Source organism: Castor canadensis, chromosome 2 (genome assembly GCF_047511655.1).
Source record: "Castor canadensis chromosome 2, mCasCan1.hap1v2, whole genome shotgun sequence".
NCBI lineage: Eukaryota > Metazoa > Chordata > Mammalia > Rodentia > Castoridae > Castor > Castor canadensis.
This window is the reverse complement of record NC_133387.1, coordinates 77,358,941-77,431,029: the sequence shown is the minus strand read 5'-3', so window position 1 is coordinate 77,431,029 and position 72,089 is coordinate 77,358,941. Positions and strand designations below refer to the sequence as shown.

General features: G+C 35.7%; 1 long non-coding RNA gene across 2 annotated transcripts; it reads right to left on the bottom strand.

Moving 5' to 3' along the window:
* Window positions 1–42,497: 42,497 nt before the first annotated feature.
* LOC141417354 (uncharacterized) lies at window positions 42,498–58,471 on the bottom strand. Of its 2 annotated transcripts, none has more exons than XR_012441889.1 (3): window positions 58,134–58,471; window positions 57,285–57,506; window positions 42,498–42,985 (listed from the first exon to the last, which is right to left on the bottom strand). It is a non-coding gene; the product is annotated as an uncharacterized lncRNA (long non-coding RNA). The 2 variants fall into 2 exon arrangements; XR_012441888.1 differs by lacking the exon at window positions 42,498–42,985 and adding an exon at window positions 49,685–50,311.
* Between the last annotated feature and the right edge of the window lie 13,618 nt (window positions 58,472–72,089).

Below are 72,089 nucleotides of genomic sequence, written 5' to 3'. Positions count from 1 at the left end.
ATGAAAACAAAAGGGCTGGGGGCATAGCTCAAAGGGTAAAGAAAGCACTTTTCTAATAAGCACAGACACCACAGGCTTAATCCTGAAACACTCTTACACTCTGTCCTGAAACTAGTGTCTTTCAAGTCTCTGTCCAATATTGAACTTCAATGTATTTCCTAAGTCACATACTTTGCTAAGTAGATACTCTATGACTATTTCAATTCTGAGCTGTGGAAAAGCTTGAAAATGTTGCTTGGTTCTAATCTGCCTTCTTGAGTCCCCTCCTAGTCTGCTTTGCTCCTCTGAGGTTCCCATCCAGACAAGAGGACTCTTTACCAGCCCTCCCACTAGAGGGAAGGGAGTGTTGTAGGGTTTTATCTTGTAATTGAATACCCTGGCTAAAAAGTGACACAGCCAAGTTGGATTGCTAACTACAAATGGATAGAAAATGGAGTCCACTGAAGAATACAGGAAAAGAAGAGAATCCATAGGTGAAAATTGCAAGAAAATGTAGGTTTCAGATGTTAGACAAAAGGGATCCATCTGTAACTTAGTATTCATTGGGCAGAAGCATACAGGAAGGGCTAAAGGATATTTGAGGGAAGACTGCAAGCAGTTCTTTGCAAGTGGCATGGTAAATTTAAAGTGAAAGTTGAAAGGGGAATAGAGAATGCTCATCTATGACTAGGGAATTTTAAAAAGATTAAGTGTCTTAATAAATGAAGGAGAAATAGTGACAATTTTCTTGGGACAGTAGTGGCACCATAAAGTAAATGAAGTTGAAAAGAAGTACAGATTTGTAGGAAAAAACTCACAAGTTTGGTTTCAGATATTTGGGAAGACTAGGAAACATCTAAATATAAACATCTAATCAGATAAATCTGGAGTTTTGAAGACAGATATTTTATTAACGTCTTCCTTTTTGATATGATATAAAAATCACTTACATTTTCAACAGAATATAAAATGGATTTCTTAAAATCACTATAATTACATTGACATTGAGTAGTCCTTAAATTTTTAAAAATATTTTGTGTACAAAAATATTTTCCTAAGCTTTTACATTGAATTCTATCAAACCCCATTTCAAAAGCCTCTATGACTCTCACCACCTGCAGAATAAAAAGCATACTTCCTACTAGGGCATTTAGTTTCCCCCAGTCTAGCCATTTACCTTGCCTTTCCTTGTAATACTGCCATCTCAGCACCTTCCTCTTAGGCTGGAGGAAGGCAGTATAGGATAAGTAGGGTGAATTTCATTTTTCCCTTTATGAGTAAACACAAATTTAGTTTTAGCAATATTCTTGTTTTCACTTTATTTGTTATAAAATATTAGGGGCAAGTTACAAGTATTAAGACTCAAACTCACTTTATGAGAATCTCACAAACTTTAGGTAACAATGACTGTTCCTGACTCATTCAGTTTGCAAATAGGTACTGTATGCATTCATTGGCATCATACCCCCTCTCTTGAAGGCCCCCATTCCAGCTCCATGGCAGGGACAATCAATTGCCTTATCAGCTGTCAAAGCTCTGTTGATTCATAGGTTTAGAGCCAAGTGGTCAGAAGTCTTTAGTCAATGAGAAGCTCTTCAGTAAACTGAAAAAAACTGGGTGCAGTCTTTTTCAGAAATATATGAAAAATCATATATTTCTTCCACATGTGCTTATCCTAAAAAATAATCTTTAATTTCTTGTAGGCATGAGCAAGTCCATTAAAACTGATGATGTGCAGTGATGGTAGTTCTTTGTTCGTTCACTACTTTGCTGTTCTTCAAATGACAGATTTCCCTCTTTGACTAAGGAGAGCATAATGTGTTCTCTCATTGATAGCCAATTTGAGAAGTAAGTGAAAAGTTCTCTTTCATTTGTTAATTTTTCTAAAGCATTTAACACTTAGCACTCATAAGTGATCTGTTGAAGCCAGTCTCCTTATTTGAGGTACTAATAGTTGCATTGGGATTGCATTTATTTATTTCCTAAGATAAGTAAAAAACAGCCTAAGCCTCCATTCTTTTACCTTGGATATTCACATAGCCACACACTTGGATGTCTGCTAGACATCTTCAACTCTATTTAATAAATATCTAAAACTTCTGATGTTTCCATGGAGACTTTGCTCCAATATGCCTGAGAAATGGCAGTTCCATCCTGCAAGTGTTCAGGCTAAAAACCTTACACTTGTCTTGACTCTCACTGTCTTTTATAATTCCACATTAAAATGAATTTGGTATATCCATATATTGGAATCTTGTTAAAATAGGATGAGTAACTCGCATCTTTAGTTACAGCACTGATGAAATCTCTGGAAGTAGTGTTTTAGGCATGTTTTATCACTCTCAGTAATGTAATAATTGTCATTCAATTAGTGCTTATGTTGAGCCATTCCCTGAGTTAAAAAACAGTACGTGGTTTAATTCTCACCTCAACCCTGTGAGATAAGAAATATTTTCCCTAATTTGACAGATAAAGAAATTGAACCCCCAAAGGTTAACATACCTAAACTCACAGCAGTAAATGTGGGGATAGTTGAACTAAGGATCACCTGACTGAAGTCTCTCCTAGTCCTCCTTATGCCACATATTTGAAATAGAAAAACTTCATTGTGAGTTTACAATGCTCAGTGTATAGTGCTCTTGAAAATGCTTAAACAATTTGAGTAAGTTAAAGAAGGAAGAAAAGGATTCCATGCTCTAAACTCAAATGCTCCCCTGTTTCTATTAAGCAGTCAAACAAACAGAGAAAACTCCTTATAAACAGTGTAGTACATGAAAACAAAGTGCCAAAATAAATTAAAAGTACAATAGCAGAAAAGAAAGAAACATAAAGCATGTCTTAGAGAAACAGGAAGCCTTTATTTAAGGCTAAGGAGTTCCACAATGTTGTAAATGTCTTATATTTATGTTATTTTTCATAGATGGTTTACATTAATACAACTGATGTATGATAATAAAAATGCTTTGAGGGAAAAAAAAACCCATAAACAGAACCAAGTACATTTTTTTTTCTGTAACAACTGAGCTCAGATGAACATTGGTCCTCTAATGGCAAGTTCAATCAGAGGAACTATTTAAAGGCTCATAGATCCAGGCTGAAATGCTCCTAGTTGTCTGTCAAGAAAACAAGTGGCTTCACAAGAACTTCAAAAAAATTAAAATACCCAGGAAGAAATTTAATGAAGGAGTAACTGACTTATACAATGAAAATTACAAGACGCTAAAGAAAGAAACCAAGCAGATTCCAAGATGGCGACTAGAGGGAGGAAGCAAAAACCATGCTTCCTAAAGTAAAATCTTGGAAAGACACTGGAGATGCACCTTGCAGGGAAAACCATCAAGAAGAGGCAAAACTCCAACACCTCCACACCCCTAGCCCACGCAAAGCATCCCATTCCATATTAAATGGAGAAACCAGGAGGGCCTCACCCCACCAGATGCCAGTGCCTAACCTGCTTGGGAGAAGCAGACCACCAGGTGAGCTAAGTGGCACGTGGTACTTCCACAAACAACTCTGGGCCAGATCAGCATAGCCCCCTGGACAGACTGACCCCACCCAGGGAAAAAAAATAAGAGAAAAAAACAAACTGAATAATAAACAAGCAGCTGAAAGAAAAAAAAAGACATGGAGCAAAGAGGGTGGGACACCCTGAGCTCTGAAGAGTGGGGAAGGGGCACTCCCTCACAGAACTGTAAATAAACAAGCGGGCCAGAGAAGCACCACCTCTCCCAGTGTGCTTAGAGACAGGAAGGCTTGTAGCAGTGGCTAAAGAGTGGCACGCTCCACTGGAGAGTGGGGAGGGGCACTCCCCACGCAAACTGTAAATGAACAAGCTGGCTGGAGAAGGCAAGAGTGGCACCAGTGTGCTTGGAGAGGGGAAGGCTCCACTCCCCTGGAGAGTGGGGGAAGGGCACCTCCCCACATGAACTCTAAACAAACAAACAAAAAAGAATGTAATTGCAAAAGGCAGGTAGGGCTGTAAACTGTAGAAAACAAAAGGGGCATGCATCCAGGAGAACTCTAAACAAACAGAGCCTGCAGCAGCAGATGGCTGACAGTAGGAGGCAGGTGAGCCGCAGCCTCAGATAGACATTCACAAAGCTGTCTCCAGACTTCCCCCCTTTTTTTTCTCTTCCTTTGATAAGACAACAACACCGGATGCTGAAGGACTAACTGAAACTGTATTACATTTGAACTTGGGATGTTTTTATTTTGTTTTTTGTTTTTTCCCCTTTGATGAGAAAATGACAGAACTACTTCTCAGACACTGAGAAGTCTTCAGGACTGGAGGCTGAAGGACTAACACCAAAATTATTAAGACTGAAACTTTATTGCATTTGAACTTGAGGATTTTTATTTATTTATTTAATTTTTAAAATTTTTTATTATTATTCTCTGTCTCTCTAATGCCTGTTTAGCTCACCATTGATTAGTACACTATCTCTCCCTGTTTATTTCTTTGGCTCTGTTTTTTTGTTTGTTTGTTTGTTTAGGTTTTTTGTTTGGGTTTTTTGTTTGTTTATTTCTTTGTTTTGTGTTTTTTCCCTTTTTCGTTACCTTCTTTGCTTTCCCTCTCCTCTCACCCTTCCATTCTAGATATCACCATTGTTATTATTACAAGCTAGACAATACTGAATTACACACAGTACACAGACAGCAACAATAGCAAGGGCAATGATGGGAAGAAGGAAAAAAGAGGGAAACCATTTTCACCTTAATAATAAATTAGTACGGGAATGAAGAAATCAGATACCCCGATCCAGACTCCAACACAACAAAGATAAACTATGCCAAAGAACCCAATGAAGCCCACAAGAATGATCTGCAAGAAGAAGTCCTGCAAGTAATCAATGAGAATTTTATAGAGATGACACTGGATATGGTCAACCAAAATGTATAGGAGATACTCAAGAAATTCCAAGACACAAAAATAGAGAATTTGAGAAAGCACAAGAACAAATAAAAGAAACCATAGAAGCACTGTATAAATACCAAAGTGAAACAAAGAACATGATAAATAAAGAGATAAATGAACTCAGGATGAAAATAGACAATATTAAAGAGGAAGTGACTCAGGAATATGGAAAACCTCAGAAAAAAGAATGAAACAGAAATGCAAAACAAAATGGAAGGCCAATCCAGCAGACTACAACAAGCAGAAGACAAAATCTCAGAACCCAAAGACCTATTAGTTAAACAACTCAAGACCTGTGAAAAGACAATGCAAGAACTTACTGACTCAATCAAAAGACCAAACCTGAGAATCATGGGCATTGAAGAAGGAAAAGAGGTGCAAGCAAGAGGAATGCATGATATAGTCAACAAAATAATTACAGAAAATTTCCCAAATATAGAGAAAACTATGCCCATACAGGTACAGGAGGCCTCCAGAACTCCAAACAAACCTGACCAAAATAGAACTACCCCATGACATATTATCATTAAAACAACAAGTACAGAGACTAGAGAAAGAATATTGAAGGCTGTAAGAGAGAAAAAAACAAATAACATACAAAAGCAAACCCTTCAAAATCACAGCAGACTTCTCAACAGAAATATTAAAAGCAAGAAGAAATTGGGGTGAGGTCTTCCAGGCACTGAATGAAAATAACTTCAACCCTAGGATACTCTACCCAGCAAAACTATCATTCAAAATAGATGGAGCAATAAAAGTTTTTCATGATAAGCAGAAACTAAAACAATATATGACCACAAAGCCACCACTAAAAAAGATTCTTCAGGGGATTCTGCACACAAAAAGTGAAACCCAACATGACCATGAAAGGGCAGGCAGTACCAAACTATAAGAAAAGAAAAAGCAAGAAAGTAGAGAGTAACATCAATTTAGCTACACACAATCAAACACTCAAACAACTAAGACAACTAAATGACAAGAATCACAACATACCTATCAATACTAACTCTTAATGTTAATGGAATTAATTCCCCCATCAAAAGGCACCATTTGAAGAAGAACTGCATTAAAAAGGAAGATCCAACAATTTGTTGCTTACAGGAGACCCATCTCATTGATAGAAATAAGCATAATCTTAGGATGAAAGGCTTGAAGAAAATTTACCAAGCCAATGGTCCCTGAAAACAGGCAGGAGTAGAAATGCTCATCTCTGACAAAGTAGACTTCAAACCTCCATTGATCAAATGAGATAAAGAAGGACATTCCATACTAATAAAAGAGGAAATAGATCAAAAAGAAATAACAATTATCAACCTATATGCACCCATTGTCAATGCACCCAATTTCATCAAACATACCCTGAAGGACCTAAAAGCATATATTAACTCCAACACAGTGGTTGTGGGAGACTTTAACACCCCACTATCATCAATAGATAGGTCATCCAAACAAAAAAATCAATAAAGGAATCCAAGATCTAAAACATACCATAGATCAAATGGACCTAGTTGATGTCTACAGAATATTTCATCCAACTTCTACACAATATACATTCTTCTCAGCAGCCCATGGAACCTTCTCCAAAAGATCATATCCTAGGGCACAAAGCAAGCCTCAGCAAATATAAAAAAAATAGAAATTATGCCATGCATCCTTTCTGATCACAATGCAATAAAACTAGAACTCACCAACAAAAATAAAGACAAAAAACATGCAAACACGGAAACTGAATAACTCATTGCTTAATGAACAATGGGTCATTGATGAAATAAAAGAGGAAATTAAAATTTCCTGGAAGTCAATGAAAATGAAAACACAACCTACCAGAACCTATGGGACACAGCAAAGGCAGTCCTGAGAGAAAAGTTTATAGCCATGAGTGCATATATTAAAAAGACTGAAAGATCTCAAATCAAAGACCTAATGATATATCTCAAACTTCTAGAAAAACAAGAACAAGCAAATTCCAAAACAAATACAAGGAGAGAAATAATAAAAATAAAAGGTGAAATCAATGAGATAGAAACCAAACAAACCATACAAAGAATTAATGAAACAAAAAGTTGTTTCTTTGAAAAAATAAACAAGATTGATAGACCTCTGGCAAACTTGACTACAATGAGGAGAGAAAAAACCAAATAAATAAAATCAGGAATGCAAAAGGAGAAATAACAACAAACACCATAGAAGTCCAGGAAATCATCAGAGACTACTTTGAGAACCTATATTCAAATAAATTTGAAAATCTTGAAGAAATGGACAGATTCATAGATACTTATGATCATCCAAAACTGAAACAAGAAACGTTAATCACCTGAATAGATCTATAACACAAAATGAAATTGAAGAAGCAATCAAGAGTCTCCCAAAATAGAAAAGTCCAGGACCTGATGGATTCTCAGCTGAGTTCTATCAGACCTTTAAAGAAAAACTAATACTAACCCTACTTAAACAGTTCCACAAAATAGAAAGGGAAGGAAAACTTCTTAACAACATTTTATGAAGCCAGTATTACACTTATCCCAAAACCAGGCAAAGACACCTCCAAAAAGGAGAACTATAGGCCAATCTCCTTAATGAACATTGATGCAAAAAATCCTCAATAAAATAATGGCAAACCGAATTCAACAACACATCAAAAAGATCATTCACCACGACCAAGTAGGCTTCATCCCAGGAATGCAGGGGTGGTTCAACATACGAAAATCAATAAACGTAATAAACCACATTAACAGAAGCAAAGACAAAAACCACTTGATCATCTCAATAGATGCAGAAAAAGCCTTTGATAAGATCCAACACCATTTCATGATAAAAGCTCTAAGAAAACTAGGAATAGAAGGAAAGTACCTCAACATTATAAAAGCTATATATGACAAACCTACAGCCAGCATTATACTTAATGGTGAAAAACCGAAACCATTCTGTCTAAAATCAGGAACAAGACAAGGATGCCCACTATCCCCACTCCTATTTAATATAGTACTGGAATTCTTAGCCAGAGCAATTAGGCAAGAAGAAGGAATAAAAGGAATAAAAATAGGTAAAGAAACTGTTGAAATATCCCTATTTGCAGATGATATGATCCTATACCTTAAAGACCAAAAAGACTCTACTCAAAAGCTCCTAGACACCATCAACAGCTGTAGCAAGGTAGCAGTATATAAAATCAATATAGAAAAATCATTAGCATTTCTATACACTACTAATGAACAAACTGAGAAAGAATATATGAAAACAATCATATATTCTTTCTATTTTTTGAGGCTATCATACAATAGCCTCAAAAAAAATCAAATACCTAGGTGTAAACAGAACAAAGGATGTGAGCGACCTCTACAAGGAAAACTATAAACTTCTGCAGAAAGAGATGGAGGAAGACAGAAAGTGGAGAGATCTCCCATGCTCATAGATTGGTAGAATCAACATAGTAAAAATGTCTATACTCCCAAAAGCAATCTACATGTTTAATGAAATTCCCATCAAAAATCCCAATGACATTCATCAAAGAGATTGAAAAATCTACTGTTAAATTTATATGGAAACACAAGAGGCCACGAATAGCCAAGGCAATACTCAGTCAAAAGAACAATGCTGGAGGTATCACAATACCTGACTTCAAACTACATTACAAAGCAATAGCAATAAAAACAGCATGGTACTGGCACAAAAACATACATGAAGACCAGTGGAACAGAATAGAGGACCTGGATATGAAGCCACACAACTATACCAACTTATCTTTGGCAAAGGCACTAAAAATACACGATGGAGAAAAGACAGCCTCTTCAACAAAAACTGCTGGGAAAGCTGGTTAGCAGTCTGCAAAAAACTGAAACTAGATCCATGTTTATCATTCTATACCAATATTAACTCAAAATGGATCAAGGATCTTAATATCAGACCCCAAACTCTAAAGTTGGTACAGGAAAGAGTAGGAAATACTTTGGAAATAATAGGTATAGGCAAGGACTTTCTCAATGGAACCCCAGCAGCTCAGCAACTAAGAGATAGCATAGATAAATGGGACTCATAAAACTAAAAAGCTTCTGCTCAAAAATAGTTTAGAGACCACCCACAGAGTGAGAGAAAATATTTGCCAGCTACACATCAGACAAAGGTCTGATAACCAGAATATATAGGGAACTCAAAAAACTAAATTCTCCTAAAATTATTGAACCAATAAACAAATGGGCAAGTGAACTAAACAGAACTTTCTCAAAAGAAGAAATTCAAATGGCCAAAAAACACATGAAAAAATGCTCACCATCTCTAGCAATAAAGGAAATGCAAATTAAAACCACGCTAAGATTCCACCTCACCCCTGTTAGAATAGCCATCATTAGCAACACCACTACCAACAGGTGTTGGCAAGGATGCGGGGGAAAAGGAACCCTCATACACTGCTGGTGGGAATGCAAACTATACAACCACTCTGGAAAAAAATTTGGAGGCTTCTCAAAAATCTAAACATAGATCAACCATATGATCCAGCAATACCACTCTTGGGGATATACCCAAAGGAATGTGACACAAGTTACTCCAGAGGCACTTGCACACCCATGTTTATTGCAGCACTATTCACAATAGCCAAGTTATGGAAACAGTCAAGATGCCCCACTACTGATGAATGGAATAAGAAAATATGGTATTTATACACAATGGAATTTTACACAGCCATGAAGAAGAATGAAATGTTATCATTCTCAAGTAAATGGATGGAACTGGAGAACATAATTCTGAGTGAGGTTAGCCTGGCCCAAAAGACCAAAAATCGTATGTTCTTCCTCATATGTGGACATTAGATCAAGGGCAAACACAGCAAGCGGATTGGACTTTGATCACATGATAAAGAGAGAGCACACAGGAAGGTATGAGGATAGAATTTTTGCCCTCAACAAAAATTTAGAGAAACTAAAGCAGATACTTTAAAGCAACTGAGGCCAATAGGAGAAGGGGACCAGGAACTACAGAAAAGGTTAGTTCAAGAAGAATAAACTTAGAAGGTAACACACATGCACAGGAAATCAATGTGAATCAACTCCCTGTATAGCTATCCTTATCTCAACTAGTAAAAACCTGTGGTCCTTCCTATTCTTGCTTGTACTCTCTCTTCAACAAAATTAGAGATAAGGGCAAAATAGTTTCTGCCTGGTAGCTAGGGGGTAGTGGGGAAGAAGGAGGGGGCAGGGAAGTGGTAAGGGAGAGGGTGGGGGAAGGGGGGGGAAATGACCCAAACATTGTATGCATATATGAATAAAAAAAAATTTTAATTTAAAAATAAATAAATAAATAATAAAAAAAGAAACCAACAAAGACATCAGAAGCTGGAAGGACATCCCATGCTTATGGATCGGCAGAATCAATATTGTGAAAATGTCTGTACTACAAAAAGCAATCTGTATGTTCAATGCAATCCCTATAAAAATTCTGACATTCTTTACCAAGATAGAAAAGTCAGTGTTAAAGTTCTTCTTTTGGAAGCACAAAAGACCTCAAATAACCAAATCAAACCTGAGCCTAAACAGCAACACTGGAGGTATCACAATACCTGGCTTCAAACTATACTACAGAGCATAGTAATAAAAACAGCAAAGTAATGGCAGAGAAACTGACATGAAGACCATTGGAACAGAATAGAGGACCCTGGCACAAACCCACACAATGACATCCCATCTGATTTTTGACAAAGGTGCCCAAAATATGAGCTGGAGAAAAGATAGTCTCTTCCGCAAACAGTGCTGGGAAAACTGGATTTCGACCTGCAGAGACTGAAACTAGATCCTAGTCCCTCACTTTTATGCTAACATCAATTCAAAAAGGAATAAGGATCTTAATGTAAGATCTGAAAACAGTGAAATTAATCCAGGAAAAAATAGGGAACACAGTGAACCACATAGGCATGGGTAATAACTTTATGAATGGAACTCCAATAGCTCGGCAGCTAAGAGAAAGTATTGACAAAGTAAAAAGTTTCTGCACAGCAAAGGAAACAGTCACCAGAGTGAAGAGACAGCCTACAGAATGGGATAAAATCTTTGCCAGCTATACATCTGACAAGGCCTTAATAACCAGAATATACAGGGAGCTCAAAAAACTAACCTCCCAAAGAGTCAATAACCCACTGAATAAATGGGCAAATGCACTGAACAGACAATTCTCAAAAGAAGAAGTACAAGTGGCCAATAAATATAGGAAGAAACGCTCAACATCCTTGACCATAAAGGAAATGCAAACCAAAACTACACTGAGATTCCCCTTCACCCCAATCAAAATGGCTATCATCAAGAACACAAATAACAAATGCTGGTAAGGATGTAGGGAAAAGGGACACTTCGACACTGTTGGTGAGAATGTAAATAAGTCCAATTTCTATGGAAAACAATATTGAAGTCCCTCAAAAACCTAAAAGTAGAACTACCACATGATCCAGTGATACCACTCTTAGGCATATATTCAAAAGTATGTACCCCAGAATATTATAGAGGCACCTGCACACCCATGTTTATTGCAGTACTATTCACAATAGCCAAGTTTTGGAAGCAGCCCAGATGCCCCACATCTGATGAATGGATTAAGAAAATGTGGTATATTTACACAATGGAGTTTTATTCAGCCATAAAGAAGAATGAAATCATGTTGTTTGCAGGTAAATGGATGGAGCTGGAGAACTTTATGTTAAGCAAAGTAAGCCAGGCTCAAAAAAATCAAAGGTCACATGTTTTTTTCTCACATGTGGAAGCTAGACCTATATGTTAAAGTTAAATGAATATATAGAAACATATATGATCATATATATATATTGACAGAGAGAACAAAATTGTATTAGTGAGTCTGTCTTAGGGGACTGTGGGAGGTGGGAGAAAGAAAATGCTAGAGAACGAAAAATATTGAAACAATCCATCTATATATGAATATAATATAATGCACTGTACAGTAAGCTGTTGAATATTAGGGGAGCATGGTGATAGAGAATGAGTAAGTAAATAAGGGGGAATGGATTAATTTGATAAAAGCCTGATATATATAGACCTGAAGTACCGAAAAGAAACCTCCTTGGGTTATCAACATACACTTAATTTTAAAAAATGAAGGGCAGGAGGGAAAATTAAACCTTTTCCAGGGTTGGGTACAAATGGGAGGTGGGTGGTCACAAGGAAAAGGTGAATGAAGGTGTATATGGTGAACATATTTTGTACCCATATATGAAAATAGAAAAATTGGAAAATTGTTCCAAGTAGGGGGAAAGGGGGAAGGAGGGAGAATGATGGAGGGGGGCTAAATCCAACTATGATATATTTTAAATACATATGTAAATATCACAATGTATTCCCTATACAACTATTATGTGCTAATAAAATCATAAAAATAGAATTTAAACTGCAAAAAAGGGAGAAAACAAATGGTTACCTTGCAGTTAAACATAAGAAGAGCTTTCTCCATTTTCTTTTGCCAGACATTTGAAAACACAAGTAACTTTAAAGCCAAATGGAAGGTACAAATGTGTAGTGATGCCATCTGTGCTTTTCTATTTCTAGTCAAGAGAAGCCTCATACTGATTAAGAAGATACCAAGAGATACAGCTGTTAGTAGTTACCCAGAATTAGAGTGTGTTAATACCAAAGAAGAGTTGTCATCTGGTTCAGGGGCTGAGCATCCTTCTGATGAGTGCACGGGGTACAAGTCTATTACTTCCTGCTGGGAAACACTGCTGACCAACTACTCAACATCAAACACATCTATTACACTTGTGTGAAGGCTTTTTAGAAATCATTAAGTCAAAACATCTTTGTAATTGATACATATCTGTGGGACATAAGACAGCTGGGACACTGTGGTTGTAAAGAAAAGATGATCGAGTATCAAATGGAAGCTTACACCTTAAGGATCTGTGCATTATAAAAATAATGCCATGCTTATCCTCTAGAAGGCCAGCAAAACACACACTTGTCTATTCACTAAATATACTTCAGGTTTTGCTAAATAAGGGGTTTTTATAAATAGAACTTGTGTGATTACAGAATATTAAAAAATAATTAAAATTCTGGTTCTTTTCTGCCCATACAGAAGAAAATTGTTTCTAGTACTAGAGGGGGGAAAAAAGGCAAAATAACTAAGAGTTCTTATAAATTGGTAAGGCAGCATTTCACCTCCTTCTACCATTAGAACCCTAACTGAGGGTTTCTATTTTTTAAAGTATGCCAATGGCTATCTTGGAATCTGGGAGCAACTGTATTACAAAAGGAAGAAGCTGTCTTCATCCACATATTGAAGCGTTCCACTCATTTCTTTCATTTAATGAACAAATATATTAGAAGGACCTACTATGTAATAATACAAACTATTGCAAGCCCTGGAGATACAACAATGAACAAGATTGACAAAGACCCTATACATTTAGTGAGGTAGAAACTCAAAACTGAATTTTAAAAATTTCATTTTATATATGATAGAAGCTCAGAAGGAAACAAAACAGGAAAATACAGAGGTTGTCTAAAGGAAGAAGAAGCCAGCATATTATTTAGCACTTTAGCCCAAATTCTGAATGGTATAAATACAAAGCAACAAGGGTTTATTTTTGTCCACATAGCACATGTCCATTGTGGTTCAGGTGGAGCTCAGTTGCATGTCCTTTTCCAGGAATACAGGACAAAATAGTCTTTGCCATTGAATGTCATCAAAAACAGTGGGATTTGTGAGGATATGTGACAAATTATATGTCAGGTTTTAAATGCTTCCATCTATCACTGTCAAGGCATATGGTTTCACGTGTTCTTGATTAAAACAAAGACATGTGGCCATAGTCATCACTACTTTCAAGAAGGAAGGGGAGTATAATCTTCCTTCATCTGGCAGGAGCCGAATGAGAAATACTGGTGAAGAGTAACAGTGCTATCACAGTCAACTCTAGTTAGCTTTATTGTGAAGCACTTCTCTGAAGTAATGATATTTAAGGGAAGAACTGAATGATGAGATTCCAGTCATAAGTAGGTCAACAAAGAACAAGTGCAAAGTCTCAGGAAGGAGCAAATGCGGTGTGTTACAGGGAAAGAAGTCAGGATGGATGGACTGGAGCACAGTGCAGTTTCAAAGACTGGAAGATTTTAGGTTGGGATCAGAGGGGCAGGTAGGGACAATATTGTGTAGAAACTTATGGGTATTGTAGTAGTAATAAGTGCATATTTTATTTTATTTGTAATGGAAGTCCATCTATAATTTTAAAAGACTAAAACTAAAAAGCGGTCAAACATAGCTTTTTATTAGCACATAATTGTTGTACATGAGGGATACATGGTGGCCTTTACCTATGTGCTTACAATATGTCTTCGTTAAACTCACTCTGTCGTTCTCCCTCATCTCTCCTACCTTCTCTTCTTAGAGCAATTTCAACAGGTCTCATTACTCTATTTTCATACAGGAATACAAAATACATTAACCATAATCACCCTCCCTCACCCCCTCCTTATACCCTCCCCACACTCACTGGCACTCAGTCCTGGACAGAGCCTGTTTTACTTTCTTATCCTACATTTTTAAAGTGCACATTGATTGTTCAGGGAGATTTTGCTTTGGAATCTCAAATCTGTATAGATCATGTTTTAATCAGACTAACCCCCTTTATTTATTTATACTTTATCTCCCTGTTCAAAGCCTACAGTGCATTGTGTTATATTATCTTCATGCACAGCTGCAATGTGTTTCAATATTTTTCACTCTCTAACATTCTTGTTCCATCTCCCACCTCCCTGTAGTGTCTTCAAAGAGACCTACTATCATAACAATGTTTCTCTCTCTCTCTCTCTCTCTCTCCACATATATGTGCGTGTGTGCAAGCACACGTGTATATTCCCAAATAGTTGTGGTTACTAACATTAGTAAAGCTAATGTTTCTTTTGTGTTTGTTTTTGTATCTAAAAATTTACTGTAATAGTCATCATATTAGTCATAGTGCTTTTACAATACATAATAGGTCTTAACCTGTCCTCCATTTCCAACACAATTTTTCCCTAAAATCCTTTACATAATGCAGGATTCAGTTGTCCCTCGAGCAACAAACCTCTCATTTTTGCTCTCTGCCTTGAACATTAGTCATTTCAATGGAGACATTCTATTTGGCTTAGAAAGATATTCTAACTCTCATCATAATGAAATCACCATTTTGGCAACTGCACTTAAGATTTATACTATAATAAAATTTTTCACAATTCATTGATTTATTAAACTCTAAGTGAAGCTTAAAAGGCAATAAATCCTGAAAACAAATCTTTCAAGTTTTAAATTGTATTAAACTATATATTAACATGTATTTATTGAACCTGTTATTTGATGAGATCTGCGTATATATGTAGGCTCTTTCAAAGACTTTATACTCTACTGTGAAAAAAAGAATCATAGAACAAAAAAGACATCACTGTTTGTTAGTATATTTTGTAACTATCTGACATTTGAACCCTGTACTAAGAGAAGCAACTCCCTTTTTGTGAGTCTTGGTGGGAGGCAAGGATCTCAGAGCTCTCTCCTTAGCCCCTGGCAACTATGTCTTGGTAGCATGGCAGTTTCATTGGATACTCCCAACCCATAACTTTAACAGTGAAGAATAATTTAAAAAAACAAAGATGGACTGGGGCATAGCTCATGTGATAGAGTGCTTTCCTGGCAAATATGAGGCTCTGAGTTCAGTCAGAGAGAAAGAGAGAGAGAGAGAATTAGAAATCACTGGTGGCGATAGCCGTGGTTTTTTAACGTAACAGTTTCTGCAGCACTTCACCTGTGCTTCTAGCTATCTAGCCTCTTGTTTTTTGCCCATGTTTACCAATTGTTCATTATCCTATTTATTCTGTGATTCACTTAAAATCGTTCTTCATAAATAATCTAGAACACATTTTTATTGTGTGTTATCAATAATCTTGGCTGAACAACAGTGTATTATTATAGGTCTTGTCAGGATGATATAGTAATTAATACCAGTTGAAGGGTTAGTATACTGTCTGGCACTTTACATGTACTCTTATACTTAGTGGTCCCAAGAAACCTATGCAGTTAGTATTTTCATTTGCATTTTGTCAAGAAAAATCTGAAGTTAAAGTTGATTAGTTTACTTGTCAAACCTAGCTAGAAAATGACCAAAATGAGATTTGAACTTAGGAAGTTTGAGTTCAAAGTTTAAGACTACCATATAATATCTGCCCTTCTTCTTTATGTATTTAGGATCATCCATGTTGTGTCAAACTTAGAAGTAGATTTTTTAAAAAAGCCTTTATGTCAAAAAGGGTGCAGGAATAATTTCCAAACACAGCAGAGCAAAATTTTTGGAACAAGGATCATGATATATTTGTGGGTCATGGAGGTAGCAATTTTCTATTGGAAAGTAAAACTGCATTGGTGGTAAAACCAAATAATGAAGAGCTATGAACATCAGTCAGGAATTTAGGTTAAAAGTGGTTGTCTTAATAGAATATTAGAAAGTGGTTAGGCTATGAAAATGGTATGGAAAAATGCCATTTTATTTGAGTAAAATATGATTGAGTTCAAAATGTCTAAAAGGTATCATCTTTAGATGTTGCATTGCCAATGACTTCTTCATTTGAAAAGAAAACCCAACTGTCAGTTTTGATTATCACTAATAGAAATAGAAACATAGCTTTACCTATCCATAGCTTTACCTATCATTAATCCATGAATTAATGTTTATCATAGTCATGGAGCACAGAGATCTAACAGATCTTTGTACCTTGTGTACCCAGAGAGTCATTTAAAAGAGGTGGCTGAATGACCTTAGCAGGATTTTTGAGCTTTATTCTAATTCCATTATACTTAATTGACTATTCCACAGAATGCCTAGTTCATGGCCACCATCATCTGTATTTACTGACATTTTCCTTTTGGGAATAATATTATATATTATAATAATATGCTCTCCTAGAGCATAAAAGAGAGAAACAAACTTTATTTTTCCTTGCATCTTACACACAATTGCATTTAGATTTCCTCTACTACTGCCAATGTTTCCTATATAGGAATAAAATAAGTAAAACTATATTCAGGGAAAAATGTTTCCATCCTATTATAAGACAGAGGAAGTGCTTTGTCAAAATTATCATCTCTTCAAGAGTTCTCCTTTTGTTAGCTCATATACCAACTATATCTAAGGCCTACTGACCACATAAAACTACATGCAAAACCACTAGGACTTTGAGATAATCCAACTCTAAAATGGAGAGAAAACTTCATTCATCTGTGACTTGCTCTAAAGAAGTCTTAGGACTAGCACCTACAGTTAAGGGGAGGTCTTAGCAAATCACCAAATCATTCTAATAAGCAGAAAGTATAATTCTGAAATTACATGTTTACAAATAAAGATGTAAATATGAAGTAAGATTGAGAGATCAATTTGCCAAACACTGCTGGCAACTGATGACAATCTGTACTGTTTAAATATTTTCAAGGAAGTGTCCACACATGAGTCATAAATTTACTAATTGTCTAACAGGAAATGGTCAGTAATGAAAATGAGTTGAGCAGGCTGAGCAGGAACTATGACAAACCCATCAATAAAGAGCAGCCATGACCACCATCAGAGGACAGCTGTTAAATGAGAAGGTGACTCTATTGCTACCAGATTTGCGATTTTTCAAAAGAAGGCAGAAACCCAAATTTTCACTTTTAAAAGTTATCAAATATCAATTTTTAAATATTATGAACCAAACTAAATGCATTCCAGAGTTTCAAATCAGCCTGAGCTGCTAGTTTCAACACTGTTAATCTATAGACATGCCAGAAAATCAGATCTAGCATTTCCATTCAATTGTTTCAAGACACTCAACATTTTCTCTGATTGGAAAACAGCCTTCCTTTATCTATAATATAAGAGAAACTTCGCTTCTCTGTAGTATTCTTTTAAAGCATATTGGCTAATTTAATCCCAACAAATCCATTAGTCATAGATATGTGTAACTGAGGAAAGCTCTTAAGCCAGAATGTTAGGGAAGCAATGTAAAATCTTAGGAAAGTTTTTTAAGTGTGGAGTCTAGTTTGAGCCTACTGCTACCTAAGAATTAAATGGGAAACATATATGAAATTCTCAGAATATGTGTGATTTATAGAATATTCTGAAAAATCAAGTTCTTTGCCTATTAGGAATACTAAGAGACAGATGGAAAATCTGAGGAGTAGACATGGAGGTGATCTGTCTTTAGTTTCCTATTAGGGATCCATATCTAGACTGTTTGGGATTATGTTTCTCTATGATTTGTTTTTAAAATAAAGTAGTATTGCTTAAAGACAGTAGAATTGCTTAAAGGAGATCATTTGGGATGACTGTGGCTGCTCCGGTCCATGATCTCTTCAGTTTTCTCCTGCTACCACTCTGCCATAGCTGGGGTATGATTCTTGTTCCTATAATCCAAGATGGCAGTATCTGCATTCCAGAGAGTAAAATGGATGATGAAGAAAGAGGTACAACTATCTCTTACAAAAGGGTCCCCAAAATCACCACAGGATACTCAGCTTATGTCATAACGGCCAGATCTTAGATGCATGGCTCTGAGTGATCGTATGCTAGAGTAAAATTTCTGTTAATAGGGAGAAAGGGGCAGTGGCTTATTGAGAGATAATTTATATTCTGTGCCTCAGAGGTCTTTTTTGCCTAAGGAGGGTAAAGAATTAACTTGCCATGTTTCTATTTTCATCCTATTAATTGGTCTATTAATTGTCCCAGTTGTTTACTCTGCCCCTCTGTTCTATTTTCATTAATTCTTTTAGAGATGTGAATGGAGGGGATGACTGCAGCTGATGGAAACTCATGTTCAAGTGTTCTACAGGTGTCTAATTGTACCTAGAAACAAATTATGATGTAAAGCCAATGGAAAAAGATTTTTTGCTTTGTAAATGTCACAATGTACCCTCAGCACAAATAATAATAAAAAAATACACAAAAATTAAAAAAATAGGATTTTAAATCCCCCCAAAAGAAAAAGATTATTAATTTTCTTTTAAAAATTAATTTGTGTAACAACATTGTTAATTTTCTTAGTTTCAAGGTGCTCTAAAATTCTTAATATAAGTGTGAAAGACATAGAGGCAAGTCCTTTTCAAGACATTACTAGAGCACTGATTGTTTCTTTCTCATAAAATTGACTGCTATTTCTCAATGAAATACACTTAGATTAATAAGCAAAGTATCTAATGCACAATTGGAACTCAGTACATGTGTGATGACTTGAATAAGGATAGGGGAGGAGTGAAGGGAAGGGGGAAGGAAAGGGAGGGAAGTAAAAGGAAGGACAAATGATAGAACAGGAGGGAGGAAAGAAAAGGCCTCTCGCAACAGAACACTCTCTTCTTTGATTCCCCCAAAATCTACCAAGTACAGGAAGCTCTTCATCATGAAGCAAGAATCCTGTGGCTACTTATTAATGAGATGTTCCTTAGATGGGTGCTAAAATCTATATCCATATAATTTTGACTTACTTGTACTATTCTACCTTCTCCAGAACCAGTTATAGCCTCCATGTTAAGGTATGTTCATTTTAGGCAAATGCTTTCTAACTAATAAGGATCACTGCATTGGTATGCATCTGGTTATTAAGTGATGGCAATGTTTGTGCATTTTATACACAGAGACAATAATGTATGTGTAAGCAGCTGAATTAGGATTAAAGGATGAAAATGTGTCATAGGAAAACTCCCTACCTGCTCTGAACTCTTACAGTAGTTGAAGAGTTCTTTCTTTAAGAAGACAGAAAAATCAAAGAGACAGGGAGGAGATGGAGAGAGAGAGAGAGAGAGAGAGAGAGACAGAGACAGAGAGACAGAGAGAGAGTGGGGAGGGTAGGGGAGACTGGTTAGTATGCACAAAGATCATAATAATAATAATAACTAGTTCAGGTTAAAAGGCTCATAACATTGACTGGCTTCATTGAAATATACAGTTCAATGTTTAGCTCTTAATCACTGTTCCCTGAACCTTTTACAAATGCAAAATTCAGTCAGGGATTCCCACTGTGTAGATCTTCAATATGATACACTCAGATTGCCAGTACAGGATGGAGAGAAATAGTTTCAGAAAAACTATTCCAGGAACAAGTATGAATGTAACACCACTTTGTATTTGTTTTAACAACAAAGATACAGACATGGTGAAACTATGCTTTATTTACATGCAGTATAGCTAAGTAAATTACATTATAAGTGAGCAATGTACAGTGGTGATCAGAGCTATTGATTGCTTTGTCATGATGAGATATTAAAACAGAGTTGCTATAAGTTTTGAAGAAACAACTAAAGTCAAAGTTAATTTGAAGTTACCATAAAATTTCCTTAAAAAATTTGGATAATCAAAGTAGATACCTTCCAAATTATAAAATGGGTTTCAAAATCTCTTAACTGCAATATTTGGAATGTATAAAGTTATTTTATTATTCTCTCTAGACTTGCTAAGTATTTCTTCCTTTTTGGAACTACTCTCTATGTATGTGAGTTTTCATTTTAATTAAACTTTTTAGGGATCATGTATTTTTCTAGACATGTAAATTGACAGTGAGAAAAAATAATGTTTGCCAATCACCTCAGCTGGAATCATAACCAATGATACTATATAGACAAACTTCAAGCCATCAAAAGAAACCATGAGGTATATGCCGGTAAAACTAAGATTTGCAAGGCACCAAAAATTTGACTTCTCTCACTTTTATATCTTAGCAATATAGAGGTCACTATAAATTGGGGTAAAGATATCTAACGGTAATTTACTCACTTTTTCAAAAGGTCAAACAAAATTTGAATATTTTAGGAAATAACAACATAACATAAAGTAGTCTAACTTTGTTGAAACTATTGCATGTTTAAATTTGTAGGGATTATCAGAGAGAGAGCTTTCTTCTTTCTTCCAACATTTGTCTGCTTTTCTTCTATCAATCTGTACTTCTGACAGCCACATCTATATGTACTATACAGACATATAAACAGTCATACACAACTGCTGTCTGTACACAGACACAGTTAAGTGTATTAAACATGCTAAATATATGCCAAATGCTAAACATTATTCTTTCTCTTTCTTGTAACTGTAATTGGTTGTTTCTGCCTACATTCCATATAAAAAATTGTTAAAGTTGAGTGAATAAATTCAGAAAATCATCCTTGTTCCTAAGCATAAGTCTTATAGAATGGCCTTGTGTATCTAACACTTTCAGTAGAGCTGGAAAAATGCATTTAAAAAATAAGATCCATGAAAAAAAAAGAATGCCTCTTGTGGTACAGTTTATTATGCAAATTATTTTTCCAGCCCAACTGTTTGCATTCTTCAAAGTAAGCTGCTTTGAGAAACCTTCAAGAAATTTAAGTTGATTCAATTTCTTAAAATCTCAGGGGTAATATATCATTGGTAGTTTTGTTTTGATTTTGCTGGGCTGGCGTATAACAAAAGATTGATTTCAACTTTGTTCTTAATAAAATTTAAAAGTTGATCAGGCGCTGTTTTGATTTGATTTGGACTATGCTGGTACCTGTTCCTAATTGTTAAACTACCTTTCTTGTTCAGTAATGATCTGTATATTTGTGGCTCCTCTCCACCCTGCAGGTCACTCTGAAGGGCACTCTTCCATTAACACACAGTTTACTTTATGAAACTTATTCTATTTTCTCTGCCAAAAAAAAATCTATTTGAAACAGAGCCAATGTCTCATTCCAGGAAGAGGAAAGGATATCAAGAGTTTCCATGGCAATCAGTTGATGAAATTATATTAGGCAGGAAACCTCTTCAGAATGCAAAGTAGTCTTGCAAAACAGAGTGGTTAGAAATATCTAGGAAGTGTGTCACTGAGAAATGAAAGAAATGGAGATATGAATACCTCCATAATATAAACTTTCCAACTTTAAAATAAACAATTGAAAGCTATCCTTTGTCCTGCAAAAATAAACTCCTAAACAATTGTCATTTCTAATCAAATCCTTTGTTCCAATTGGTTTTAGTTTTTTTTTAATTCTTATCTCTTGTGATCAACATCATGTAAGAATATGAATTCAATTGTTTATGTAGGTAGAAAACTTTCCTTTACGCTATTCCTGTTAAATTTAGTTTGCACTAAATTGCTTAAGCTTCATAAGCTATTTCATTACTATTAAGATCAGAAGAAACTCCAAAACTTATGTTGATGCCAGAACAAAGAAGAAACACATAGATTCCTTAGTGTAGAGAAAAGAATTAGACTTTTAAAATAGTTATCTTCATGGAAATTTAGATTATTGATGGTTTTTAAAATACCATTCAACTTCCTGGAGTAAATGAAAAGGAATGAATTTTGAAATTCCAGGAAATTGGAGTTAAAATAAATCAACAGTTCCTCATCTTCTCAAATGATCAATTGCTAAAACTTCATAACTGCTTCTTTAGAAACATGGCTCCCAACTAGAAGAATACCTGTGTTCAGTGGATCTTTATACCACCTAAATGCTCTTTTTTTTTTTTGAGGGTTGTTAAAGCAAAATTTTCTAAAGTCAGTGGATTTATAGTAAGAAATATTATAACATTTCTAAAAATCCATGAATCACTGGTTACCCCAACTTCTAAAACTATATAATCGTACTTGTTCTAAGTCACTTTTACTACTAAGCACATAAAATAATCTAGGATATACATATAAGTAGGAGGGTTTTGAATTTTTTGCTTCAGGTATTCTGGCCTTAATTTCCATTTGAACTGCAAAGCATGATGCTGGTGTTCACTGAGTGTAACACAAACATTAAGTGACACAGGTTTCTTGCCAGTCACCAGGTGTAACTTTCCTGGAATCATTGAGCTGCTTTCTCCAATTTTCATTACCAGAAACGGTTTTACACAGATACAGTCCAAGCCATGGCACTTCACCATAAATATCACACACACACATACACACACACCCTCTATCATGTATACATACACACACACCATCACATACACATACACACACATACACACCACACACCCCATCAGATACACAGCACCAGCATAACATATGTCATAGATATGCCTATCTAGGAATGATCTTGGAAATTAGATTTTCCTAGTCACTATCTATCAGCTTCTACCCCTAATTCCATCTCTCTCCCCAGATCACTTGTTTTGCTAGAGATAAAACTTTACAAGACCTCTAAATATGATCTCTTAAAGATTTACTTTAACTTGGGAAGATGTTTTTTTCTATATACTAGTTAGAACAAAACCAAGTGTTTTCTTAGATTGGGTTAGTAAATGCTCCAATAAAAATTCAAATGCATGTGGTTTATTTGGTAAGCAATCCCAGGAAGAGCAGGGATGAAATAAGGAAGTAAAACAAAGAAGGAAGGAAGCCCATATAGCTAACACCTGTATTGTAAATGAACATATTACCACTGTGGGAATCTAGGCTCAGTCCTGCCGAGATCCTCTAAGAAGCTGTGCAGAACATTCCTCAAAACTGTCCAGGAAATGGCAAGAAAGCTGGACTATTTACTACCAGATCTTTTTCCTTATTGTTTGAAGGTCAATTTCGGGGCATTTCCCCCAAATCTCCAGATAACATTTCTTCCACCTGCTACATTCCTGTGGTCAGAAAATGCCCTCAGCAGAGATACTCAGGAAGTTTCATTTATTCTAAACAGTTGGATTACTCAGTGGCTAGTAAATGTTAATGATCCAAGTGTCTTCTGGTGCCATAGTGCAACATCTAGGAAAGTCTAGCAGGCAGACCAAGTCTTACTCTAGCAGTAGTCCGTAAAGAGCACGTTTTTTACCTGGCTGCTGAAGAAAACCAAATTTTTCCTATAATAATGAATAGAAATCTTCCTGACCCAAATATCTCAGTGTGTTTGAGGGGGGGTCATGATTTAGGGTCATGTATAAAGGCAAAAAAAAATGGTAGGAGACATGATATAGAATGAGAGCTATTCTCATGTACTGCTAATTTAGATATGAATATGCACACAAAAGCTAATATTAGTGCAGAGTCATGGTATTGACTTCTAAACCTCACAAAAGTATTTAGTGAAACTGGTCTGACTGAGGGGCAGAGTCACTCTGGACCTTTTTCATGTCTCTTGTTTCTTCTAGTCTCATTCTGTCCTCATCTGAGCTGCTGTACATTCTATGTCCTCCATTGGACCATATAAGAATGACTGCCTTCTTAAAGCAAGGCTGTTAAAAATTCTAGAGAAATCTGTCTCCATCTGTTACTGCTGAAAAAATGAAAGAACAAATGTTACATGCTGAAAAATTGAGGATCCCTTACCTGGAATATATGGTACCACGATGTGTTTTTGGATTTTGATTTTTTTCTGATTTTGGAATATTTGCACATATGTAATGAGATATTTTGAACAGGGGTCTCAAGATTAAACATGAACTTTACCTGTGTTTTACATATACCTTATATATATAACCTAAAGGTAATTTTATACAATATTTTTAGTATGCCTGCATTTTTACCACGTTCTGTCACATGAAGCTTAGTGTTGAATTTTCCCCTTGCAGTGTCATGTCAGCATTTAAAAATTTTCAGTTTCTGGAGACATTTTCATTTCAGATTTTCAAACTAGAGATGCTCAACTTGTATTCATAAAGAGAGTGCTTTGTGCACATTTTTTCAAAATGCTTTCTGACTTTTACTTTGAGAATGGCAGGCTCTTGCTCATGTAGCATTGTAAAAAATCTGTTTTCTGAAATATCTTAAAAAGTATCCGTGAGAATTGTTCCCTATTTTGCCTTTTCATTGTGAATGTGAATTTTCAATATTTTTGCCTGTGTGCAGAAGTCTTCAAATTCTGTGATATTCCCCATGAATCACTAATCTAATCTGCCTTTGACTTAGTTGCCTGAGTGTTTACTGCTTAACAACTTTAAAGTCATTACTGGGTAGATTAGACTAGTATTTAAAAAAAAAAACTGGTTGGATATTCTACCTCACCCCTGTTAGAATAGCCATCATCAAAAACACCACCACCAATATCTGTTGGCGAGGATGTGGGGAAAAAGGAACCACTGCTGGTGGGAATGTAAACTAGTGCAACCACTCTGGAAAAAAATATGGAAGTTTCTTAAAAATCTAAACATAGATCTGCCATATGATCCAGCAATACCACTCTTGGGGATATACCCAAAGGAATGAAACACAGGTTACTCCAAAGGCCCTTGCACACCCATGTTTATTGCAGCACTATTCACAATAGCCAAGTTATGGAAACAACCAAGATGCCCCAGTACTGACGAATGGATTAAGAAAATGTAGTATTTATACACAATGGAATACTACTCAGCCATGAAGAAGAATGAAATCTTATCATTTGCAGATAAACGGATGGAATTGGAGAACATCATCCTGAGTGAGGTTAGTTTGGCCCAGAAGACCAAAAGTCGTATGTTCTCCCTCATATGTGGACTTTAGATCAAGGGCAAACACAACAAGGGGATTGGACATTGATCACATGATGAGGCAAAAGCACACAAGGGAGGTATGAGGATAGGCAAAAAACCCAAAAAAAACCAAGATAGCATTTGCTGTCCTCAATGCAAAGGAACTAATGCAGAAACTTTAAAGTGACAGAGAAGGGGACCAGGAACTACAGAAAAGGTTAGTTTGAGAAGAGTTAATTTAGAAGGTAACACACATGTACAGGAGAGCAATGCGCGTCAACTCCCTGTATAGCTATCCTTATCTCAACTAGCAAAAACCCTTGGTCCTTCCTATTATTGCTTATACTCTCTCTTCAACAAAATTAGAGATAAGGGCAAAATACTTTCTGCCTGGTAGTGAGGGGGTAGGGGGGAGAGGGAGGAGGTGGTGGAAAAGGGAGGGGGAGGGGGGGAAGGGGGGAGAAATGACCCAAACATTGTATGCACAAATGAATAAAAGAAATTTTAAAAAATGTTATATAAACATAATCACACACAAAAAAAATATTTTCCATCCAAGGTTGGTCGAACCTTCTAAGATGGAACCTGTAGCTATGGAGGCCCTACTGTGAAAACGACACAACTAGTTGATACAATTAATTGTGTGATGTTTCCATCATGAATTTACTCTGTGCTCTTCCTTGTAGAAAAGGTAATTAATGACTAATTGTGACTAAATAATGATAGAAGTCCTGTCTTTGGGTCAAAATAATATGCAATATAAACAAATAAAACTATAGCCATTTAGTCTCAGTTCTAACTTTTACCAATGAATGATCAATCTAAAACAATCCACAAAAACGCAAGCAGTATATTCTGTCTGTGGATAGCTTATAAAAAAAAAAAGAGTAGCCTATTGATAGAAGAATAGCCCTAAAATTAATGTACAATGATAATAAGTAAAAGCAACTCAAAATTTATACTTTGTCATTACTTAGTTCTGCGGCCTACAGTTAGACTAACACATCAAAAGAAAATTCAGTATAGACAAAATTCTCACAATTTAATAACATGCAACAATACACAGAGACATGGTTGATTTCAAAGTAATGGTTCTACACTCTGGATGATTTAATTTCCTGAAACTGGACAATAACAAACAGCATATAAAAATAATTTGACTAGCACTCTATTAACAGTAGTAGCTCCCTTATCCATGAGGATGTCTGAAAATGTATCATGAATAACTGAATCCCTAAATAGCACTGAATTCCAAATATACTATAATTTTTCCTATGCATACATACCTGTGATAGACGTTCACTTTATAAATTAGGCATAGTAAGAGATCAACAACTTATCATAAAATAGTACAATTATAACTTTACAGCCATGTAAATTATATGAATGGACTCTCTCTCAAAAGTATCTTATTGTTCTATACCCACTGGTTCTCTTGTGATGATGTGAGATAATACTTAACGGAGGCATTTTTTGGTTTCTCTTTGACATATTCAAGTGCCAGCATAATTACTCTTGTCGATGGGGCAACTAAGTAAAACAAGAGTCATTTGAACACAAGCACTGCAATACCTCTACAGTTGATCTAATTGTTGAGACAGCTAGTAAGTGACTAACGGGTGGCTTGCATGTGTTTGTGGGTGTGCTGGACAAAGGGATGGCTCATGTGCCAGGCAGGAAGGAATGGGACAATGTGAGGTTTCATCATGCTACAAAACTTAAAACTTATGCATTGCTTATTTCTGGAATTTTTCATTTAATATTTTCAGACTATGGTTGACTATGGGTAACTGAAACAACATAAAGTATGTCTGTGGATGGGGGAGACTAATGTGCTAACATTAAAATGCAAACCTAGTGTTAGTAGAAGTGGCACACTCGTTTACCACTACAAAATAGAAGTGGGATGAGGCTAATGTTATAAGTCATAATACTCTGTTTGTCTGGGACTATTTTATTATCAAATATACCTACAAAATCGCCTTCTATACAACACTATATTAATAAGTTTACATTATAAGATTTTAATGTTACTAAGCAAATTTTCCTCCATTGAGAATTTTACTATTCTCTTTTTTAAAATTTTACTTATTAACTAACTGATCATCTTTTTTCAAATCATCTTTTTTCAAAGATAATTTTAATGTGTTATTGAATGAGATACTTTAATAGAAATTTTAGAATAAGAATAATTATTTTATACTATGAAATTAGTATACTTTCTGCTAATCTAGGAGGTAACTTGGTTAAGTTAAGAAGGATTTGGAGTTCCCTTTATGAAACCTTTCATTTTATTATATTGGGGCTGAGATTTAAATATAATTCTTCATACTATTTCTCAGAAACCCAAACTTTGCCACTGGAAAAAAAAACTGATTTTAGGCAATATAGTCTTATCTTTTGAGTTTCATAGGGACATAGGAACTTTCAAAAGGTAAAAGAGTTAACATATAACCACATTCAAGGTCTGAGTTAATTTTTTCCTTACTATGAGTAAACCAGAATTGGCCTACTTGGCCTTGTAACAGCCACCTTCTTGGCAACCTTGAGTCAATTCCTCTTTTGTTTTGGCAGTACTAGGATTTGAACTGAGGGCCTCACACTTACTAGGCAACTGCTCTAGCACTTGAGCCACTCCATCATCCCTATTTTGTGTTGAGTGTTTTCAAAATAGGATCACACAAACTATTTCCCCAGGCTGGCTTTGAACCTCAGTCCTCCTGATCTCTGCCTCCAAGTAGCTAGGATTACAAGTGTGAGTCACCAGCACCCAGAAGTTCCTCATTTTTTAGCATTTTGAATTTCAAAAGCATTTTTCAATGTTATATTTTTAAAAGTTCATTTTTTTCTCAAGAAAATCTAACAAGGTATGAATTTGTTTCATAGATGAAGAAACTATGATTTGTACAATATACATACAAAAGTTCAATCCATATGATCTGCCATCAAAATTATCATTTTTTTTCTCTAATAATATTTGGTAGGAGGAAATCCCACCATACATTGGAGCAAGCAAGTAAACTATTTGCAGCCTCTATTTGAGGCTAATACTCTTAGACAACAGGAAAACCACAGAGAGACCACTGCTTACAGTTTGCAGCCCATGATAGCCTAATAATCTCATGTAAGAAATCTGGTACAAATCCTTAAAGAAAAATAGCTTTTATGCCAAAAAAAAAAAGAAAGAAAACCAAACATGTAGCTCAACTGCATAAAACAACAGTCCTATCCTAATCAGAACTTGATAAAATAGACCTGAAAAGTAGTCATATTTCTATAAGGAGTATCAGGACACTGTGCTGCAGAGCTATTAAAAATTGTAGTCATCTTGCTGGTCACTAGCACTTATTACATATTTCTTAGGATATTATTTCAAATTGATAGAAACAATAAAATAATCTATAAGGGTAATTCTTATCTTTTGGGGAAATAAATATTAAGTTGTTATCATATTCTATTCTCCTAAATAATTTCCAAGCAGATTAAATAGTGCAGTGTAAAAGATAAAACCAAAAAAAATTGAAGTATTTATCTGATTTTGTAGTAGGGAAGATCTTTCTAAGCATTATTCAAAATGGCCCAAACTATATACATAAGAAATTAATGGTTAATCTGACTTTATTAAACATTGAAAATTTCTATATGTTAAAATCAGAAGGGAATAAGATAAAATAGCTATGAATACATACACATACATAATGGAATTGATATTCTTCACAAATGTCATATATATATGTACATATATGTACATATATAAAATAGCCAAGTTTAATCAAAATAATCCAGCTTTAGTCAAAAAAAAACAACTCAATGCCATATGATTTACCTTATCAAATGAGCAAAGTAAATAAATATAATATTACTAACACTATCATAAGTAAATTTATATACTTACAAGAAAAATTACACTTTTCTGAAGACTTTTTGGCAATTAAAACCTTGTAACTATCTATACTCTAATTTAAAAATTTCCCCTTTGAAATTCTTTGGTAATTCTTTGGAAAATGTACAAAATTCTGTCTACAAAATGGACATTCCAACATTATTATGACAGCAAAAGATTTCAAAGCAACGAGTATCCAAAATTATATGATTAGTTAAATAGCTACTAGGATTTTCACACAATGGAAGAGCTTGGAGCTATATAAAAATCATAGAATAGAAGTTTTTTAGCTGAGAAATATTTATTATACATTGTTATAAAATATACCACTTTGTTAAATTAACATGGCAATTCATACGTGCATAGAAAATACCAAAGAAAATGTCAAAGATACATCTTTGAGCAATAAGATTATAGGTGCTTTATAATCCTAAAATTAATATATATTTTACATATTTTTAAGATTTTAAGTGTTATATAATTCCAAAATTTATATATATATATATATGTTTGTGTAATGTTTTTTAAATAGCTGAAGAGAGAACATGGAAGAGGAAGGAGGCCAGCATACAACACAGAAACAGGACTCAGACACTATAGTGGAAAACAGAGATACCAAGTGGGGGCATTCAGTACAAGCAGATGGGAAGATGTGAACCCTCGATCTGTTTTCTAGTGACCAAACATCCATCCAATTAACTTGTGGATCTTCAAGGCTATTTGGTTCAGCTTGGGCACCCCAAGGAACATTTCCTTCATTTTCTAGTCATTTCCATTGAAAATAAGAGGAAAGGGAAATGGTTGACACAGCTGATCTTTCCATGAGCAGTCACATCATGGGAAGATGTTTAGGGGCCAAGGCAGTAGAGCAAAGGAAGTTTCTGGATTTATCCTGAGGAAGAGGCTTTGTGTCAGCAGCTTTCTCCTAATTCATTTTCTTAGCAAATCTCTCTCTCTCTTCCTGTCCCTTTGAAAAGCTGTATACTGAAGGAAACATTTGCAATCCCTGACCTAAAATGTAAGCAACTTGCCTACAACATGAATATCGACATGATTTGCACAAAAGCCATTTATAACTTTACCTCAGACCAACTTCTCAAAATTATAGCATATGTTTTAGAATAGACATTGGGCATAGAAAACAAGAAATGGGAAAACTGGAAAGAATACATGGTATGGAGTGAATGTTCCCTGATTCCTAGGAGTTCAACAAAGACATTAAGTTCTCCAGGCTTTAACTATTGTGTAATCATTGTTCATTGGCTGAGGAGAGTCACTAGAAACTTCATCTACTAGAAATCTTGGAAGCCTTGGAAATCCTACCAGCAGGCTAGCATCTGTCCTTGTGCAGAGATACAGAGAAGGTCTATTCTCTGTGTGGAACCCAGAGAAGCTGTGTTCTCATTTCTGTCCTTCACCAGAGGATCCAAGAGAGCCAGGCAGCTGCCTTCCTATCTATTACATGAATGAGGGTGTCTTCTGCAAGAGATAAGCCACACTGAGAATCAGGATCCCAAAGTCAGAGCTGTAACTATATAGATATCTTATCACACAGAAAACCTTAAAAGCTGAGTTAGGTAGCATTCTCCCTAACACCTTAACGCAGGCTCAGAGCAAGATTCTGTAGTACACTGAAAAGAAAATGACTCTAGAGTCATATTTCAGTCATACTTCCTTTTGGAGACGTGGAAGCCTTCAGGATAATACTCTATTTGTAATATAAATCTAATTATCCTTATTAGCTATTCTGTTTTTCTTGACAAATTAACATTTGATAGACTTGATAATTCTATTTACAGACTTTGTTATGGGAAAACAACCCTCAATAAATGACTAAATTCCCTAAGCTTACCTCAGACATAATTACATGATAAAGGTGCAGATTGCTTTGGTATTTTGGTAAATGGGATTAAGGTTTCTAGGATTCTCTCTCTCTCTCTCTCTGTTTCTCTCTCTCTCTCTCTCTCTCTCTCACCAGAAAATAGCTCAGGGCAAATGGGTTGAATCTAAAGTCTTTTGAAATTTGTGTGCTAGGGAAGTATCCACCCCTATTGACCAAATTCTTTTGGCTTTTCTGTGCAAACCTCAGTTTTACAGGGAATATGTTGTGTTACAGAAAAAAAAAGCACTATTTTTATTATCTCGGGCTATATCTCTAAGCAGGACTAGAACAGGAAGAATTCTAATGCCACTTCCTGTCTCTCTGGGTTAGCTCTAATACTTCAGCAATGACCACAAAATAGATGGTGTAGATTATAAAACGCTAGCTAGTATAGGCCAGTAGATCCTGTTTCAGTTTGAAACAGCAAATGCCACTAATCCCATTAAGAAAGTTCAACTTCCCAGGTCACTGAAGGGAAATGTCTCTCAAGAGAGGTTTGGACGTGATAGAATTAAGACTATTCTCTCTATTACAATGTTTTGTGATCTCCCAGTCAGGAAAAAAAAATAAAAGATCAGGAGAAATCCATATGTATACATGCACACATATAGATATGCACACACACACACACACACACACACACATGTGCTTACTAGAAATTTGATTGAGTAAAATTTTTCTACCATCTTATGAACAAATTAAGCACATTTCCATATATGTGTCTTTCCTTCATGGCTTCACCACCTGGAGTGTCTCTGTTCTCTCTGCTTTTCTGGCTAAAACCATATGCCAAGGCCTAACCCAGAAAAGTTTTTCTTTTTTTTGTTTTTGAAAAATATCCAAGTGGGAGAAAATTGTTTTACTTGCCTTAATTCATATAATAACTAGCTATCCCACTGCTTAGCTTATCATTTGCTAGCTGATATTCAGTCATCTAATCAGCAAATATCCAAACTTACATTGTGTTGGCCATTGTACTAGTTCCTAGGTGCACAAAGGTGATCAAAATAGAGGTAGTACTGCCCTTATAAAGCTTAAATTATAATAATTTTTAGGAGAAAGAAAAAGCCCAAGAGGGAGCCACATGGGAGACATGCTTCAATTGGATGGCCAAGTGTGATGCATTGTGATGGATGTCTGTCATTGATGGCTGCCCAATATCTTCTGAACACCCTCCCTACATGACGACAGCTTTCTATGTTGTAAAAACAGCATTCTAAAGATAAAAAGCAAAAACTTTACTCAGAGTACAAAAACCTTTTGTGCATCCTTAGATCCCGTCAACTGCCTCCTTCGTTGTAAAGGTGCTACACACATGTCAACTGTACCTCTGCCCTGTCAAGGTACACATTGGCTGGAGGCCAAAATGAAGCTCTAGACCATGTGGTCCACATTCCTCAGATGTTGAAGCTGTGCACCTTAAGTTGCCCCTTCACTTCTAGACTTAGTTGAAATGCTGCAATGTAAGGAGTGGAATCTGGCTCTCTGAGTAGCCATCAGTGGCCTGAATTACACAACTTGAGGGAGCTGGCCATGTGACGTGGACTGTGACAAACAGGAAGTGAATATGGGGAAAACTTCACAGACAAATTTCGTGTCCTTTCTTCCTTCTCAGGATTACCCTGAATCTGTTCCTCCTTTTAGCTTCTCTGGAGAAATATGTCAGTGAATACCTGTCATGTGTGTCCTGATGTGATGTTAGTACTAGAAAGGGTCTTTGACATATTAGGTAATATCCTAGCTATATCTTTAGACTGTAGTCAAAAAGTTAGTTCTCTATTTCTCTAGTGGATCTGTAATGTAATATTTTGTAATAAATCTTTCTGTTGAATTTAAACATTGTTTGCAAGTAGAATTCCTGACTAAAAGGTTAGCTCACTTGATGCTCGTTTTCAATCCTCTCTTTCCCCTGCCATCCCCAAAAAGATTGAAAAGTGAAATATCTGCATTTGAATTCTCTCTTGCAGTGAGAGACATAGTGGTACAGTGAGTGCTGTGATAAAAGTGCTGGGCTATGAGAAAGAGGGAGAAACTCACGGCCAAGGCTTCCCTTTTTGCAAAAGAAAGAAAAAGACTTGCCTTTACCTTTTCACATTTTTCCTGTCTTAAAGACAAACAATGTACCACCTACCGTGGTTATCATCTTGCAAACATGAGGTAATCAGCCAAAACCTTAAAGATGGCAGAATGAAAAGAAGGAAGGAACCTGTGATATTAGTAGTAAGATGAACTAGTACACTCATTATTGCATCGTGTCTGGGATATAACATTGGACTTACGTGTAGCAGACTGAATTAGAGTCCTCAAATGTCCTAGTCTCTGAAGCCTTATGTGATTCAAGGAACTTTGCAGCTGTGATTAAGTTAAGGCTTGTGAGATGGGAAGACCAGTGAAATGTTATCTGCTTCAGTCCAATGTAATTATAAAAGAGAGGCAGGGGGACCACAGTCAAAGAGAGAAGATGTAAGGATGGGAAAAGAAGTCAGAGAGAAAAGAAGATGCTGAGCTTCTGGTTTTCAAGGTAGAGGTAGGGATCATGAAACAAGGAATGCAGGCTATACCTGACATCTGTGAAAGGCAAAGAAGGGATTCTCCCAAGTGGTTCCAGAAGGAGCACAGTCTCACAGGCCCTGTGAACTGAGTTTAGACCTTTGACCTCTAGAACTGTGATATAATGAATTTGTATTGTTTGAAGATATTTATTAAGTTTGTGATAATGAGAGACTTTGTTTCACCTATCATTCATTAATTGAATTTTCTGTTACTCATAGAGGCATTCCTAACTGACAGAGCAACAATCTTTTGTTTTATTGTGGAAAGGACTTTTTATTAGAAGACAGAAAACCTTGTTTTGGGTTTTAGCTGTGTCACTAGCTAGCTTTGTGAACTCGAACACCACCAGTTTCTCATCTATACTTGGAATTCAAAACATTGCATACTTTACAGAAATGTAAAAATTAGCCGTCAGCATATATGAATGAGTTGCACAATCTCTAAAGTGTTGTATTAATGTCTGAGCTTTTTTCTGTAAATTCAAAATATTGAAATAGAGTAGACATATCAAAACACCTAATACACTTGTCAGTGTTCTCTATGCTGGCTGCTTGCAGATGTAAGTAGCCAGTCATAGAACTCTTTTTCTTTAATGTATATGAAGCTCCGGAATCCTTCCCTATAAATATTCCATGCAGCCACTGCCATTTTTGTCAGCATTAACACATGAATATAAACCTATCATTATGTGATTTCTAACATCTAATCTATCTATACCACACTAATTTCAACATTGTGTGTATATATATATATATATATATATATATATACACATACACACATATATGTGTAAGTTATAAATTATTCCAGATCTTAGACTAGCTTAAGGACTAAGTATATATGTAATAGACAATTTAAGAAGTATTTCTAGAAGATTATTAGTATAAATTTTTAAATCAGCATGATTTTATTAATATGCCTATTTTATAAATTTGATAGCTCGGATTACTCAACAAATTAAACTCAGAGTGATAATAATAATATAATAATAATTATACTCTGAGTTTAATTATAATTATTCTGAGCTTTACACAATGTATTTGTTTCTTTGATTTCATTTATTTTCAAGGCACATACTGCTCCATATACCTACTTACCTTTCACTTGTTTTTCTCTTCTTTCTCTTTCTCATTTGTTCTATTTCTCTCTCATTTGGTTCTTCATTTCTTTTTTTCATAATATTCATAATATTCATAATGACACCAAATTGTGCTCCTGCACAATTTTTCAGAGTTCTCAATATCTAAACAGAGAGAGAGAGGAGCCAGAGAGTGAAAGAGAGAGAGAGAGAAAGAGAGAACCTACACCAAAAACACATGTAGAATGAAGTATTTATTTTCATAAATGAGAGTAAGCACAACTACAAAGGGAGGATGTGATAATAATTTCTAAATAATACCCTTTGCTGTATTGGATGAGATAAACACTCTCTATAATATCCAGAAATTAATAATTTATTCAAAATTCCAAGCAGTTTGAAATTGGAGATTTTTAATCTTCAGGTAATTGTTATGAAACATGAATGTTTAACTTCTGATCTAATGGAGTTCAACTCATAAACATCAGATTCATTTTTTAGCTAAGATAGCAACTAGTGAAAGAACTATTTCACTGACTTACATGGCAGGAGGAAGTACAGCTGCAGTCCTCAAATTCACACGAGCACTAAACCAGATCAAGCCATAGACTGCCACCTATTTGCCTCAGAGACTTCTTGAGACACTGGAGACTTCACATCCTGATTCTTCCATGTGAGACTCTACCTCGTGCAATTATCTACATGTAAAATTGGTAAATTTGTATACACGACATGTACAACCATGACATGATTTTCATCAAATGCAATTCAATTACTGGTTATTTGTTAAGATAGTTCAGCCACCCTTTCTTTTTTTGTGGTACTGGGGTTTGAACTCAGGATCTTGTACTTGCTAGGCAGGTGCTCTACCACTTGAGCAATGCCTCACAGCCCTTAGCCAACCTATTTGTGAATTAATAATTCTGTGGAGCTCAATCTTTATATTATCTGTTTCATGATTTTTTACTTTAAATGAATAATTCATGAGTGGGAAATGAAACATACTTGAGAATTTATTTCCCACTGTCTACATGAAGGAGAAATGGGGAAAAGGGAATTTGTCCTGCTTCTATAGGACAGCCAATAAAGCAGAGGAAAAATAATAAATTAGGGGGATAGGAATTTTTCTCACCTACTGTCTTCTAGTTTTTACCTGCTAGTATTCTCCAAAAGCAATTCATCCATTCCAATAGAAACTGGAAAGAAAAATCTGTTTTCATTAAGACAAGAAAATCTAGTCATAAAATTAGTATTGAAAAACATATGCCCACAGTTATATTGATTAGCACAGTCCAAGAAACAGAAATCCATTTGACCTGACCCCAAAAGTCGATGTCTGGAAAAACAATAGTAATTTAAATCCTAGTCTACATTTTCTAGCACAGTAAAGTATTTCTTAAGATTGTTTATACTAATTACATTCAGATGCATCAACATTATGATATTATTAAAAGTGAGAGAAAGAAGACAAGTCAAATCCCATTATCATAAATGAGGTTTCATGTTTCCATGCTAAAACAGTTAGCCTGTTCATTAGACACAACTGTAATTTCAATGATGGGCTAAATTCCAGGACAGAGAGGGAGAATCTTAGTGGAGGTAATGATGTCTTATTGAAATATCTGTGTACCAAATCTGGTAGATGAGAAAGAAGAAGTGTAAGAACTTATAATTAAAATATAGAAGAATATTTTTGAGTAACTAATGAGCTACATAAAATGTAGATTAGTGGAAAATATAGGTGCAAGTAAGATGATATTCTGCTTATTCATTAGAGTAGAAAGCACTAATAGATCGATAGTAGATTTAAAAAAAAAATGTCTCTGAAACAGTGCAAAATGTCATTGGACATGTTCAGAGTTATTCCAAAGCACAGTTCTTTTTCAGCAGGGCTGAAACTAAGACATTGAATGTCTGAATAAACTTTACTACCTTGACCTGACTCTAAATTTTAACCAACCTTGACTGAATCTGTGCTGCCTTGATCCATCATATACTTAAATAAAAAGAAAGGTATCTAAATAGATTATATGAGTCTTGGATGTAAGTTCTATCTTTAACATGTAGGAAATGTGAAGTTGTGCTTTAAGGTACCAAGAGCATATAGTTGAGATAAGATGGTCTCTTTCAATACATGGTGCTGACAAAATGAAATAAACATATGCAGAAGAAAAAAACTAGATCCCTTTCTCTCACCATACACAAAATCAATTCAAAATGGATCAAAGACATAATTCATAAATCTGAAATTATGAAATTATTACAAGAAAACATAGTGGAAGCACTTCAAGATATTGGAATAGACAATGATTTTCTAGATAGAATCCCTAAAGGACAGAAAATAAAAGTAAAAATAGACAAGTAAGATAATATCAACAAGAAGCTTTGTACAATAAAGAAAATAATCAACAGGATTAAAAGACAGCCTAAAGGATGAGAGAAAATATTTGTAAATGATACACGCAGCAAGGAATTGACATCCAGAATATACAAGGAACTCAAAAAGATGAACACCAAAAGGCAGTCATTAAAACTGGGCTAAACAATTAAATACACACTTCTCAAAAGAAGACATAAATGATCAACAAATCAAGAAAAAATGCTCAATTTCACTACTCATAAGAGAAATGCAAATTGAAACCACAATGAAATATATCACACCATTTAGAATGGCTATCATCAAAAAAGACAAGAAATAATAAATGCTGGTAAGGATGTGGAGTAAGGAAACTCTTACACACTGTTGGTGGGAAGATAAATTAGTACAGCCACTGTGGAAAACAGTATGAAGATTCCTAAGAAACTAAAAATAGAACTGTCATGAGATCCAGCAACTCCACTACTGGGTATATATGCAAAGAAGATGGAATCTTTATACCCAGAAGATACTTACACTTCATATTTATTGTAGCACTTTTCAAAATAACCAAAATATGGAATCAACCCAGATGCCCTTCAGTGAATGACTGGATAGAGAAAATGTTGTGTATTTGCATACTGTAATACTACTCAACCTTGAAAATAAATATAATCCTGTTACTTGAGAAACATGGATGAACCTGAAAAACATTTGAAAAACAAACCATACACTTTAAGACAAATGCCACACGTTCTCACTCATTAATAAAAACCAATGAGTCAAACTTGTGCAAGTATGGAACAGAATTGTAGGCCCTAGACACATGGAAAGGTAAGGAGGAGGGGAGACAGAAAGAAATTAAGAGGGACTTTTAGGGACTGGGAAGAGTAGTGGATAAGAGAATGGGGTTTGAGAGTAAAAGAAGTGAGGATGGACACAATCCATTCATAATGTGTTCATGTATGAAAACATCACAGAGAGTATCACCAATATTTATAATTAATATATGCTAATAATTATAGTAAAAGTAATAAATAAAAACCAGTCTTATTTTGATAAATTGTATTATATTAGTGTAATTTTCCAACCACAATAGAACTACACAAATGATACAAACAATTCAAGCACAAAATTATTGTTAATATGTTGTGCAATATAGGTATATATGCAAATGAAGTAGTGAAATAAAATTTAGAGAGTGGTGGGACTTAAATTAGATCCTGAAAGGTATTTAGGTTGTAAAAAGATCTGGTAAAGTCAAACTTGGTCATTTTGTTAGCTCGTTTAGTATAGATAACCTATCTAATATAGATAATGAATCACTATGATCAAGAAGAAATTCTATCAGAATTCAACTTTTTCATGTAAATTATTCACAGATCACCTATGATTTTATGAAAGCATTGCATCTTTGTAACTTTTATTATCTCCACTAATATGTAATATACACTTATGCAATTAACTGCATCATTTTGCTGAATTAGTTTATTAAAGCACTTAATCCTCAAAGCTCCTATGTTTTCTACATAACTTTCCTTAAATACATTTGTTTCCTTATAGAATTTCTTTTACTGAATTGAATTCTATAACTATCTTAAAATAAGTTATAAAGACATCCAGATGAGTATTATCAAATTTATACCTATTACAGGAAAATTATAAGTTATGTAAGTACTTTATATGTACACTATATTTACTGTATCAATACTATATTTTTTGGTAAAAAGAAAAGGAAACATTTCTTTCAGAATTGAGCATAAAGAAAATCTCTGTTTCTCCTGAACAAAGGATTTCCTTTCATTTTATAACCACCATAAATCTAAATACAGATCCTTTTTATCTATTTTTTGGAAAGGAATGGAAGAAAGGCTAAGCAGATTATAGACCAATATCTCAATAAATAGCAGATGGTCAGAATATTTCACCTTGGACTGGGGGTTCAGTTTACTGACAGGGTACTTGCTTAGCACATGCAAGGCCCTGGGTTTGATCTCAGGCGACTCACACACACACACACACAAAATCATTTTACTATATCATAATACAGTGAGTTCAAATTCTATCCAGATTTGGTTATTTACCCCAAAATTAATTGCAGAAATATCCTCACTGAACTTGGGGGGAGAAAACTTTTTTCTTCCCTTGATTCTTTAAGAGATCCAGAATCTGCTTTGCTGGTAGCCATATATACAAACTATCAAATCAATTGGTCTGAATTGCATCTCCTCATAAATCATCTGTTGTAGGATATTGTGGGAACCTCAATAATTGTTTCATCATACAGTGTCAGAAAAAGTGCTGGAAAAATAAATTTGTGACTACTAATACCAACTAACAATCTATTTTTAGACTTCAAAAACTAATCACTCTTGGATCACTTATACACTAATGCTGACATACCCTTCCTATTTAGACTTTCCATTTCTTCATTTAGGTCCATGAATTATCTTAATAAGTCTTGCAAGATTACTATTTTAGTTGAGGATAAGAACCACTAGAAAATGTTGTTTAAGGAAATGAAATTCATAGCTAACCTCCACAGCCTCAATCTTCAAATAAGACCTTTAGATAGTCAAACCTAGACTAGAAAAATCAGTTGGGAGTAATGAAAAGAATTGATTTGGGCTATGGAGGATGTTTACCGAAGTTATCTTCCAACCCAGCCCCTCAAAATAGGTTTCTTGTAAGTGGGGAGACATGTTAAAAATAAATCTAGAAGGTACTCCATTACTAACAGTAAGTAGAGAAGCAAGAAAATTGGGTCATTCTGGGTTTTGACTCACAAATAAGATTACTACTTATGATAAGAGGATTTACCATGAATCTCTTCATGACCACAGTTGGAGCAGAACCAAAGAGGTGATACAGGAAAGATGACCTGAATACAGTCATCAGAGACTAGTAGCAATAAAAAGGTGACTTGGAGCAGAATGGAAGTATGTATTAGAAACCAGAACAAGAGTTTCCTTAGCTGAAAAGTAGAGATGAATCAATTCAGGTTGTAATACACTTGTACATGGAAGCAATGCTAGGAATCTCTCTATATAACTACCCTTATCTCAACTAGCAAAAATGCTATGTCTTTCTTATTATTGCTTATGTCTTCTCTTCAACAAAATTGGAGAAAAGGGCAGAACAGGTTGTGCCTGGAAGCAAGGAAGATGGGGGGAGAGGGAGGGGATGAGGGGCAGAAATGACCCAAACAATGTTTGTACATATGAATATATGAATAAAGAGAAAAAAATCCTGACATCAGAATCAAAAAAGAAAAAAAAGATGTAGTCTAAAGACAGAAAAAGTGATCTGACCACCATATCATGACTCAATTCATCACTATCAATTGTACCCAAAAGCTAACAGTTAATGACCTACCAAGTTAGGATTTTATAATTAAAATGTGTGAGATTCATATAAATGTTAGATTTCAGTGCACAAGTGATAGGAAAGTTCAAAAGTAGCAAAATGATGCAACACAGAAAATAAAAGAATGGAGTATGTTCAGGGCACATGAGACTTTTGCAGTTATTGGAGCATAGGTTGAATAGAGCAAAAAGATGACGGATATTGCAATTGGAGTCAAGTTGGTAAGAACTATATAGACTGAGCTAAAGAATTTAGATTGCTGCTAGAAAAACTTGGCAGCCATTAATGATTATAGAATAAGAGGGTACATCTATCATATTTGTGTCTAAAAAGAAACAAAGACAGTTTTGTGGGTGGAGTCAAGTCCTATCATTTGCCAATGATAGGCAAAGGATGGTGAGGCTCTCTTCTGAGGAATGTCCCTGGGGATGATGATAAAATTGCAAATTTTAAAAATTTGTAACTTGATAGAAGCAGTAACACATAGTGACTAAAGTTGGAGGGTATCAGGAGACACCAAGAACTCACTCATTCAATATCCAAGAGAAATTACTGAGGGCATCATGTACTTGTTGCCAAGGGATAAAATGGCAAACCAAAACATATATGGCTCGTGTGCTCTTGGAAAACAGTGGTGAAGTGATAATTATAGTTATTTAATAATTACCCAAATGTGCACATTCTTTCAGACAAGTTTTGCGAAGAAAACATGTGTTTTGAAAAAGCTCATGAAAAACCTGAGAGAACATCTAAGAGCACATCTCACTTTAAGAGATGCAGGATACATAAGAACAACTAAGCAAAGAGACAGCTAAGAATGTTCCAGGTACAGAAAGAACATGGGCAAAATTCCTTCAAGGAAGAGAGTCTAGCATCGTTAAACTTGAAATGCTTTCCGTGGGCTCATGATGAAGGGTGACTCTGTGAGATAGAAAATACAGGAAGAGAGCAAGTCTAAGTGTGATGGTATGAGAAAGGAAGAATAAGTGCTGTGTTTTGGGCACTTCAAGTTTAAACATTGTTTTAGCTGTGTATGGCAGGCAGGTGGACAGAGACACAGAAATGTTAGATTCTTTCAGCGTTCACATGGTACTTTTATTCATGGCACGGTAAAGTTACGCATTGAATATATACAGAAATAAAGAAAATAAGATTAAGAATGGGATCCTAGAGAAAAACTAAAAATTAAGAAACAAATAAAAAGACAGTAACAGAAACTGCAAAGAGGTGGTGAAAAAAAACAGAACACAGAGTGTTCTCATGAGAGCCAAAGGCAGCAATTTCTAGAGAAAATGGTTCATTGGGTCAAATGCCATGCAATCAAGTATAATGTGATACAGAGTCCATGCTTGGTCAAGTCACAAGTCACAGGTAACTTTAGCAAAAGCTGATTTAGTTTAGGAGAGAGTCAGAAAATCTATTGAGCAATGAAAAGAGGAAAGTTCCATAAACAGTAAGAAGCAACCAACCAAAAAGTACCCAAAATCTACTTTCATTTATATAGCTCTTAGTCACCCTTAAATTTTTTTATATGAATCAATATTTCAATCTTCACTAAGTTTACAAAGTCTAATTGCATGGAGAGTGATATGGTTGATGTGGGACAGTTTACAATTTTTGAGACTAGCCTGATAATTTGAAAAAATCAAATCTGACATAACTTGAGAGAACAATATTTTTGTTTTTGTGATTTCCTTGCAAATCAGATTTGGTCTGCAGAAAGGCAAAAGTTATATCTATAGAGAAGATATCATCTTATATACACGGCAGACTCCAAAAGAACATCCAGTAGTGTGGGTAGTTAGGTAAATATTCTCCCCTTGGTTCTGGTACTTTCCACTGGACTTTCACCTTCTCAGTCTGAACTTGCCTACTGGGGAAGCAAAGAATGTGGTAGAAACATGTGCCAGCAAGTGTATGCTTATTTCAAAACAGTACAAAAGGATAGAGCATGTACAGTGCAGTGATTGGATGTGTTACAAAGTAAATGACCCCCAGAAAGTGACTGGCGAACACAAATTTAGGTAAATTTGGTTTGCAGCAGCTTTATTGAGGTATAGTTAACATATATATATATATATATCATTACCATCCCCACAAAAACATACCATATCCAACACTTCTCAAAGTTTCCTTTGTGTCCCCTTCTTTCTGTGTTTTTATGTTTGTTTGTCTGTTTGTTTTTGTGGTAAGAACACTTAATATAAAATTTACCCTGCTAACTTTTGAAGTGCACAATACCATATTGTTAGCTGAAGACAGTGTACTGAGAACAAATGTCTAGAACTTATTCCTGTGACACAGTTGAAATTTTAAGTCCATTGAACAGCAACATTGCTCTTTCTCCCACCAGCCCTTTGTCCCCAACAATCATGCTTTTAGTCCCTGCTTCCACGAGTTTGACAAAGATTTGTCACGTAAGCAGGATCATATATGCGTGGCTTATTTCACTTAGCAAAATGTCTGCCAGGTTCATCCATATTATCATAAATGGTAGAGATTTCTTTTTTAAGTGCTGAATATCTCATTGATGTATATATCACATCTTTTTTATCCAATTGATGTAGATGGACTCGGGTTTCCATATCTTGACTTTGTGAATTCTTTCCTGCAATGGACAGGGGCATGTAGGTATCTTAGATTCCAATTTCAATTCTTTTGGATATATATTCAGAAGTGAGAAATGAAACTATACTTCTCCAATTGTTGATGTAATTTTATGAGTATTTTAGAAGTATTTTTAAAAGACACATGCCTCTTAATTAATGTCCTAGGATGAATTTATTCAAAGGAGCCAGACGTATACCTGCAATCCTAGCACTCCAGAAGTAGAGGCAGTAGGGTTGTAAGTTTGAAGTCAACCTGGGCTACACAGACCACAAAAAAACTTTAAAGTTTATGAGAAAGGACCAATTTTCCTCCCCATTATCCTCAGGTAGGAGGGAGGCAGGCTCCCATGCATGACCACCACAGAAACCAGAGAAGAAAACTAAAAGCCATATAGAGCTCAGCTGATTTCCAAGCTTATAATAAAGAAATAGAGCACATATTTTTGTCTCCATAATTAATTACTTTTAGATTGATTACTTCTGGAAAACTTCTCTCACACTCTGAAGAAATTCATAATTTAATTTCTAGAACACAGATGAGATTGAGAGTGGAAATATGTGGCATAATTTGAGATATAATTTGTGTGCTTGACTGATTTTATTTTAAGCACCATACCTTTGATCCATTTGATCCTTTAGATTTCACTTCATTCCCTTTAATCTACTATAAATTCTTTCTTATTATCAGCTTAGCCTAACCTTCTAAAACACAAATCATGCAGATAAAAATAGCTACACTATCTCCTGTTTCCCAGGTTGGAGAAAAGATGTAGTGAGCATTTTATAGATATCATCCCATTTTAAAGATGAGGAGACAGAGACTCAGAGAACAAATGCAGTTTGTCCTAGGTCACACAGTAACTGTAAAAGCAGTAGTAGAAACTCAGGTATAAATCTGAAACCTAAACCTTTGCCCTCGCCACACTAATCCATTATTATACCAACAGCTGAATGGAAGGTGAATTGGAGACCTGGTTACAATGCATCACAAAATGAGAGGAGAAAACAAACACAATACATAGGAAGAAGAAAAAAACTTGTTAAAGTATGTGAAGCCAAAGCTTCTTATGTGGTTTGAACATTTGTTGCTACAGCTGAAAATGATCAGATTTAGAAATCCCAATCAAGTGCTCACAAAATGACTTTTATTCTGAAATCAGTTTCCACATCACAACCATTTTTGTAACTTTCTTAAGATATACGTTTTTGCTTGAAAGTTTCTCTTAGTTCTTGAATTTGGACCTATCATTTTCTCTGGTCTTCTCTAAAAGTTGCCTTACTTTCCTCTGTGACTTCTGTTGGTTCTTCTTCAAATTAAGACATTTTTTCAGGGCCCAGCTTCCTCTTCCCACAGTTCCAGCTAGTCTGTCTGCCAGGCTAAGCTACTGAGGAAAGAGTGAAAATTTACCCAAAGCAGCCTGTTTCCCATGAGGGGAAAAAAATGTGGTGCTTTGCTAAATTGGTCCCCACTCAGAGGCATCCCCAGTATATTGTCAATTTTTTTATCCAATCATACAACTTGTTCATCTGGCCAACTACTGGATAAGAACAGGAAAGGAGAAAGAAACTTCTTCACAGAGACATGACGGATATCTCAAACTTGCTGTGCTTGTAGGTTACTACAATTTGTAAACAAATTGCTACAACACCGGGGCTTTTCTGTGTTGAGAAAAGTCTAGGCTAACTTTAATACGGAAATGACAATAACTGAAAATATCATCTACAGCCACATCAAAACAAACCCTAAAAGTGCACAATGTGAAAAACTGCTGGCACTCTACCCACACAGCGATAGTCATCACCACCAGAAGTGTTATCTCTGCAGGGCAGAAGTCTGAATGCTTAGCTAACCAGGAAGAATATCATAGACCCTGAGACTTACTGATCAAAGCAAGCTGAAGTTCCCTGAAGGAATCAGGATATGAACTAATATACATGTTTTCAAAATGAGGATACCCTTGAATATTGCCCCTGGCTATCGTAGTCTAGACCACACCCTTTGAGTTCCAAAGGAATTTGGAGAAATAAGTTAGGCCCGGCCAGCTCTCTTGTTTATGGTTTTAAGGTTGGAAACCTTGGAATTCCTTATATTTCTTCCACATCAAGATATTTAGATCTCAACCGCTTTAATATAACTAAAAAGAGATATTTGGATTGTCTGTGTCTCCATCCAGATTGAAGAGTTGTTTTTCAATTAGTACCATGGATTGTGGAATTTTCTGGCACGTGCCACTATGGGGGTAAACTGAAAGATAAAATAAACTTTAAAAGAAGAAAAAACAGTAGCACATTTTAATTAACTTCCGGTGAGGTTTAAGAAGACAGCGTAAACCACAATATGTCATTTTCCACAAGGCTGCTTTTTTTCATTTTTGCCAGGCAGTGCAGTTCCATTGCCACTATTAGCACTGATTTTAAATGTATTGTTTTTAATAAAAGTAACTGATTCATAAACAGGGAGAATACTCTAAACAAAATAATTCTCAGAAGAGCCAAGACAATATTGACTTGGCTGGATCTTTTTAAATTAATTCATCAAAATTAAAACATGAATATATCTTAATAATGACTGTCTTAAAATGTCTAGCTCACCACCATTTGTCATTTCCCTAAATAGTGCAACAAAATTTAAGTTTTCAACAAAAGACACACTCCACCTCTCTAGATGTGTATAATTAGTCTACAGAACTTTTTCCTTAGTGTGCCTCAACCACCTCTATATCATTTGCTGTACATAATATCCTAACTGTAACAATAAAAACCATGTAACTATAAATCATACCTATTTATTGGTATTTTGAGAGAACCTACCATCATGTTATTATAAAGTTAGATTAATTTTTCTTTATTTACTTTATTATTAGTATATTTTATATTATTTAACACTATCAAAGTCTTTTATCTTACAAAAGATGAAATCGTATGTTGGAAATGCTTTTACTTAGATTGAAAACTTGCCAAGATTGGAAGTATTATGTAAAAAACCTTCACCCATACAAGTGACCCAATGAAATGAGAGCTATTCACAATATATTAATTTATTACCTATATTTAGCAAACTTGGCAAACATGAGATTTGAAGAAGTTTTACAGCAAGAAAATTAACTCATTAACCTGGCAATTTACTCAAGGTTTCCCAAATCCATCTTGAATTCTGACCTTAGCCAAATATACACTTCATTGTTCTTAATGATGATTGTAGTATTGTTGGCTGATCAGCTATCTGAAAAATTAGCAATGCCCGTTACATTTTATTTGTGACACTGTATAGTTAACTTGATATAGTTGTTATATGAGCCCACATTTCATGACTATAGCAAAATACCTGAGGCAGGCTAACTATAAAGAAAAGAGGTTTATTGAATTCACAATTCTAGAAATTCAAGGACATTGTATCAGCATCAACTTGGTTCTGGTGATGACATCATTGCAAATGGCAGGAATGCATGTGGGAGGGAGAGATCACTTCAACAAGTAGGCAGTCAGAAAGCAATTCTGGATCCAGGTTCACTAGCTATTGTGAGAGCTCAGAAGTCGCCTGAGAAATACCTTAATCCCTTCCCCAGGCAGGGCCCCCAATGGTCTGAGGACTCCTCACAAGACCCTACCACTTACAGATTCCACAGTACTTCTACACTGCCACTCTAAGGACTGGGCTATCAACACTTGAGGCAAAAAAACACACCTGAGGCCACAGAAAGTGTTACAGATGTGTGAGAAGTTTGCAGCTTTTTTGAAAGAATTGTGTTGAAAAACATTACATAAAACCTGCATTCGTTTCAAATAAAATAGCTGTAGGCCACATACATGATGTGTGAATTCTAATGATAAGTTCTTCACCTACTGTAATTGTCCAGGATTCGCTTACTCTTCACATACCTTTAGGACTCATTCTGACAGAACCCTGCATTCCACCGCCCCCCCCCCACCATTCTCATAGAAATTTCAGAAAAGAAAGGAGATCCTACTCTTTCCCCATGGCATCTGCTCAAGTGTCAGACTTATGAGGAAAGATCAGAAATTCTACTTTTTATATGCTTTTGAAAATGATACAAACTCAATTTTGAAGTGTTTCTTTTCTTATGTCACTATTAGTATTAATAATCACCTCTTATATCCTTTTCATCTCAGTTAGTCATCAAACCTGAATTGATATAAGGCAGCCTGATTACATTGTCTTCCTTCTAGGCTGTCCTCTTGGGCAGCCTCAGAATTGATTTTTGTCCTTTCAGGATTGTTTAAGTCTAAGGGCACTGCATATATGGGATCAGACCTCCCTGGGATTCAGAAGGTAGCTGACAAAATAAGAACTGACTGCTCCAGACTAGAGAAATGACCTCCTCCTGCCAGTCAGACAAACAAGAACAGGTATGGCCCATTCTGCTGATATACAGGGCATCAGTTGAGTGAGGAAAGGAGGAAAGAAGAATCAAAATCCTAAATTGTGACAAATCACCTTAATTTTGCCTATATAACTGGAAAACTAAAAGTATAAAAGCAATGTATACCCAATTAACAAAGCTAGGCCTATTCCAGCATGATCAAATCCAAATGCAGTGTGCAGTTCTCACTAATGTCCCTCAGTGCCCATCTCAGAGCACCTGTGGATATATTTTTTCCTACTCTTCCATTGTCCTCTTACCTCCTCCATGATCTAGTGTCTTCCTTTCAGCCACTGAATCAAGCTCACAGTACATCATTGTGATGGTTAATCTTGATTGTCAACTTGATTGGATTCTTCTGTGTGTGTCTGTGAGGGCCCGACCCAAGAATACTAACTAAGGATGAAGGCTTGCCCTAAATGTGGGCCACACCATTCAATAGGCTGGGGTCCCAGTTAGAAAAATAGGGAAAAGAAAAGGAAGTCCACTAGCACGGGCTTATTCCCCTCTGCTTCCTGGCCACCATAATGTGAGCTCCTCTGTTCACAATACCTTCCACATCACCACAGACTGAAATCTCTGAAACTGAGAGCCAAAATAAATCCTTCCTCCTTTAAGTCATTTTCTTAGCTATTTTGTCATAGTGTTGAAAAGTACAACACAATCAGTCATCGATCTACTTTACCCTTGAGAGTCCTTTCATCCTCAGTAAGGATCCTTTCCTGATCTAGCCTCCTAAGGACTCAGGAGCAAGACCAGTAGTGACTCCTTTGATAAGTCTGGCCACCTCCTCTAGTATAGTTCCAGTGAGTTATGAATGCAGCATCCCTTCATTGCATCTTTTTTTTAGTATGGGACAGAGCCTCAGGATAAGGTGTAGTATTTCTTTCCAGAAGGGAAGGGAAGGAAGAACACTCTATCTTGCTGCACTTACGACTGTGACTCCCTAACTTACCTTGAAAGCATCTTATGATAGTATGTTTAAGAGTCTATGGACACCTAGGCTTCAAAGAACAAACAAAAGTGATGGAATCAAGGCAGTTCACAAATGTCCTCCTTTACTTTGTAACATTTATATTTTCATAGCTATCAGATAAAGAATCCAATATATGCCATGCTTAGGATACAGGTCAAAGAGCTGGTACAAATAGGTATTAGTCACAAGCACTTATGATTTTTACTTCTAATGCTCAGGATTTTATTTTTGTCCTCTGTCAATACTTCATTCTAGAGTGAGATTAACTATTCCTCAGGGGGAGGAGAATGTGAGATATTCAAGGAATCCTGAAGTACAATGTTTCTGAAGCTTTTCTATTACATGAGTGAAATATTCTTCAACAATTTGAGTGGTGGTTTATTTCTTTGTTTTGAAAAACCACTCCAGTGTTCTTTTCAGTTATACAAAATTCCTGTTCCTCAGCAGTGATAGTTGATATTTCAGCTCTAAAGGTTTAAAATTTCTTGACAATAAATTACTAATGGTTATGCCAAAGACAGAGCTGCATCTCTGCAGACCAAGTAATATTTGAGGAAAATATGCTTAGCCAAGAGAAGGAAAAGAAAAATGAGTAGAAGTCAAGGCACCCATCCAATCTCTTCACCTGAATACTGCGAGGGAGTTGTTGAAATTCAGAAGGTGACAAAATTAATTCCTTGAGTACATGCACACAGATAGACTTGTTCCTGGACCTGCAGTGCTGAAAAATAATGGAATTTTTTACATGTTTCTTTTATATTTGGCTACTTGAACAGATTCTTACTAATTCTAATAATTCTTCAGTTACATTTTTGGTGCACAATCATATTATCTTTATTTAAAGATAATGTTACTTTATTCTTTGGAACAGTCATAACTCCTCTTTCTATTTCCTGCCTTATTACATTAGCTGCAAAGCAGGTCTTTTAAAATTTAGTTTTAATGGTGAAAAGAATATTGAAATTCTTGAGTAGTCTTGAGAAATACAGAGTTGAAAACAAATTCTAAAAGACAGAGAAACTGAAGAACTATTGCAACAATTTAAGTGTGCAATGAAATGATGCATAGAATAGGATGATTACTAGAAATACACACAGAAAGGGAAATAACTAAATAATATCTCATATTTAAAAAGTAACACAATGGGGAAGATTGATAAGCAAAAAAATTACTCCATAATTTTCTAATGTACTGTTGGTGGACTAATGAATAGTAATCAAGATTGCTACATTTTAATAGAAACTGAAATGTATTACAGCATAGAAAGCTGAAGAATACTAAAAAGTAAATTAATCTTTCTTCTTATTTTATAGACAGTGCATATACACAGATCAAGGGAAATCAGCACATACCAAATGTTCTACCATATCTTTGTGGTCTCACACAATCCCACTCAAAATCACATTTTTGTAAAGTTTTCATGCTATGTGAAATAACTACAGATATACAGTTGTATATAGAAATGATTTCTCGAGCAATGTTGAGAGATTATTGATGCTAAAATTCCCCAAATTAGTTACAACTTACAAATCTTTTCTATGATTTTCTATTATGATAACCATCATCCATCATTCCAAATTCCATTCTACCAATTCCAATCTACCTCTGGTTTCTGAATACAAACATGTTCTACCCTTCCATATCCACACATCAGTCCTCATTCCAGCTATGTACACAGGTAGAAGCCTGTTTAACCTTCAGAGCAATCTTTTTCCTATTCCTTGAAGCAGAAGGACTAATGGCAAAGAAGAAGAAATTAGGGATTCAGGCAGCAAGTTTCCAGAGAAGGAAAATTTCAGTCACTTTGCCCTTTCTGGGCAAATGTTGGGTAGACCAGAAGATCAGGCAGTTCACAGCAGTTCCATTTCAAAGTTGTCTGGCCTTCAACAGAAGTCAAGAACGTCAGTTGCTCAAAGCTCAGAAAACCATATTAATTGATGATACTGGTGCATCTGTTCTGTTTTCACCTAAAAACATAAAAATAGCATTCCTTGTGCCCTTCTCCTTCTTCTCTTCCCCCACACTCCCATCCATAGGCATACTCATTTCTTTTATTCAAAGGAGGAAAAACAGCAGCTTTTATTGTTTTCAGAGGCAAACCACAATGAAGTTGAAATTCATTTTTCTATAATCTCAAGTTTACTGCTTATTCTCCTGATCAAGTGGCTTTCTTTTCAGTCCTGGGAATTGAACCCTGGCTCTCACACATGCTAAAACAGTGTTCTATTACTGAATTATGCTCCATAGCCAATGGATGGAAGTTTTAAAGAGAGCAAAAGAACATTTTATTAAAACAGTTTAACATAAAATGATATAAATCACAAATAATTAAATTTGTCAAACTATACCACTAAGACTGTCACCATTTCAATTACAAATAATGACATCGTCAAAAAATTTAGTAACTACTGTTTGTGGAATAGCTTATCACTTTACTAAAGTGTTTTGTAAATATGCGATTTAAATTTCCTTATGCTGATGCTGAGAGTACATTTTTCCTGGTTGCATCCCCTGATCTTTTATTCTTACATTCCATCATCTTTTTAACTATCCTTCTGTTTTCAAATGACTCAGAGATCATCACCACAAAGGGGTGGAGAAGTCAGAGAAGATCTACTCTATGTCAATGGGAGGACGCCACTTTTATGCACCCTCTTAAGTTCTTAAAAACCTACTTCTGTTTTTAATGACTTAATGTCAGAGTCTGGCTTAGTTTTGACAATATTAGGATTAAGCATATGTGGCCTCTATTCCTATTTGCTTACTCCATTTACTCAGACATGTGAAAAAATGGATTATGAAATGTTTTCTTTACCATAGTTTTTGAGGAGCATTTTTTCCCTTTTATAGTTTTGGGACATCAGCTGTGGGTAACTTCTCCCAGACGGGGCTCCCAGATGTAGGAGTTAATCTGATTGGTACTGGGAACCCCTAGAATGTCAGGGATGTCCACTCTCACTGATCCTACTGCCCTCAGGTACTTTTTGATATACTAATTCAGCCAAAGTAGAAGGGAAAAGACATTTCCCCAGACATTTGTACATAGTAAAACAAACATGTATTGATAGCTTTCTTCATATTTCCAATATAAAAGTAAGGAATGCTTCTCTATTCAACTAATTACAAACTTACCACATCTAATATAATAAAATTCCTTAGCTCCACCTATAAGGAGGGTTGGATTAAGGTGCAAATGAAAGAAAGATGAATTCACAAGCAGCTGCAGAAAATAAAAGTATATAAATGTACTTCTCCCACGATGTAATAATCAAAAAACCAGCTGACTAGATTGGTCTTATTTGTGCAGGTGCCTGGTAGAATGAGCCACAGAAGAGCACTCCTTTGCTATTTTGTGGAAAAGACAATAGCCAGTTTTTTAAAATCTCATCTCTGTTGTGATCATTCTTTCTATTTTTCTATTCCTTGTATAGCTAAGTACAATTAGCATTATGAAAGGTCCTCATTGATGAAGCTTAATACCCAACTTAGGTTTAATTCTCACTTAGGGCCTTGTATTCATTTACTCAATAAACATTGTCAAGATATAGATAGATAATCCAGGCTCAGTGGCTCATTCCTGTAATCCTAGGTACTCAGAAGGCAGAGATCAGGAGGATCATGGTTTGAAGCCAGCCATGGCAAATACATTGAGAGACCCTATCTTGGAAAAAAAAAAAAAAAAAAAACTCATTCCAAAAAAGGATTGATGGAGTGGCTCAATGTGTAGGCCCTGAGTTCAAACCCACTACTAAAAAAAAAAAAAAAGAAATATAGATAGAATAGAGGAGGGGAGAAAGAGAAGGATTTATGTATATGTGCATACACACACATAGACACACACACATATGACATTCACAATTTCTTTCCTCAGTGTTTACCCTGAAATAGAGAAGTAGACTCATACAGAAATGTTAACAAGTCAGTAAGAAGTAACAGGAGAAACATTAGGAAAAAATACTAATAATGAATATATGATACTGGTAATCTATGACTGAAATGAAGTTGGAGAAAGTATAAAGTTGTGGAAAAGTGTAAAGAGAAAGGTGAAGGAAGGATGCCATCATTGGTTATTGTACTTTAAAAAACGAAATCATATGATGACATTTAAAACTAACAAACCAAATAATATGAGGTTAAATAGGGCAAAAAGAAAAAAAAACAAGAGAAAATCTCCATGCTGTCTTTTTAGACACCAAAGTCATAATCCAAAAGATAAATAATTAATAAGTTGGACATCCAAGATTAAGAAATTAGCTTTGTGATGTACACTGGTAGGAAAATGAAAAAGATAAAAAACAAAGAGAAATTTACAAATGGCATATCTAAAGGATTTCTATTTGGAATATATAAAGAACTCTCAGAAGCTGACAAAGTGAAAACAAAGAACTCAATTAAAACACAGGCAAGCGACCAGACCAGACACTTTTTGCTGTACAAAAAGCAAATAAACATATGAAAAGACATTTCATCATTAGTTACTAGGGAAGTGCAAACTGAAAGCAAGCACTAAACAGCTAGAACGCTCATGTATTGCTGGTGGGGGTGCAAAACTGTGCACCTCTTCAACAAATGTTTTGTAAGTTTCTTTGAAAATTAAACATTCACTTATAACATCATCTAGTAAGCCTTGTCTATATATTTACTCTAGAGGAATGAAAACTTACGTTCACTCAAAACCCTGTATACCATTGTTAATAGGACATTATTCATAATCACTAGAAAGTGGAAGCAATCCAAATGTTCTTCAGTATGAACAGGGATAGAAAAAAATTGTGGTATATCTATAGAATGAAATACTTTAAATGAAACAAATTGCTGATTCACACAAAAACATGAATGATGTATAAGTGCATTATGCTAAGTGAAAAAAGTAAATTTCAAACATATTTCATGATTTTGTTCATATGACATGCTGTAGAAGAAACAAACCTCAGGGCAGAGTTATCTACAGGTAATGGAGTTACCAAGATCAATGATTACCATGGATTACAAGTAGACGGATGGAGTGAGTACTATGAAAAGGCACTTTGAAGAAATGTATTGAGGTGATGAAGCTGTTCAGTATCCTTCTGATGGTGATAGTACGTGAGCTGACACGTGTTAATATCACTCTAGGTAATTTGGTTCTAGGTGAAAAATGTTAATTGGCATAAGATAAATTTAAAGTATTTTAATGGGAGAGTTTTCTAGATTAAAACAACCTAAAAATATAAAATAATTAGTTGTAATGCATGAAACTAGATTGAACACTGTTGATGCTTCAGTTGTTGTGGCTTTAACAAGAATAAAAACGATTTTGACCAAAAACAACAAATGTTGGCGGGGATGTGGAGAAAAAGGAACCTTCACACACTGCTGGTGGGAATGTAATCTAGTACAACCACTATGAAAAACAGTATGGAGACTTAAAAAACTGAAAAAAAAGATCTGCCATATCCAACAATACCACTCTTAGGGATATACCCAAAGGAATGCGACTCAAGTTGTTACAAAGGCACCTGCACACCCATGTTAATTGCAGCACTATTCACAATAGCTAAGCTATGGAAACACCCAGGATGCCCCACTACTGATGAATGGATTAAGAAAATGTAGTATTTATACACAATGGAATTTTATTCAGCCACAAAAAATAGTGAAATTTTGTCATTTGCAAGTAAGTGGATGGAACTGGAGAACATCACTTAAGCGAAGTTAGCCAGACTCCGAAGGCCAAAAATTGCATGTTCCCCCTCATATGCAGATTATAGACCCAAAAGAAATGCAGTAATATTATTGGACATGGGTCACACAGTAAGGGGAGACTGAGCATGGTGGAGATAGGGAAAGGGAAAGAAACCTAAAACTTGAATGTGTTGATGTGCTCACTGTAGAGGAGCAAATAGAGTAATCTTAAACTGGCAGAGGCCACTATGGAAAGGGGACAAGCAAGTAGTGAAGAGGTATGGTAGAGATGAACCAATTTTGTTGTAATACATATATGCATGGAAACAACACAAGGAATCTCCCTGTATAGCTATCTTCATCCAAAACTAGCAAAAATGCTATGTTTTTCTTTTTATCTTACATGTTTTTAATTCAACAAAATCAGAGAACAAGAGGATGGAACAAGTTCTGCCCAGAGGTGGGGTAGGGAGGGCAAATAATGTATGCACATGTAAGTAAATGTAAAAACAATAAAATAAAATTAAAAAATAATTGATATGTACCCAACAGTAAATGTTCTTAAGTATATAAAGAGTATCATGCTTATTATAAATTATTCTCATTCTTTTGAGATGTGTGCTGAGATGTTTAGACGTAAATGTAATAATGTCAACTACTTACCCTCAAATAGCACAGGCAAAAAAAGATGCACACGTGTGTATACACGTGTATGTTTGTGTGTTTAACCTAGGAGAATGTAGGCAACTATTCATTTTATTATTTTTCTAAATTTTCACAATTGAATATTTGTATTATAAAATATAAGGAAAACTTACCACTAGTTAATCAAAGGAGAGTTCATTTTGAGATATACAAAAGCTTAACCATACAACAAGAATACATTATAAATTTCTGCTTTTGTTGATCTTCTATACACACATTTCTGAATTTGTGTTTATTTTCACAAGGTTAATCTGTGTTACATAGTGAGAAAGTGGTAAAATATTTTGGGTAACAATATACTTCCTAACTGCTCTTTTTTCAGGGGTGGATAAAAGAATACAGTGCATTAACTGAGGGTTATCATCCAAGCATTAGGAAGAGTGGATCCAGGAAATACTGCTCTCCAGAGGAAGGGTCAGGGATACTTCAGAATACTGCCAGGGAGTCACACCTATTGGAACAGGTAAACAGCTCTGGGAGAGATAGAACTGAGAAAATCCCCAGTGTGTTTAAGCACACCGAGAGACTATTTATACAATTAAAGGAAAATTGGCTGAATTAGTGATTGGAATAGAAAGGCAAAGAAAAATAAGGCAATAAATAAGCTTCAGAGAAAATGAAAAGTATGTAACAATGGAAAAATAATCATAGTTCACTAAGTGGATCAACTATGAATAGTATTTACAGTATTTGAATAATCTACTGCAAAATTATAAAACAATATAGAAAAGGTAAGAACAAGGGAAGTATGTATGTGTGTGGTGAAGGGTGAAAGAGGGCACCGACAGAGAAGCAAATTTTTATTGCCCTAGTAAGAAGTCAATAGGAAATGCCTCAAATTGAAGTCAAGAAGTTGCAAAGCAAGAATTTTTAAGAGTTATAGAAGTTAGTATCAAAAGAAACAGCTAAAAGAACTGGAATTATTAGAGAACTGTATCAGTATTGCAGAACCACTGACTTTTTGTGTATATATATAATTTTAATGAAAGATGCCTGTAGAGATTGCAAAGATAATTACAATTAATCACTCTCCTGTATCCAAGGATTTCTTCTGTTAAAGACTTAGAATATAACTAATTTCTCAGTGCTACAGTTGGCCTTGCAACTTACTTTGGCCAATGGAATGCTAGCTGATGCTGCAAAAGCAGACTTGAGAAGTGCAAGCCTTTCTCTTGCACCTGTGTCATAAGCATAAGCAAATGCTTGGGTTAGTGACTGGAGAGTAAGATATACACAGAACAGAACCAATACTCCCCAGTCCTCCTGGAGAAAGGCAGCCCACATCAGGTGTCAGCCAATCTCCAGAAATGTAGAACCAGCCAACCTCAGCCTAAATGGATTCACCACAGACTAGAACTATATCACTGCCCATTGTTCTAAACCACTGAAATTCGGGATTGCTTGTTATGCAACATTATTGCAAGCAATAGAAAACACATATAATATCTCCAGAATGAAGCAATATGCTCTTCTGCTAAACAAAGAGATGTGATGTAAGCCTAGTTACCAGGTCTGCTTCAGCTCTAGCAAGGTGTGAAGAAGAGCAAATATTTGATGCATTTGCGGTGTCTTATTTGGCCATGTTCATTTCTAGAAATCCCCCTGCCTCTCAAGCTGAGTTGACTCTTGTGGTTAGGTAGTTAAATGAAAACCCAAATGAGGCAAACAGTTTGAGGAGGAAGGAAATGGTCCATGTTAACCAAGTCATTACACTTTCAATAAACACCAATGTTTTCATGCTGAACATTATATGCCAATTCATGTACTTGGACTTTCACTCAGTTTTTCATTCTGAAATATTATTGTGGCACCATCTATATTGCTAGTTCTCTTCCCACATAATTTGTAAAAAGAAAAAAAAAAGAAGAGTTTCTGTGAAGTTCTTTGAGTTTCACAGAACTCAGACTCAGGCACAGTCTAAGAAAATGCCTCTTTATCTTCAATGCTGTGACCTTAAAAAACAGTTCTAATTTTTTTCTTAAGTAGAGTACCTACCTTGTAAAGGTCATGATTTTTGCGAAGTGTTTAAAGTGACTGACATTTACTAGACATTTAGGAGATGCTAATTGCTGTTGTTATTGAAGCTTGTACTAAAGCTTCAATACTTTGAGCCAGGTAAGACAGGTCTAGTCTTATTAACAGTATCAATAACTCAGGTCTGAAGAATGAAAGATAAGGCTCATTGCTCCTGCTCATCCACATTACAGCCTGACCAGCATTCCCTGAAACCTTCTGCCCCAGTGTCTCACTAGACACTAGAGATAGTAAAAAAGAAGAAAACTATAATTGTAATGACAACCAATAACATTTTCTGAGTCCTCCTCTTTGTGAGATACTCTTTCATGGGCTTTCCTTGCATAAATCATGATATACTTATAATAAATAATCTTATGACTATGTATCATATCCTCTTTGAATGAAATCCCCTTTAATAGATGAGGGAAAAAAGAGGCAGACAGCTTAACTACCTTGCATTAAACATTCTCACAAGAATTAGCAAGGCCTGGCTCAGAGTCTGTCTGTAACTAGATCACTCTTGCCTCTCATGTTAACAATGGTTTCAAGTCTTACCTTTAATTCCCAGGAGCTAAGAGAGTGTGAAATAATAGTTTTTCATTATTGCTCTGAAGAGTTCCATTTGCCTTTCTCATAGAATCCCCACAATTGATCTCATAGGTCCAGATATTTCCTGAGGTCTCCTGTGATACCATTCTTGGGCTATCAACTTCATCAATAGCAGCCGTGTCAAAGCTAGCCTCTGGCATTTTGCAGTCTGGATCTCAGTGAGGGAGACTGACCAGAAAGTCATATGGAAAAATAGAAAATCACATAACATAGTGATTAAGAATGCATATGGAGTTACACAGCCTAGAAAAAATGCCCTGCTCTGCCATTATATAATCATGGCAAATACTTAACCCTCTTAGTCTCTGTGTTCTTATCTGTACAGTGGATGTAAGGACATCCACTGCATCTACCTGATAAGGTTCCTGTAAGTGTGATGGTGACAATAATTATGATGAATGATGGTTATATATAAAAAAGTGCTTATCACCATTTTGAAATAACAGACTACTACTTTCTCATTAAAATTCTTACCTCCTTTAGGCTCTTATTATAATGATTTTTCTCCACCATCTAACCTTAACTTTCTTCCAAGATATTGATTTTTATATGACAAATTGCCTCAGTTCAACCCTTTTCAAAATTAAATATCATTCAATAATTTCAAATTAGATACATTAACAACAGTAACAGAAAAACACTATGGTTTAAGCAATGATGTATGTAAGTATTTTTATGCCAATTGCTCTAATTAGGCTCTGCCAGATAGGAGAAAGAAATTTGGGTAATATGTTTTTATAAGAACAGATTTGGGGTCAAGAGATAAAGGGGGCAAGCCCGAGAATGCAGTCTTACCTCGCATAAAGGAGTAAGAATTGCTTGCTCCACAGCAACAGGACCTCAGCAACAAGAGCTCAAAGATCTCTGCCGCTGGCAAGACTCTCAATTCTTCTCTCCATCTCTCTCTCTCTGTGTCTCTTCTCTTGTACAATAGTTGGCAGCATCCTCATCTTCTACCCTATTTCCTTCATTCCTCTAAGCTTCTGTTCATGCACAGTTTCTGACATTTTTGCCTCTTTGCTGACACATGACCCTCAGAGTTTGACCATTTCTGATGACTTAGCCATAGCTAACTGATACCTATCTTATTTTCCCAGTCAAATTGCTGATAGAGAGATGCTAAATGACCCAGATTCTCTTTTCGTACCAGAACATGTCAGTCATAAGTCAGTAACTAGTCTGCATTGGTTATTTTCCCACCTTTGATCCAATGAGTGGTGTTGCAATAGGTGGAGTCATATAGTCAAGAAATTCAACCTACTCCTTCCCCATCATCAAGATCCTTGACCCATAAACAATCACCTTTTAGGCCCTTATGAGTATGGCAAGGTCCTGAGCCCATGTGGATTTAAGATTAGGATTGTGAAGATGGTCAAGATTATAGCAGCGTAGTTCACATAAGAATAAAAACACTTTTTATTGCCATTGTCAAGATTATTTTTATTAATAAATAAAATAAATTTTATTTTGTTTCTGTTAGAAACACTATGTGTCCTTCTTTCTGACATATTTCTTAATGCATAATGTTAACAATATTCTCACATTTGTATAGACTCTTACAATGATCAAAATTAAGTTCAACAACAAATGAAAAATTAACAATGGTTAAAATCAAAATGTGTTATCCTATCATATAATAGATGTATAGATTCTGGCAGTCCAAGGATGATTTGGCAGTTCCATAAATTCATCAGTAATTTACCTTTTTTGATTTTTTTTATTTCAATATTTCTACAGTGAGAAGCCTCATTTTCAACATACAAAATGGCAACCAGAGTGCAAACAATTGCATTTATTTTCCACAAAGCAAGATTGAGGGAAAAGAAAAAAAAGCACAATATAATACTCTCTCTCACAGCTCATTTGCCCAAGGTAACAACGGAAGCTGGAAATTAATCCATTAGATGAATGAATAGACCCTCAAAATGAATTTGGGTCCATGTTCTTTGCTACAGTCTCTGCTTTTGAATGTTCAACTCCTTCCTACAAAAGGAGCATACCTCCTCTCCAATACAGGCATCCCAATGTCTTCCCTAGCTACTGCACCTAGTGGTAGAATTGGGTGATGGACAGGACCTGGTGTACAGTTCTCTCAACTGTTCTTCATAGTGATCTGTAAACTAAGAGAGACCTGCCTCCAACACTCCCGATATACTCTGGCAAAAATATAGCAACCCAACTGCTATAAAATCTCTCCTGCAGAAATGGGAAGCATGGTGACCACTCCACACCCACTGGCTCCAGCAATTTTAAAACCCAACTGGGCAGAGTTGAACAGAAGCCCAACCCTGGCAGCAGAGTATGTTTCTCTCTCTTTTTTTGGCAGTAATGAAGTTTGAGCTCAGGGTCTCACACTTGCTAGGCAGGCATTCTATCACTTGAGATACTCTGTCAGCCCTAATACTATCTAGATTTTTTTTTTGATGTACGGGGATTTGAACTCAGGGCCTCATGCTTGCTAGGTGGGTGCTCTACCACTTGAACTATTCTGCCAGCTGGAATAAGTTTCTTGGTTGGGCCCTCTGGAAGCCTCTGGTTCTACTTTCTAGAAAAACATTCTCATTCATTTTCCCTGACCTTTGGCTTTTTCTCCAGGAAAATTACCCCATGTTCTGTATCATATCTGGACATTTTGAACAGGGTCCTGAAGGGTACAGTTTTAGAGATGTACATTGCTTTCATAGCTCATTTCCACCTGGCACCCAAGGTTCACTTAAGGGGTTTGACTGTCAAAGGGCACTGTAGGCCAAGTTTGGGGTTCCTTTGCCAATATCATTCCTCAAGTCTTAGTAAGGTTCTGATACATTTGCTTCCAATTAGTTTCACATACAAATAGCCAGGATCTTATCTATATTTACTTTTTTATAGCCTGGCAACTGTCACTATTTATTCATTCATTTATTTATAAATTGTGTATCTATTGTCCTCTCTTAAATGAGTGGGGAGCACTTGGATACCATTTCATAAAAGGATGTGGATGAGAAAATAAGAACCCTAAGCTCATGTTTTTAATCTCGTTCCTGCTGTCTACAGAGAACTCTTGCTTTCAGGTTTGCACAGACAAGGTTATCACCAACTAAGGAGTTCTATTTTGCTTCCTTCACTTACAATTGCTCTATCTGAGGCTATGGGAAAAGGGGGCTTTCTCAGACCTTCAGCACTTCTTATTACAGTAGTCATCAGCAACTTACACTATATACTACTCACAGAGAGAACCTGAGGAAAGAGGTGTTTCCTGTCTGCTTGGAGTCTGACCTCCTACTGCAGTGTGAGCTTATCTACAGGACTTTCCTGAAAATGACACGAAATAACCAATGCACACCAACCTTACGAAGTTTCCCACCGTTTCTCCCAGTGCTTTAGTGTTAATACATGTGTGCTTCCTTCAATCCACAGAACAGTGGATGACAAGTTTTCCAGGTCATTAGTCACCCAGCCTATAGTGTTTAAGTCCTCAGTACACAAATACCTGCTCACCACTAAAGCAGGCTCTGTTTTGTTAAGTTTTGTTACCTCCCCCGTCTCCAGGTGCCAAACGGTATTCATTACAATTTGGTTTGGCTGTGTATAAACAAAATTTCCCAATATAACTGAGTCTTAAACAAGAGAAAGATTTGTTTTTCTACAACAGAAAAAGTAATTGTTGAGGGAAATATGCAAGAGATCCCTCTGGCTCAAAGAGCAAGCATACTTACTGGCTGATGTACTAAAGATACTACTGCTCTAGATTGATGGTGGGCATTCTTTTTTTCCCATTATGAAATATTCTGGTTCCAAAACTTTGAGGTTCATCTCCCATAATGCAACTCACTGCCCATATCGTCTGGTACTCTCATGCTGCCCTAAGGGAATGTAAGTTCAAGGAAACAATACAAATGCTGACACCTGGCTACTATTCTTTTTGTGAATAATAAAGCCTCCTGTTTTTTGATCCAGGGGGTATTTGGCTTCTTCCAGCATCCACAAAGTTGTGACAAGATAATATCTTAGTTTAGGAAATATTAGGGAAAAAATCTCAGACTTTGCCACTCTTGACAGATAAAATAGTAAATACTGGTTCCTTTTAGAAGGTGAGAACAAAACTCAGAGAGATAATCAAAGTCACCTAAAATCACAGAGCTTGTAGAACCACTATTTCTCACCTCATCTAGCATAGATAGTCCCACCTACAGCTATTCCTGTGCAACCAGAAACAGTTTGGTGAGAGCTGTGAAATGTGGTTAATTATCTTAGAAGCAGAACCAGGCACCAGAATGAGGCAAATAGGGCTCCCAAGGTACAAAATTTATGGAGGGTCTCAGTCTCAGATGCTGAGCCTGCACTGTGTGAGCCTGAGCCTGAGAATGATGCTTCCTTTAGTACTCTGCCTTCCCTTGGACATTATTCCGAGTGAAGCGCACGTACTACATGACTTCATTACGTGAAGCATAGAAACAGTCCAGCTCCCACAAGCAAAGAGTAGAATGCTGGTTGCTGGAGCTGCAGACCAGGAGAAAGTGGAGTTGCTGTTCAATGGATCGGAAGTTTCAGTTGTGCCAGATGGATGAATTCTGAAGATCTGTACCACATTGTGCTTACAGCTAACAATGCTGTATTATACTCTTAAACAATTTTAAGAGAGTAGATTGCATGTTAAGTGTTCTTACCACAGTAAAACATACATACACATACACCTTGCCAGCATCAGTGAAGCCTGAATCTTCGAGCCCATTACCTTTCTGCCTGCAGACAACTCTCAGATAGTTACCTACCATGTTTATCTCTAAAATTTGTAGCCTGGTACATCAGGGTTGTTAATGGTGAAAAGAATTTATTTTGAGAAATCCTGTTATTTAATTAATTCCAGAAGCAGAGATGACTTTATTCATTCATTTAGGAATAGAGGCAGATTACCAGGCTGAAAAAGGTCCATCTATTCAGTCATTCTCACTTTGGCTAAGCTATGGAATGAAACAGGAAGTCTTCTCCATCAGCCAGCTGGTGAAGCAAGAAGTCAAGTGAAGACAAACCTCGGATTCCTTATGTGCCTGGAAACCACTGTCATCTCCCTCCAAGTGCTGAACAAATGAGCCTTTGTGTGCCCTTGTGACAGATCCCTTTGAAGTTCTGGCATCCCAGCTGGCAACCTTCCATATCTGGCCATCTTAGAGCAGAGCAGATTGGGAAACACAGAGGGGAAGGACCAAGAAAAGTAGGCAGGCAGTCTTTGACTGGCTCCAAGCCCACTGGGTAAACATGCTAACTCCCTTCTCACACAGATTACTTTTCAAAAATGAAAAGGGAGTGTCCAGCTTAATTTGAAATAAAGATGAGGAAATGGCTCTCAGATGTCCACACACAACAAAACAAGGAACGACTACAGAGTAGTAGAGCCTTACATCCAAGGTAGAAGAGACAGGATGTTCCCCTTCGTGAATGTTTATACTGCCAGTATCTCCAGCATACTGGGCTGCAGACCTTTTAATGAGATCCACAGTCTTTACTTTTTACAAAGAAGACATAATCACAGGCATTCCTTCAGGACAAGAACAGCTTTGCTTTTCTGAATGTTTTCTTAATCTAATTATATAGACAGAGGTTGTGTGGCCTTTTGTTTTGAGTTGAAGATTGAGTTTGAAACTCTGAGGTCCAATTTTAGTTTCATACTTAACTTCTTGTGTGGCCCTTTACAAGCAAGTATTTCCTGTCTTACTTTTCTGAACTATTAAATGGGTTGTGGTAGTAGTATCAAAGGGAAGAACAAAGCTGTATTTCACTTTAAATACTTAAAATTAAAATTAAAGATTACAAGATTTTTTATCAAATATTTACTCTCAGTCTTAGCAGGGGGCTAAGAAGAGGAGGAAAAAATATAAAAGAAGAAAACTATAAAGACCCTGTGTTCAAGAAATTTGTAAATGACTTAACAATACTTAAATACTTAACAAATACAAGATGTAACAAGCTATAAACACTATAATAATTTGTGTATATCATTATTAGCAGGGTTGGCACAGTTCTCATGAGATAGAATAAACTTCAGGCTAACTGTAAAAAGAAAAGACAAAGAAAAGGAATGTATCATCTCTTAAAGAGAGGTAGCTAAAAAAAAAAAAAAAGAGAATAATTATATCATCCAAATAGAAAGTAAATTCCAAGTAACTTTATCAGGGTTAACATCAAGGTTAACTAAAATATAATCTAATTACTCTTAGTAACTTGGAGACTTATTAAATTAAAAACAATACTAATGAAGAGATAACTTGCTAAATTATTGAGGATATTATAGCAGGATTACCCCCATTATAAGTGACTTTTTAAGATGTTAAACCATTATGTCTGGTCTCTAGACTCTTAACTTCACCCAGAAGTATTTTTTACCTACTGTTTTTTCATATTTGTATTTTCTGTTTCCCAAATGGCAACCTTATTTAAGCCTTGTTTAAAAGACTTAATGTTGTATAACTTAAATTTATACAATAAAAAATAAATTTTTAAAAGGTCGCTGTAAGTAGAATAGCATACATTTCTCTCATTTCTTATAGCTTTGCTAGAGATCGACACAGAACTTTGTGTAGTTTTGTGACTTATTTGTAGGGCACATCCTTTTCTTCTAAATTTCTCAGGAATACACCAAGTTTTCTGTGTTCCCATTCATGTTATCTGTGCCACTCATGTTTTTATCTTCATCATATGAAACACACACCTACAAATAAGTTTAATAAATCTTAGGACTTTGAATGAATTAAATAGAAGGCAAACAAGTATGTTCAACTTTATAGCATCAAGACCATTTTTACTGACATTTTTCTATTTTCTTCTAGTCCATAGTATGTGAAACAATACTTATTTTTAATACTGGATAAGGTGCAACACAAGAATAAAGTGTTCTGCATTACAGTCACAAATTTACTAGTGAGTACATATCCTGAAGTTCATCCCGTTGTGTGGTCCAGAAACATACATATTTAAAAAGAGAAGAGAAAGAGATATTATAAAATGGAGTCTGTATGTTTCATCTTCAAATTAGATTTTATTTCTTAAGAGAAGTCACATTCAAGACCAGAGATATCCATCATGGTGATTGGCCTATAGCTAATTAATTCTGCAGAGACCTCTGTAGTACCATTAAGGAGTCTTGCCAACTCCCTATAATACCTCTATTGATAATGTAATAATGCCATTCCCTAATCCTGGAAAAGGAAAGCCAGATTACCACAGTAAGAAATAACATGTTAGACATCATGAGCAATTTTTAATGCATGCAGCAAAAAGAATATTTTCTAACTTAAAATCTACATGGTTACTTCCAGTCAAGACAGACAAATAGTAACTAGATTTATCCTCCCCCATGGAACAACTAAAACATGGACAAAATATATGAAACAATGATTCAGACACTGGACATCAGGCAGCATAGGACAGTGACCTGTAGGTGAAAAACAAAGAAAGTGATCATGTCGTTGTCCAAGGTTTCTGCCTGGAGAGTTTTCAGACAAAACTCAGCAGAAGCCAGGGTGAGCCATGTGTCGAACAAACAGAGCCAGGAGTCCAAGAAAGCCAGCCAGCTAGAGTTAAAAGGCAGATTCCCACAGAAAGATTTACAGAGGGTCTTGAGGGAGTCATTACTTAAATTTGGACTAGGACATGAGTGAGAAGAAATTACACAAATCTGGGAAAAGAACTACCTGAGGGATCAATCCTAGGAGATCACAGAGCACCCAAAGAGGGGGCTAAAGAGGAAAACCTTCAAAATTCATGGGACATCCAATTGAATATTCTGAAGGGAATTATTTCAAGCATGAGGAAAATCCATACTAGAGTAAAGACTATTCTGATCCCACTAACAAAACTGAAAATCTACAAAATTGAAATAAATTATTTCCTATCCTTGGGGAGGGTTGTCTTTGAGAATCATCTTGTCCCTCAACAAATATACATTGTTCATTATGTAAGTGAAAGCTTAATTGGAGATTTTAACTTTGTCGTGATTTCAGCATCTGAGTCCCAGATCCTATGAGTGCAAAGGAGGACACAAAAGAGAACAGAAAGTGGAACAGCGTTATCACTCATTTACTACTTTCTCTTCTATCTTGCTTTTTCCCATTTAGCAACAGATGAATCCAACTCTCCAGATAAAGTTATAAAACCTAATGTCCCCATAAATTCAGTCAGTGTCTAGAGAACTTGTGATGGCAACACTGGAAACTGTTTACTTCCTTATTGTGAAACAGACAATGCACCCATTGTTCAGGAGGCTTAGTGCATGGTTGTTATGCACTTATCCACATAGTATGATTAAGGTATTGTACCTCCCAGTGACCATGCAGTAGATCCTCTCACCCATAACGTGTACTTGCAGCTCAATTTCACTATTAATGAAACCTGGATTTAGTCAACTTACCAATGTCGATATTGGAAATAAAATTACTCTTCCAAAGTTGGTCGCATCAACTTTTTGCTGAAAGAGTTTTGTTTTTCTTTCTTTTTGGAATTGGAGAATCCCATACTGTTTTTTGGAAAACAAAAGACCAATGTTGGGACTTCACACAGCATTTCCAGCTGTTATAAATCTTATGTTCCAGAAAAACCATGATGACACGATGCTAAGTTGTTAATACTTACCATCACCAACAAGCATGGGGTGTAAGGATACAAAATCCTATTACCACATGGCTGGTGTTCTTTGATTTCAGAACCCAGTTGCTATGACCAGAGAGAGAATGATGACTTCTCAGTTGATAGATTTTATTCTGGGAGACTGTCTGAGAGACAGGTGCTTGCAAGATTTCTGGGGCTGCCTGGATAATATCTGAGCCAGATGCCTGTCTTCTCTGCCCTCTTGCTGTTGGTAATCATTTGTCCCTCTTTAGCATCACATGAGGTTAAAGCTTTAGGATTGAACCACATTCTTCTCTATTGCTATTTAATGTATGGTTATCATTAATCCATCTCATAAAAAGTAATAGCATGACTATTCCCATTGTCCAGTGAGGAAAATTTTATTGTTTTAAATCCTTTCTGGATTTACACATAGACCAGATAAAAGTCAAGTATAGGACACAGAGGGTAAAAATTCAAATATCCTTCCTCTCTGTCTTTCATTCATTTACCTCTTATTATCTTACTACTTTGACAAATTCTTACTTACCATGTGTTCTTCAGTGTTTTTCGCAGTTAGTCACTGGTGCACATTGCTGGAGAGCTCAGTCTTACCATCCTAGGTGATATAACTGCTGCTCCACTGCAGAGAGGGGTGGCTCCCATTTCCCCGATATCTTGTTGAGAACTCATTCCAAGGGTACAGGAAGAAAGGGGAATTTGGGATTGATTCCTCATGTGCAGTGATTAGAATAAATTACAAACTTGATTTACACTTCTTCACAGTTTTCTTAAAATGAAAACACAACCTACTGGAACATATGGGACACAGCAAAGGCAGTCCTAAGAGGAACATTTATAGCCATGAGTGCATATTAAGGGCTGAAATCAATGAAACAAAAAAAAACATATAAAGAATCAATGAAACAAAAAGCTGGTTCTTTGAAAAAATAAATAAGATTGACAGACCCCTGGCAAATGTGACTAAAATGAGGAGAGAAAAAACCCAAATCAGTAAAATCAGAAATTCAAAAGGAGAGATAAAACAAACACCACAGAAATCCAAGAAATCATCAGAGACTACTTTGAAAGCCTATACTCTAATAAATTTGAAAATCTCAAAGAAATGGACAGATTCCTAGAAACTTACAACCACCCAAAACTGAACCAAAAGGATATTAATCACCTGAATAGATCTATAACACAAAAAGAAATTGAAGCTGCCATCAAGAGCCTCCCAAAAAAGAAAAGTCCAGGACCTGATGGATTCTCTGATGAATTCTATCAGACATTTAAAGAAAAACTAATACCAACTTTCCTTAAACTGGTCCACAAAATAGAACAGGAAGGAATACTGCCTAACTCATTTTATGAAGCTAATATTACTCTCATCCCAAAACCAGACAAAGACACCTCCAAAAAGGAAAACTACAGTCCAATTTCCCTAATGAACATCAATGCAAAAATCCTCAATAAAATAATGGCAAAGTGAATCCAACAACACATCAGAAAGATCATTCACCACGACCAAGTTGGCTTCATTCCAGGAATGCAGGGGTGGTTCAACATACACAAATCTATAAATGTAGTACAGCACATCAATAGAAGCAAAGATAAAAACGACTTGATCATCTGAATAGATGCAGAAAAAGCCTTCAACAAGATCCAACACCACTTCATGATAAAAGCTCTAAGAAAACTAGGAGTAGAAGGAATGTACCTCAACATTGTAAAGGCTATATATGACAAACCTACAACCAGCATTATACTTAACAGTGAAAAACTGAAACCATTCCCCCTAAAATCAGGAACGAGACAAGGGTGCCCACTTTCCCCACTCCTATTCAGCATAGGAGTGGAATTTCTAGCCAGAGCAATTAGGAAGAAGAAATAAAAGAAATACAAATAGGTAAAGAAACTGTCAAACTATCCTTATTTGCAGATTATATGATCCTATACCTTAAACCCAAAAAACTCTACCCAAAAACTCTTAGACACCAGCTACAGTAAGGTGGCAGGATATAAAACCAACCTACAAAAATCATTAGCTTTTCTGTACACCAACAATGAACTAACTGAGGAGGAATACATAGAAACAATTCCATTCACAATAGCCTCAAAAAAAATCAAATACCTAGGGGTAAATTTAACAAAGGATGTGAATGACCTCCACAAGAATTACAAACTCCTGAAGAAAGAGATCGAGGAAGATGACAGAAGGTGGAAAGAGCTCCTGTGCTCATGAATTGGCAGAATCAACATAGTAAAAATGGCTATACTACCGAAAGCAATCTACATGTTTAATGCAATTCCCATCAAAATCCCAATGACTTTCATCACAGAGGTTGAAAAATCTCATTTGGAAACATGAGACCACGAATAGCCAAGGCAGTACTCAGCAAAAAGAGCAATGCTGGAGGTATCACAATATCTGACTTCAAACTATATTACAAAGCAATAGCAACAAAAACAGCATGGTACTGGCACAAAAACAGACATGAAGACCAGTTGAACAGAATAGAGGACCCAGATATGAATCCACACAACTATAACCAACTTATCTTTGACAAAGGTGCCGAAAATATACGATGGAGAAAAGGCAGCCTCTTCAACAAATGTTGCTGGGAAAAGTGGTTACCCATCTGCAAGAAATTAAAACTAGATCCATGTCTATCACCCTGTACTAGTATCAACTCAAAATGGATCAAGGACCTTAATATCAGACTGAAAACTCTGAAGTTACCACAGGAAGGAGCAGGAAACACTTTGGAACAAATAGGTATAGGCAAACACTTCCTCAATAGAACCCAGCAGCCCAGCAACTAAGAGAAATGATGACTAAATGGGACTTCATAAAATTAAAAAATTACTGCACAACAAAAGAAATGACCTCTAAACTGAAAATATGTGCCAGGTATACATCAGACAAGGGACTGATAACCAGAATATACAGGGAACTTAAAAAACGAAACTCTTCTAAAATCAATGAACCAATTAAGAAATGGGCAACTGAACTAAACAGAACTTTTTCAAAAGAAGAAATTCAAGTGGCCAAAAACACATGAAAAAATGCTCACCATCTCTACCCATAAAGGAAATGCAAATCAAAACCACACTAAGATTCCACCTCACCCCTGTTAGAATAACCATCATCCAAAACAACACCAACAAAAAGTGCTGGCGAGGATGTGGGAAAAAAGGAACCCTAATCCACTGCTGGTAGGAATGCAAGCTGGTGCAAACACTCTGGAAAAAAATTTGGAGACTTCTTAAAAATCTAAACATAGAATTGCCATATGATCCAGCAATCCCACTCCTGGGGATATACCCAAAGGAATTCAGCACAGGTTACTGCAGAGGCACCTGCATACCCATGTTTATTCCAGCACTATTCACAATAGCCAAGTTATGGAAACAACCAAGATGCCCCACTACTGATGAATGGTTCAAGAAAATGTGATACTTGTACACAATGGAATTTTACTCAGCCATGAAGAAAAATGAAATCTTATCATTTGCAGGTAAATGGATGGAACTAAAGAACATAATTCTGAGCGAGGTCAGCCAAGCTCAGAAGACCAAAAATCGTATGTTCTCCCTCATATGCAGACTTTAGATCTAGGGCAAATGCAACAATGTGGTTGGACTTGGATCACAAGAAAAGGGGAGGGCACATACCGGAGATATAGGAATAGGCAGAAAACCCAAAACATGAAAGTGTTTGATGTCCCCACTCCAGAGGAACTAATACAGAAACCTTAAAATGACAGGCTATCATGAGCAGAGGGATCAGGAACCAATGTAAAGATCAGTTAGTGTTGAATCAACATGGGTAGCAATACATGGGTACATAAAAGGAATTTTTCTGTATAGCTATCCTTAACTCAACTGGCAAAAACACTTTGTCTTTCTTATTATGCTTATGTCTTTTCTTCAACAAAATCAGTGATAAGGGCAGAACGGGACCTGCCTGAAACTGAGGGGGGGGAAGGGTGGGGTAGGGGGTCAGGGTGGAGAAATGACCCAAACAATGTACGCACATGTAAATAAATGGACAATAAATAAATAAATAAATGAAATGTACTAGGAAAAATTTAGAGCTCAGTGCCTTTTATGGTAAAGAAATTTTTATCTGAAGCACAGCATTTTCTTTAGTTTCACTTCATTTTTTTCCTTCTATTTAATTGAAGTAAAATTAAATGGAAACTTGTTATTTTAAAACAGCATTATCCTATCCAATAATCACTTTTATAATGATTTTCCATCCATCTACCTGTCCAACTCTCTTTCTCTCTCTCTCTCTCTCACATACACACACACACACACACACACACACACACACACAAACACACACCTATAAACATACACACAGAGAGAAAGAGAAATGATGTCTGTCTAGAAAATATTTTAAAAATTTTATTAGCATATAATAGTTGTACAAAGAGATACATTTTTACATTTATATATGTGCTTTCAATATAATCTTAGTTGGATGTACCACCTCCATTGTTCTTCCTCTTCCTCTCTCCCGCCCTTCTTAGAACAATGTTGATAGGTTTTATTCTTTTATTTTCATATATAGATACAAAATACACTTTACATTTTCACCCTCATTCCCCCTTCTCTTATGCCCAACCATCTCCCTCTGGTATTCACCCACAGAAAAGACTTATGTTAGTTTGATGCCCTTCATTTTTTAAAAGTATATATTGATAGTCCAAGGGTGTTTCACCTTGGTGTTTCAGACCTGTCTATATATGCTTTAATCAAATTAACATCCTACTCCACAAGCAAGTACTAATTGGAGAAATGTGTTTTACTTTTTATTAATGATGGAGGGATTCAAGGTGGTAGGATTTGGTGACTCTTTATTGTTATTTATTTACATTCTGAAGCTTTTCCATATTTCTTGAATGAGGTTTGGGGTTTTCTTTGATTTTGTTTTTTAGGGTGACTTTTGTTTATTTATTGATAATTTACTGTTTTCATATTTCTGCTCAAAATACAGCTGCTTCATTTGTAAGAGAAAAAATACAAATTTTTAAATCCTTGTAAAACATGCAAATGTCTGGGGATCCTCTGGAAAATGTCACCACATCAGTAGCTCGGGGCTGCAATGTTAAGTGTAGGTTTGGGAAAAGCAGCTGTTGTCTCTTCAGATGATTGTCATATACTGCTGAACATCAGGCTCTCAGGCAACAATCTGCAACTAATTCAAAGCAATGTTTTTATTTATACCCTGGGCCATGCCCCTTCATTTTACTTTTCCCCTTTGAAAATACAGATAAAGGCTTTGTAACTTCCCACTTATTAATTTCCACCTGTCAAATAACATTTTAACATCTTAACTGTACAATGTATTCTCAGAAGAGACTGAGTAGCTGTATCAAGCCCATTGCTAAGGTAGCAAGGAGATAGACGTCTGAGATTGTCAGTGGTGATGAACCTTGTGACAAATAGGAAGAAGTGGCTTTCGTATTATATTGAAACTGAGACAAACAATAGAAAAAGCTACATAGAAATCTGGACAAGAATGGGAGCAAGTGAAGAAACCCTGGAAAAGGGTATAGGAAAACAGAATGAGAGAGGTTGGTTTTCTGGAACATAATTTCTTACTACTCCAAATAAAACTCATTAAGAATAGAGAAGTTCAGAGACTGTGCATAAGCTTGAACTGTGAAGAAGTGGCAGAAGTAATATTACATTGTTATAATACTATATAATCACGGGGAGGGGAAGATTCTTAAATTTATATATACACACATATATAGCTAGTTCTGAAAAAATTTTTTTAAAAATTTGCACAGCTTTTCAGAATTCAAAGATAATAACAATTAGGAAAAACAAAAAAAAATGGAGTAAAAAGTGATGAAAAATATTAGTACCTGTTTGCTGAAGGTCTTCAAAGAGAAGCACACATAGAGCTTGACTCTGTACTGACAGAAGCATGTCTCAAATCACAGAAACCATTGCTTACTTAAGGACCAAACTATCTTTGTAGAGAAAAAGTAGAAAACATTAGATAAAGTCTGGAAAGAAGTCAGGCCAGATATTACACTCCAAATATGGACCTATTTTCTATGTGCAAAAATAAGAAATAGAAAAAATATGATGTTATTTGTACATCAAAATATCTCTTTAGGTTGTACAAAAGAATACTGAACAAACCTG